We start from the raw sequence: 54,058 nt of genomic DNA, 5'->3' as shown, positions 1-54,058 counted from the left end.
AATAGTCAGAAATGAGGGTCTATAGACATTACACATTTGACTGATTAGAATAAGGATTTATTTCATTTCATTTCGAAAAATGAAGCCTTGGTATAATGAAGAACTGAAAGAAACAAAAAAAAAAACTCTGGCGAAAAAACCCTTCAGATGAATCTCTAAGAAAATACAAATCATACCTCTCACACTACAGAACTCTAACGAATAAAACTAAAAAAGCCTATTATGCAAAACAAATACACGGAGTTGTTTTCAACTCATAACTACTGTTCGAAATAGTTAAGAGTTTAATAAAAGACCCTTCTGCACTCCAGACTTCGAACAAGAACTTCACAAGACCTTCATGTAATGACTACGCAACAGCATTAAGTGAAAAAATCCAAAGGCTGAAACAGCAAATCACATGCACCTGCCTAAATAACGCATCGGATCAAGTTAATGCACATGATAACTGGTCAACATTTGACACAGTATCAAAGATGGAGATTAGGAAAATCATAACTAAACTAAAACCAGCTTCTCATCCACTTGACTTGATTCCTGATTCTTCACTGAAACATAACCCCTAGTCAACCTCGCACTTGCAGAAGGACATATGCCCCATGGTCTAAAACAGGCAGTAATAAAACCAATCTTAAAGAATAAAGCAGGAAGATCTGATGATTGGGACAACTACCGACCAATCTCCAACTTCACCTTCATCACAAAAATTCTTGAAAAAGCAGTTCTTAGCCAATTAGAATCTCATCTAGAAGACAATAAAATCTTATATCCTAACCAATTTGGATTTAGAAAAAAATCGCTCTACGGAAACTCTTCTAAAATCCCTAACTAACCCTATATTACGGGGCTTTGACTCTAATGAATCATACTGCCTGGTGCTGATTGATCTCATAGCAGCCTTCGATACTGTTGACCATAACCTACTTTGCTGACAACTGAGAAACATAGGGATTGAAGGAAATGTACTTAAATGGTTCACCACATTCCTTACAAACAGATCCTTCCAACTTAAATTCAACAATCACTCATCTTATACATTCCAATGTTCTACAGGCGTTCTGCAAGGATCTGCACTATCTACAACTCTACTTGATATATACATGCTGCCCTTATGCAAATTACTAACAGAACTAGGAATAAACTTCTTTCTGTATGCTGACGATCTGTAATTTTACATCCCACTAACAGAATCATTTGATAAAGCAACATTGCTTATCTCTGAATGTATGGTCACAATAAAAGAAAAGCTTGCACAAATGAAACTATCAATGAACCCCAATAAAACTGAATTAATCTGGCTGAGCCGAAACCCACCTAAATCTATTCCACTAGGGACTGATCTCAGAAATTGCCAATTAACCCCATCAATTCAAGTGAGAGATCTAGAAGTTCAAACTGATGACAACTTAACGAGGAAAACCCATATTAGCAAACTGATCAAATCAGATTTCTATAAGTTACGAATCCTGAGCATATTGAAACCTCTTCTAAACACAGCAGATTTCAGAAAGGTTTTACAATCTCTCTAACCTTGATTACTTCTGGGACTCCCTGCTAGTCTCGTAAAACCCCTGCAACTACTGCAAAATGCTGCAGCTGGACTACTGTCTGGAAAACGGAAATACGACCACATCTCCCCAACGCTGATCGCTCTGCATTGGCTCCCTGTTCAATCAAGAATAATCTGCAAAGTACTTACAATAATATTCAATAACATTTATCCGAACAACGATCTGATGGGAATAATATTTAAACCACATATTCCACCACGCATGCTCAGATCACAAAACAAAGGCCTCGTAGAAATCCCGACCATAAGAAACTCTCATCTAACGCAAACGAGAGAGAGAGAGCGATTTCAGTCGCTGGAACTCCATGCCAGGGGACCTGCGAACTGTAACAGACCATAAAAAATGTAAGACCTTGTTGGCTATTCAAAAATGCCTACATTCTGGCAGAAGCCCCCAGTTCTCCCTGAGTCAGAAAACCTAAAATGTACTGATCTTTACCCCCATCTCTAATCCCTCTTTACCCAGTTATGTTTTTCCTAAATGTATCTGTCTTTGAATGCACACATTGTATCTAAATATTTCCCTAGGTTACAATCTATACGTAGTCTACTTCTGTTTTCATTGTGTATTTATGAGTGTCTAACCTGGGCACCGTGTTGAACTAGTGATTTTCACATGGAATGGCACTATATACACACACAACACACAAATAAATAAATAAATGCATTATTTTATTAGGTACAAGATACGTTTCAACAGCACACCAAGAATTGTTGGCACATTTGTAACCAAGATATTACCTGGAGGCTTCGATTAGACAACAACCAAACAAAAAAACAAACAAACAACAAACAAACCAACCCCAGACTTAATTTCTACCAAGTGGAGAGAGGTGCAAGCACTTCATTTGTCTCTCTGGGTCACAGCTACGAGGAATCTTCTGGCAATGGATCAGAGGATAGCGAGGTGCAAATAAGCTAAATTTGCTGAACAATGGAGGCAAAGCCAAATATTCACAAAAAAGAACTGGAGAGGTGAGCAGCTCACCTAGTGAGAATGGGATGGAGCCTCGCTATGTTCCCAGGTATTTTTTTGATGTACTTATATTTGATGTATTTGTATTTATTTTCTGTATTATTTGTTGGTTGCAAACAGCGTTAGATTGTTCCTTGATTCAAGAAAGGCCGTCTAGTAGCAATGTAAACGAACACTGACATCAATCACCACAGAATCATATAAATGGCAGTGAACTGGGTGATTAACGTATTTGGATTCTGGGTCACAACAGCTGGTGCTGGTGTTAAACCATTGCCTTGAGCAAACTGCCCTTCAGCTAACCAAGGCGAAACCTAAAGTTAATCCAACAAAATCCGAAGTTCTCTGGATAAGTCGCAAAGACCTAGTCAGCTGACCCCGTTATAGCCGGCATTATGATTCCTCGTAAGGTATTAGAACTGATGCCACTTTAACTATGACAGACCACGTCCCCGCACGTCTCCATTCCTCTTTTTATTTTCTGCCATACATTGGACAAATTACATTTTTTGTGGACCAGAGGGATTTGAAAGTTCTCCTTCCTTCACTTGTTTTACCTAGACTTGATTATGGGAGGCTGTCACAAATACGGCAGCAAAGTTAATTTTTGGTTTACATAAATTTCTCCGTGTCCTCTTCTCTTGTGAAACTCCATCGGGTACCTATTTTGTCACAAATTAAGTTCAAAAATCTCTGTCCTGCATGTAAAGCTCTTCATTGGGCTGAGCCTTCTAAATTTGCCCAATCTCGTGGTACCCAACTCCCCATCTAGACCTTTGCGTTCCAGTGTGCAAAATAACTGTCTGAGATTCGGCTGCAACTGATCAGATGGACGGCCTTTTCTTACCAAGCACCGTATTTATGGAATGCATTGCCAATGGAGATTTGTTTGGAGACAAACTTTTTGAAGTTTAGAAAGCAGGTTAAAACGTGGCTATTCATGAAGTCCTAAGGAGATTATTAGTTAGGGTATGCTTTTGGAAGCTGCTGTTTTACTGTATGATTTTAATATTTATGTTTTTTATTACTGCGCTTGTGCTGTATTTTGTTGTTTATCTTATATTGCATTCTTTTATTGTTATGCTATATGTATTTTATAGTTAACCACTTTGCTTATTTTTAGAATTGCAATATATTAAATTCAATAAATAATAATAAAAATGAAGCGAATGGGAGACCAGTAGGAATGGGTCCGTTTGAGAACAACAGGAGAGATTGTTGGCAGTGTCAAATAAAGAAAAATATTCTGAAGTGAAGGCCAGCTGTACAGCAGACCCTTAGGGGGCTCCTCCAGTAAAAGCAAAAGTGTGGTACATTACATGTTGCTGACATGTGAAATAGAACTGTTTATTGACATTCCAATAAAAATATATATAAAAAAGAACTCAGCCCCAGGGAGATAAAGCAACTTGTCCAAGGTCACGTGGAATCAAAGGATTTGTGCCATTTCAAGGACAAAAGGTCATATCGAATGTGCCTGCCACAGAAAATCCAGGATACTAAGGAAGAAGGACCTGATGGAGTCAACTCTTCAGATGGTCCAAAACGCGGCAGCCAGAATACTGACAAACACGAGGAGAAGAGACTACATCACTCCCATCCTCAAAAACTTACACTGGCTGCCAATACATTTCAGAATTATTCATAAGTCCATCACCATTATCTATAGAGCCATCCATCACCAGGCTCCACTTAACCTACAAATCCCGCTCAGACAACTTACCTCTTCCAGACCCATTAGAGAAGCTTACAGAGGATCACTACACGTACCCCAAACCAAAACCACACAGCACCTAACATTTAGAGACCGGGCCTTCTCTACAGCAGGACCATCGATATGGAATTCCATTCCACCGGATCTCAGACAGGAACCCTGCCTTCCAACATTCAGAAAATGGCTTAAGACTTGGTTGTTTAAACAAAGCCTTTACAGACACCAACTGAATCTCAATTCCACAACAACTATAGACAGTCGCTTCAGAATATTGTAAATAATTACTCCTCTTTCTGTTAAATTTCTCTAGCTTTTTCTTCTTCCTCCAGTTTTGAGCAGCCTTGTTTTTTTGTAACTTCATTGTTTCTCTTCACTTGTTCCATGTTTCAAGTTCATTTTACACCCCTTGTTAATTGTAACCCAGCATGACGTGATTGTATCATGAATGCCGGTATAGAAAAAAACTTTAAATAAATAAATAAATAAATAAAAAATAATAATAATAATAATAATAATAATAAATAACTCCTGCCTCCATGTCCGAAGTCTACCACACGCGGTATGTAAAGCACGAGAAAGGATCAAAGCATCCTCGACGGCGAACCCCAGTGGATCAGCGGGCAAGACTGGCGTAGACCCCAGAACCACTTTCAGCTTTCTTTTGCTATAGATGGACTGAGCACGCCAGTCTCCACGACTCCCAACACTGCCGGATCTTTCGTTGTGCGTGTCCACTCCATGGCACATAGGTTCACGGCTGAGGCTCTCTGCCTGTGTAAGCCGTACGTGCTGGCCTAAATAAAACTTCTTCACGTCTCTCACGCTGGCCAATGACACATCACAGAGCCTGTCACAATAAAGATGTTTTTTGTCTGTTCTGACTCCTTGCTGGAGACAAGGGCTGAGATGGAGGAAAGTCTACAGCTTGGGGAGATACAAATCTCATTGCTGAGCTACAAGTTGGAGAACTTCAAGATCTATTTCTGGCAAGGTCTCATTTCCTCACACTCTCATAGTACAAAACACAAAGTTTCACACTGTTAAATGATGTCTTTGCTATTTGCAAATATCATTGTTAAATCCAGTTTTGGATGCTAAATGAGCAATTTGAGCAATTTGCTTGTTCTGTTGCCTCAGGTACCCATTAGCTTATGAGCTGTCTGGGGTAGGGGCTTGTTGAATTTCTAATAATACTATAAGTCATCTTGAGCAGGATTTGGAAAGGCAGGCAAAAAAATTAACTTCTGCAATGCATCCTGGCCTGAATGACCCTGACAGTGGGGTGGGGGGCAATCTGAATCTGCCACGGCGCAATGCTACTCATTTTATGCAATGCTCTTTAAAACGATTTCCTAGGCTGTAAAGGCAAATTACTGTAAAAGGATACGGTAAAAAGGATTTGCTTGTTTTTTGTATATTTCCCCTTCTGAAAATTTCTCCAACTCCAGCACATTTTTTTTTTGACAGTTCCTCCTCTGCCTTTGGGTTTTCAGCTCAGGGCCAAGAGCTGGTGCCACGAGCTTTTCAAGTGCAACTCTCTGGGGATTTTTCCTCTCTGTGTCCCCTCCAGTCATTGCGGCGGCTGGCAGGACCCTGATGTGCTGACCATGCCCCCCACTCCGGGCGAAGGGGACCGTAACATGCCCGGCCCGGCCCCTGACCCTGTAATTCCCGACAGCCACGTGCGTCCTGCACAGGCGCGTTCTTATGCTGTCACCGAACCGGCAGGGGGCGCTCGACACCTTTCTAAGGTTACTCTGAGCGGCCGGGTCCTGCCTGCTTCTTACCTGGGGGTGGGAGGCAATGCTGCACTGCGCTTTCTGTAACTGCAATTATTCCTTCCTTCCTTCCTTTTACCCTTTCTTATTTTACTCATTTTATATCTGACTTTGGCAGCACGTGTAAGGTTGTCATGCCAATAAAGTTACCTGAATCAGAAGCCAGAGCCACGTGACCCAGCTCGCCCAACAGGGGACGTAAAAGTCACTTGCGGAAGTCCCGCTAAGCCAGCACCAGCTCCTGGCAAACCCGTTCCCAAATGGGTCATAATCGGGTTGGAAATATGAGCCCCAGGGAGCTGGGATGGAGTGGAAGTGGGTCACGGAGTGCCCCTCGCCTTTCCGCAGCCGGAAAACGGAGGGGCCCTGACTGGGCGGCACAATAAACTCCCGCCCCTAGGGCACGGCATGGGTCTGTACTTCTGAGTTCCTTTCTCCTTAGAGCTACAAATCCATGGCATGCAGTGGGGTAAAGCAGAAGTGGTTCAGTGGACCTGCGGGGAGGTGGCAGCTCTAGTCCCAACAGGCAGCCGGGGGGCTTAAGGGAAACGTATCTTGCCGAGAGGACGGTGGCATATGCCCGGAATTTCCTACCCGCAGAGGAGGGTGGAAGAAAACAATCATAGAATTCAACCTGATGTGTGTGGTGGGGGTGGTGAGAGGGTTCTGATTAGGGCTATGGAGTAGGCCAGGGGTAACTGAGCAGACCGGGTGTCCAGGGGCTCTTATCCACTTAGAACTGCTACAATATTATGAGAGAGCTGCCACAGATAGGACCACTGGTATCACCTCACTCAGGTACCTAAACAGTCTGAGCCAGTCCGGGTTTACTATGCCGATACAGTAAAGTTCACGGGAGAGCGCACAGGCCACTCTCCTGTGCGCACGATTCACTAAAACAAATTATTCAAATTAGGGCCTGCGGTAAAAAGAGGCGCTAGGGACACTAGTGCGTCCCTAGCGCCTTTTTGTTTGACAGGAGCGGCGGCTGTTAGCGAGTTTGACAGCGGACACTCAATTTTGCCAGGGTGGGTTCTCAAACCCGCTGACAGCCATGGGTTCGGAAACCAGACGCCGGCAAAATTGAGCGTCCAGTTTTCAAGCTGCGGGCCGATTTAAATTTTTTTTTTAATTATTTTTTACTTTGGGACCTCCGACAATATCGCTATGATATTAAGACGGAGGGTGTACAGAAAAGCAGCTTTTACTGCTTTTCTGTGCACATTCCCGGTATTGGCAGAAATTAGCGTCTACCTTTGGGTAGGCGCTAATTTCTGAAAGTAAAATGTGCGGCTTGGCTGCACATTTTACTAAGTGAATCGCGCAGGAGTAACTAATAGGGCCATCAACTTGCATGCATTTAATGTTATTTTTCAATCTAGTGTTAAATTTTTTGATTGTATTTCAATTTTATTTTCAGTTTAATGTAATCTCAATTTAATGTTTGTTGCGACTCTTGAATGTTTCAGATTGTATGCACCCTGAGTTAGTACCCTGGGATCCCAGTTGCAAAACCCTTGTTCCATGTAATGCTATTATTCAACAACTGTTTCAATGTAAACCGACATGATATGTCTTTGCCACATGAACGCCGGTATAGAAAAATAAAAAATAACTAAATAAATACATGTGCATGTTGCAGGCGTTATTAGGTTTTTTTTTTGGGGGGGGGGGGGGTTGGACGCGCGTTTTCGACCACTTACTGACAGGTCTAAAGTTAGCCCAGGTTTGGACGTGCGTTTTCGACGCGCTATTACCCCTTACTGTATAAGGGGTAAAGCTAGCACGTCGCCGCACATTTTACTTTCAGAAATTAACTCCTGCCCAAAGGCTGGCGTTAATTTCTGCCGGCGCAGGGGAAGTGCACAGAAAAGCAGAAAAAACTGCTTTTCTGTACACCCTCCGCCTTAATATCACAGCGATTTTAAGTCAGAGGCCCCAAAAATTAAAAAAAAAGTAAAAATTAAAAAAAAAAAAAATCGGCCCCTGGGTCGGAAGACGGACGCTCAATTTTGCTGGCGTCCGTTTTCCGAACCTGTGGCTGTCAGCGGGTTTGAGAACCGACGCCGAAAAAATTGAGCATTGGCTGTCAAACCTGCTGACAGCTGCCGCTCCTGTAAAAAAGGCAGCGCTAGGGACGCGCTAGTGTCCCTAGTGCCTCCTTTTACTGCAGGCCCTAATTTGCATAGGCCACCCTCCTGAATCGCGCGCCCAGGAGAGTGTCCTGTGCGCACACCAGGAGAGCATTTTTCTGTATCGGCCTGTGAATAAGGGGTAAAGCTAGCGTGTCGAAAACGCGCGTCCAACCGCTGGTTAATTGTATCGCCCTGTAAGCCCGGAAAGGCAAACGGTCCTGAGAGGATAAAAATGAAATGCTGAAATCCAGGAAGCACTAATAAAACTATTTAACCTGTTTCACATTCCGTTCATTTCCCTAAAACATAATCAGAGGGATTAACTACCCTGATCTATAAACACATTTATAAATTGAAATAACTACAGAGGGATCTGTGTCAATAGTAATATTAGCAAACTCTTCTGTAATGTCACCAAACGAGTACTAAAGTTAGACTGAGCAGGTCTAAAGTTAGCTGGGTAAACGTAATAAATAGCTTGGCTGAACATCCTAGACATGTTAGCCAGATCAGCTTATGCCAGCTCACTTGCTCAGCCGCAGAAAAGCTGCATCTGCCCAGGTGGTCTCTTCCCGGGAAGCTCCTGCCTCAATAAATCCGCCGGGTGTCACCCGCCTCCCGTCATTTCAGCCGGGGAGTGGCGGAATGTGGACCTCAAAGAGATGCACATTTCCCAGAGCTGACAGAGAAAATCCACGCTTCTCACAAAGGAATGCGCAGGAAACACTATGCCTGCCGGGGGAGAGGACGAGGAGAAACAGCAGCTTGGGGCATCCTGCCACCAGGCCAGAAATGAAAGCACAACCTGGCCATGAAATTGTACTCTCTGTAACCAGTACCTGACTTATTCCCGTTTTGTAACTTGTTTCCCTGCTTTTCCTACCCTCTTAGTTTAATCATTCTGCATATTACTTCGGCAACATATATAAAACTGTCACGCCAATAAAGTTACCTGAATCTAAACCAAATTTGCTCCCCAACAACGGCAGGACTACATCTCCCTGCATGCATCCGGGCAAAACCAGACCTGGATGAGCCTATCCGGGCTGACCTGAGCGGGGAGCTGCAGCAGGCCGAGCGTCACCGCCTCGCTTTAATTCTAAGGACGCCGCCTGATGGGCGGGACGCGTGGGCGGAGCCGAACGCCAGTGTCACGTGCTTGGGGTGGGCGGAGCCGGTGTCCCGCATCACGTGCTGTCTCTCGTCGGCTTCATCCGGAAGCAGCGGTGACGGGGTCGCTCTCCCCCCCTTCTCCCCGCTGTGCTGGTGATGGCGGCTGAGCGTCCTGCGGCGGCGGCGGGGAAGGAGGCGGAGGAGGCCGGAGGGCCGCTGGCCGGGAAAGCTGGCGAAGCCCTCTTTTTGCTTCTGGGAACGGGCGTGACGGTGCTCAGCCACCCGCTGATTTATGCCAAGCTCCTGATCCAGGTTAGGGGAGGGGCTTGCTTAGGTGTAACTGAGGATGGAGCCATAGAAATGCCAGGGAAGGAGAGGTTGGGGTGCAGGGGGAGGAGTGTGAAGCAGTGCAAGAGAAGGCGATATTGGGGTTGAGGAGGAGGAGGAGGGGGTAACCGTATAAGAGGAGGAATGCAATAAAACTCATGGGAGCAAGAAAGTGTGATGGGATAGATTGAGAGGACCGAGTGTTGGGAAGGAGGGTAAGGGGCCCAGGGAATGGTGAATGATGATGTTGGTGAGTGGGAAGGAAGGGGACAGGACATGTTGGTACAGGAGAGAGACTGAAGAAAAGAATGGAGGTGCTGAGAGAAAATTGGTGGCAATGTGTTGGAGGGGAGGTAAAGATGAAATGGGAAAGAAAGAGATGCATTAGAGGAAAGCCTAGCATGGTGTACAGCAGCAGTAAAGGCAGAGCACTGGGGAGAGTGATGAGGTGGGAGGGCCAAGTGTTTGACAAGTGGAAGGCTGGAGGAAGAGAATCCAATTAAGACAGATGGGAGAGATGGAGGAAGGGTTGTGTTGTGATATCGGCCATGGTGCTGGTAGAGTGATTCTGGTTGGTGGTGGCATGTTGTCCTGGGATGCTGAATGCTGTTCATTTCATTGTGTGCTGGGGTATTCAGCTGAGTGGTGCCCTAAGGCAAGTGCTGCAGTAGGGGCTGGGAGTAGTAGTTTGTTAGGTTGCATTCTGCAATATGGAGCTGCGGGCCACAGTTTAGGTTGGTCATGGATTATCAGTTTAGTTTATTAGTTTTTATATACTGACATATTGGGGTACCATCATATCGGTTTATGATAAATAAACTAAAAATACAGTAATATCATCTTAAAATACAGCTAAAACATGTTAAAATCAAAAACCAATAAAACTAACAATGAGTAAGTACTAAAATTCAATGCTAAAATTACATTAAATACATACTAAAAATAATTGCTTACATTAATCTATACTAAAATCAGCATTAAATAACATCACATCATAAAATAAATCAAAGCATTGAAATTGTGGGGTTCTGCATAATGGCCATGGGGATATTTCACTGGGTACTTAGTAGCCGGGTTTCCTTGTGAATTACTGGATTGGAAATTGGAATTTATGGCTGCTGTTGGCACACTGAGCTGGCTGCTCATTTATTTACCTGGACTTCAGAGTACTGAGATGGGGTCTGGATATTGATTTGCCCTTTTTTAAAAATTTTTTTTGAAGGTTGGACATGAACCGCTCCCTCCATTTGAAGGGACCAATCTACTAGGGAGAAGAGTGCTGTACCTGCCTGGCTTTTTCACCTATGGTGAGTGCTCCTCAGTGCGCCCTGGGACTGGCCAAACCCACCCTGTAAGATAAGTTCTGATCCTGTGCTTAGGGGTCCTTGGGACTCTGTAGTCATTCTAAGTTTCTGAAAACATTGTGAAAACTGGATTCTTAGAACCTGGGGAGGAGAGTGGCAAAAGGCAAGCTTCAGTCTTAGACTATTACATGTATGTTAAGCATGGAAAAGTTTTTAATAAAAAGAATTAAAGAAAAATGAGAACATTCATTTCTTGGCTTTTTAGTTAATTAGCTCACAGATGTTTGTGCTGTAGGATTCCCTCAAACATGGATGCTCCAAGGACCAAACAAAATCACTAACATGCCAGTGGTGCCAGCATTTTTACCACTGTCGAAAATCATATTTGGAAGCAACTTCTCAAACCTTGGAACACTTAACACTGTTTCAAGTAGGATTCACATGGTAATGTTCCTCTGCCCCAGCACGTCGCACTAGGACACAGGGCGATCTGCTGTTCCCTAGAGCAAAAAACAACCCGGTTGCTTGCTCTGCTGTTCTAGGATCGGGTTCTTACAGCTTTCTGCCCTCCGGCCCCTGAAGGATTCCATGAAGAAAGGAGTGAGGAGCCTTACTCCTCCCACCAGGCCCTTCTATCTGCACCTTCACTTGCTACGGCACAGCCAAGGCCTGCCCGAGGTCTTGCACCCAACTTAGGGGGCTATATCCCGCAGGACGTAACGCAAGGAACCCTGCTACTCTTCCTTCAGCCAAGCCTTCCCCCTGAACTTCCACGCATTCCTCTCTGAACTAGGACACTGGTGCGCCCCCGGGTTTTGCCACCTGTACAGCTTTGCGTTGCTCAGTTTTTGGTTTTATGTCGTCCCCCCCCCCCCCCCCCCTCCCTCCCCCGGTCTCCAGAGACGTTTTCTGCAATTCACATAGATTGATGTACGTTCCCCCTTGCAGGCACCTCCTAGTCCGTTTACATTCAGGTACTGAGGGTATTTTCCTGTCCCCAGAAGACCTTTGTAAATCATTATGTGCCCGTCCTAGGGAAAGGCAGAATTTCAGATGGGAATAAATCAATGAATACGAGGTATTGAATGAAGTGAAAAGCAGGTACTCGGTCAGCTTGAGGAGGAACTGAATCCGTCTCTTGGCCACGACTTGCAGCTCCTTTGCTAAGGAGCCCTTGAATTCTGGCCTCATATGTGTCTCAAGCTCTGAAATGCAGCCTAGAGGGTATTAAGACGTTTACAAGCCGATGTTGCATTCTCTTTGTTAGGCCCAACTAAAAAGAGAGACCCTCATTATTGATACAACTAAGTAGCAATTGCAGTAATGAGAGAGCAGAGCAGTCGGCCGTTGATGGAACGTGGAAGGGCTACATTTGTGAGTTTAATTTGGATAATTTCCTGCAAATGGCCTTCCCCCACGGAACTCGCTTGCCCTGGGAGGCTGTGAATGTGCGATCAGTATCTGTTGTGAAAACTAATCCCTTCCTTTTCTTTAGACTTTGTTAGCAAGACGCTTGCGGTCGATTCCCACGGCACCGTGCTGGTTGAAACCGGACTGCCGACGGCACTGCGGGAATTGCATGCCCGCGCCGGCATTAAAAGTCAAGTTCCTGGGGCGCCGAGGTCCAGGGTGCTGTGGCGGCAGCGTTCCCGGCCCCCTGGCAGGGAGGGGTGTTGTGCTCATTGCTGTATGGTGACACCTAGTGGCCAGATTCAGGACCCACGATCGCAGGGATCTGGTGTATGGCCCCCCCCAATTCCAGAACCGTCACTGCAAGGACTGGACCAAAAATGTAACTTGGGAGGGGATGCCCGGCTCGTGAGGCAGGGTTCCGATCGAGCTGGACGAGCAGGAGAGGTTACAACCCTCGCCCTTCCCTCCGTACTGCATCCTCGGCATAGCAGCGCTGTCTTAAACTTCCAGCCGCCCTCTGCCGAATGGTTCACGTCTGTTTTCAGTAATCTCGAGAGAGCCTCCTTGTAAGAAAAGTGGATGCTCTCTGGCCCAGCTTTGCCACTGTCAAGGGGAAACCCCCGCGGGAGGCAGGAGCCCCCCTCAGTGTGGCAGGACACGCCACGCCCTTTTTCGTGCATATATTGCGAGGGGCCACCCATCTAGCGACTGCTGCCTGCGTCGACTGAATGCAGAATTGGACTTTTCTGAGCAACACCCGCTTTTGTTTTTCTGCCAGCCGGGCACATCGTGGAAGTGGATGGACGAAGGGGCCTCTTCCGGGGTCTTGCCCCTCGGATTGTCTCTGCTGCTTTGTGTACAATGACCCGTGGAACGGTGAAGCAGGTAAATAGAAGCAGAATAAGGTTTTTGTGCTTGTGTGCTAGTGTCCCCTGCTTTCTCACGATTTTTGGTGCAGCTGCGGGCATGTGCTGGTGGGAGAGAGCAGAGCCGTGTGCGGTGTGTGTGGGCCCAGGAGCCGTGTGCCGCATGCATATGCTCCCTGTATGATCTATGCACACACACGAGAGCCATGTTTAGCGTGCATGCTGTCTCCCATGTGATGTGGAGCCCCATTCAGCAGACATGCAGGACGTGTCTCTGTAAGAGTGCTTATTGCATGGCTTGGAGTTCCCTGGCTTTCTCTCTCACTCACCCCCCCGGGTAAGTGTTTGTGCTGGTGCCGTGGGAGGTTGGAGTCGCCCGCACTCTTCCTCACACTGAGCCTGCCTCAGGAGGGGGAGAGCACGGTTCTGCCTTGCTTTTTTTTTCTTACTTCCAGTCTCTTGTTTGTTCCTCTGCTAAGGCCTGTCCTCTGGAGGATATGGAGCATGTGTCTAACAAGGATGATGTGAGAACTTCACTCAAAAAAGTGGTGCAGGAGGTGAGAGCATTAAACGTCGAGGAATGGTGGGGGAAGGGAAGAGGTCTGCGCTCATGTCTAGTGTGCTGAACAGTGAATGTCTGCAGAGTTATCTGTGCTGTGAGTGAGGAAGGCGAGGCACGGGAGCAGATGACATCTAATTACTGTTGCTTTCTTCTCCCCAGACCTCCCATGAGATGATGACACAGTGTATGTCCAGGGTTATCTCCCATCCCTTCCATGGTGAGCAGCCCTGAATATCTCGAGCGGGGTACTTGCCCCTGGCTGCTAGTTATGAAAGCGGGATTTGGTGTGAGTTCCTGCGCTCTCAGCTCGCCTCGTTATAAGGAAGGCACTTTCAGTGCATAAACTGCTGACGTCAGGGGGTCTGTGGTGCCACTGAGGGGCCCCTCCCTGCTGACCTCGGGGTGCCTGTGGTTGCACTGAGGGGGCTCTCCCTGCTGATGTCGGGGTGCCTGTGGTTGCACTGAGGGGGCTCTCCCTGCTGATGTCGGGGTGCCTGTGGTTGCACTGAGGGGCCCCTCCCTGCTGACCTCGGGTGACCCCTCTATGATGCTAGGTGTTGGAATAACCGTTTCTTTTCTCCCTTCTCAGTAATCTCCGTCCGCTGCATGGTGCAGTTTGTGGGCCGGGAAGTAAAATACAGGTAACCGTGTCCTGATTTTAAAAGTTAATGGCTATGCAATGTGAATCGGCAGCGTTACAGCTTTAGCAAAGAAATTCCAGCCCTTTCTTTCTCGTGGGGCAGTGTTTCCCCTCCTCGGGTCGCTTTGTGAGGTCCGTTACATTTGGAGGAGAGGGCTCCGGTAATATCTTAACATTCTGGGGAGCATTGTCCCTTGGAGAACCAGCACCTCTGGGCTACACGGGCAGCCAGGGCATGCATGCGGGCGGCACAAGGTTCCTCGTACTAACCCCCCCCGACAACTGAGGCAGACAGAGCTGCAGGGATCGGGGTGGCAGCTCGTGAATCTTGCACCGTCACCGCCTTGTTTGTTAGCAAGTTTTGCAAAGGGTTCCTGGTCTCCGAGAGCCCTCCCCCCCCCCCCCCCCCGTTCCGAGCCCTGGGCTCGGCAGCGCTGGCCTCTCCACTCCCAGGGCGATTCACTTGCTCTCCGCTGAGTCTGTGCCTTTCTTTCCTTTTCACAGCGGTCTCTTCAGCTCCATTGGAAGGATTTTTAAAGAAGAGGGGATCCTGGGATTCTTTGTGTACGTTTTTGCATTTTTTTTCCATGTTTAAATAAATAAATACATTAAATATAAATAAATAAATAAATCCCTCTTTGCTTCAGCCAGTGAGGAGGATGGGGAGAGGTGTGGTGGGGGGCAGGCTGGACAGGGACAGAGAGAGTGACGCAGTAAGAGCTCTATATCCAGTCACCAACGCGTATATTTCTCACTGAAACTCTATCACTGGCTGGTGCACGAGAAGTGCTCAGAACGGGTTACAGTGCAGGTAAATGTGCTGTGGATCTGGTTTTCGGGGTCTCCAGACTCCGTTTGCAACCGCTCGTCCTAAGGATCCAGTTAGTGAAGGTGGCAGAGTGGGGGGACCCTGAATCAGGCTCTTCCTCTCTCTTTCTCCGCAGGGGTTTGCTCCCCCATCTCCTGGGGGACGTGGTCTTCTTGTGGTGCTGTAATCTCGCGTCCCACTTCATCAACACGTACGCCGTGGATGACAACGTGAGTGGAAGCTGTCGTCTCTGGGGTGAGGGGATTCATGCACAGCCCAGTCAGCCTCCCGCTCTAATCTGTGACCCCTTTCCAGTCCAAAACTGCGGGAGGAAAAGACAACGGGACTCTGTGAGGGAGCAGGGATTGGGGAGCACAAGTCCGCTTATTTGGCATTCATTGGACTTCTGTGGTTTCAGTCTGCTATTGGGTTGGCCTCTTGGGGCAGGGGGGTGGCCAGGTTTATTTACAGTGGCACTTCGGACGCTCGCTTGATGTAGCTTAACCGTTCCTTGCTCTCTGGCCTCTTACTGTCTTGTCTCCTCCAGCAGCTCCGCCAAGCGTCTATGATCCGAAGCTACACGAAGTTTGTTGTGGGGGTAAGAGCCGGTCGCCCTGCCCGCACCGTGCCTCTGTATCCGTGCCAGCGCACCTGTACTTGCACGCCTGAGTGATCCTGAGTATGGTTGTGTACCGGCTCCTTCCCGAGTGATCCGGTTACTGTTCCTGCTTGTTGATTGGAGAACCTGTGCTTGTGTGTCCTCGTGCGTGCACATGGCTGTGTTTGGAGGGAGGATCCCTTCCTCGTGTAATTGCCCGGCCCATCGTGATTCTCGCGTGACTGGCTGTCTTTTCTCTCTCTGCCTCAGATTGCCGTTAGCATGTTGACGTATCCCTTCCTATTAGTGGGTGACCTAATGGCCGTGAACAATTGCGGGTAAGTGGTTTTATTCTGTTTTATTTTTCATTTATTCCCTTCGGCCTAGGTCATTTTCCTCTCATCTCTCGCCCAAGATCATACAACACCCAGGGACCAAGAAGATCTGTGTGCACAATGCACGCACTCTGCGTTATATTGGTAGCTGTGTATTTATTTATTTATTTATTTATTTAAGTTTTTTTATATACCAACATTCAAGACGATAGTCCCATCATGCAGGTTCACAAGAAACAGGGGTGCAATTAAAATAAACTTTACAATTTGAACAATAGTGCAGAAAAGCAGTTATATGTAACAGGGAAACAATAACTTGGAGTAAGAAGGAAAATGAAGATCAGATAATTATATATATATATATAATAACATTATAAGGGGTGGCTATTAATGCTATTACTAGCGAAGTATGTTGATTGAAGGGAGTTAAGTAATGTTGGAGTTAGGAAAGGCCTGCGTGAACAGCCAAGTCTTGAGTCTTTTCTTGAATGTTGAGATGCTGGGTTCCATTCTAAGATCCGGGGGAATGGAGTTCCATAAAGTTGGACCAGCTGTGGAGAAGGCCCGATCTCTAAGCGTGATGTGTCTGGTAGTTTTGGCTGGAGGTACTTGAAGTGATCCTTTGTAAGCATCTCTTGTCGGTCTTGTTGAGTAGTGTAATCGGAGGGGGATATGGAGATCGATTGGGGCTAATTGATGGATGTTTTTGAAAATGGTGAGAGTGGCCTTGTAGATTATTCTGAAGTGGATAGGCAGCCAGTGGAGGCCCATCAGGATAGGGGTTATGTGTTCTCTTCTCCTGGTGTTAGTGAGTATACGGGCGGAGGCATTTTGGACCATTTGCAATGGTTTGGTGTGTGATGAAGGGAGACCAAGCATGATGGTGTTACAATAGTCCAGCTTTGCGAAAATGATTGATTGTAGAATCGTTCTGAAGTCATGAGTATGGAAGAGAGGTCGTATTCTTTTCAGCACTTGGAGCTTATAAAAGCAGTCTCTGGTGGTTTTGTTGATGTTGGCTTTCAGGTTTAGGTGATTGTCAATTAGAACTCCTAGGTCTCTCACTTGTGTAGTGTTTGGTAAGGTTGGATGAGTGTGTGTGAGGGAGCTGTTTTCTGGTGTGATGATTAGAAGTTCCGTTTTTGATGAATTTAGTATCAGGTTGAGACTTGTGAGAAGCTGTTTGATATTTTGGAGGCAGGTTTCCCAGTGAGACAGTGTTTTTGCGAGTGACTCCTTGATGGGGATCTTGTAAGGGGATTCTTGTAAGATCTTGTAAGGGGATTCTTGGCAAAAGTGCTTGTTGGGTACCAAAGTGTTGGGATTTAAATATGGCTATAACCACTAGATATTGGGATGACCCCTGCTTCCCCTTCCAGCCCTGTCTGAGCTCTTCCTTTTTCTCTGCTTCGCAGGCTGATTGCTGGTCTTCCTCCATATTCTCCTGTGTTTACATCCTGGATTCAGTGCTGGAGATACCTCACCGCTCAGGTGAGGCAAATCCTGGTTTAAACCTTCTGCACAGAAGATGGGCAGTGTTTATCCAGCCAGGTTGCTGGGTTGGCCAAATGTTCATGCCCTCTGATTTCACGTAGCAGGGAGAGTGCCAGCGTTTTCACCAAACTGGCGAGGGCTGCACATCCAGGCCTATGGACATGCATAGAAAGACTTTTTGTATTCTTTTGCAGAATCTGTGCATGAAAATAGGCAGATATCCTTCCTGCTTTGAAAGTCAGTCGGCATAAGTGCCATATTCCCCAAGAGGCACAAGCTATGTGTGTTTAGATATTAGTAATGCATCACAAGGTTGCTGGCAACACTTCTGTTTACTCTAAAGACTGGTTCTGTGGCTTTAACTCCTGCCTTAGCAAACCCTCCAGACTTGTGGCACACGGGCCAGGCAGAGCAGAAGTATCGCTCTGTAAGCATAGACGTGCTGACGAGCTTCTGCCACAGCAGCAGTGGCGAGGAGGCCTAGCTGGTTAATGGAGCACTGGTCTGGACTATCCCAGCTCACATTTCATGAGCACTCCTTCCAGAAGAAGGTGCGCTGCTAACAGAGGCGTGGGCAGTCTGGTCCTCCAGGGCCACAAACCAGTCAGGTTTTCAGGCTTCCCTAATGCATGTGCAGGAGAGAGATTTGCATGCATTGTGCCTCAGTTATATGCAGATCTATTTCATGCGTATGCATGAGGGATATCCTGAAAATCCGACTGGTCTGAGGCCCTCGAGGACTGGAATTGCCCACCTCTGCCCTCCTTCCTCCTGCGTCACATCGGAAGAAGGGAACAGCTTTCCTATTGCCCCAGAAAATGCTGTTACAAGCTAGGTCGGTTTGCTGTTTTCTCCCAGGCTGACAACTGCTCGTCATGGGTTTTGGCTGGAGCGAGAGCTCGCTCACTCTTACTTCGTCCTGCTGGTCTGGTCTCCTCTCTCTCCCGTTGTCTTGATTCCGCTCACCATCTCCTCCTCGTTTTCTTCCAGGGCCTGCTGTTCCGAGGTTCCAGCCTCTTCTTTCGCAGGCTGCCTGCCTGCAGGCATTAGCGCTGGTTTCTGCAGACGGGGAAGGAAGATGAAAGCGAGCTGGCGGAGGATGGACGCTTTTTATGAAACTTTTTTTTTTTTTTTTTTTTAAAGGTTGTGTAGAGAGAGTTTCAGTCCTGGCTGTGAAAGCCAGGGTGGTCCAGACGTGCCAGTCGTCTGGGGTAAGTGCTCCACCTGCAGAGGGCTTAACGGACTTATTGAATAAGAGGGTTCTCGTCTAGGCAGCCAGGGCCTGGCACTTTGCCTCCGTGCAGTACAGGACAAAGGCTTCATGCCTGTCGGGCTTTCCCCCCCCCCCCCCCCCCCACTGCTTTGCCTCTCTGCTAGGTTTAGCTTTTGTATATTTTAAGCTTAAGTCCCCAGGGATAGTTTTGGGAATTGTAATTCGAAGAACAGCAGGACTTCATATCCCAGAATGCTTTGGTAGGGAGAGGGGAGGGGCAAAGCAGGGAAACGCTCATGGGTGAACAGGGGGTGTGTGTGTGTGTGTCTGTGTTATGTGAGTGTTTAGTTCAATCCCGTGTAGCGGGCCCAGCCGGAGGACACAGAAAAGGCTGGGATAAAATGATTACGCGATGTACTCGCTGGTGGGCCCACAGGGGCGGTCCGTGAGATAGATTCGGATAACAAGGAGAGTGTGCTTTGTTGCTTTGAAACGCTCCCCTTTGCCTAGATCCTATCGTCTGATTATAAAGCAGTTTCCTGATCATTCAATTTGGGCAGAGAGTTGTAAATAGCTGAAGGGATTGCTCAGCTACTGCAGCCTTTAACACTGATCTGATAAACGCTATCCCTGCCTGCTGAGAATCCAAACAAAATCTCTGATATTTTTGGGTTGAGAGGTTTGTTTTGGGGAGGAGGGGGGGGCGGGTCTCTTTGACCCAGGCGTTTCCGGATGAGACGGAACCAGGGCCTTCCTTTTATAGCCCCTCCCCCACTGGCTGTGGCCATCCTGAGCTGGGGGAGGGGGGGGGGGGAGGATGCAGGCTCCAGGGCTGCTGTTGGAACCCTGCAAGGGTGGGTCCTGAATCTGGCCCCAGTGATGAGGATGACGACTCCTCCCCCCCCCGGGCTGTGAACGCTACCTCTGCAGCATCCCCGGGCCTGCTGGACCGGGAGCTCGGTCCGGCTCTGTCCTCATGACTACGTGCAAGGCGCTCTTAATTTAAGAGAGCTTTAATTAGAAAATTGCAGCTGTGTTTGTTGACAGGGAGTTGCATTGCCAGAATTGCGTGGAAATGCCATTTGAAGCCTCGTTCCTGCTCCAGTCACAACACGGAGCTAAAGCGAGAAAAATGACAGTCCTTGGTTTAAAATGAAAAGAAATGGAAGAAGAGTGTAATGGGGACAGGCGGATTCCTGCACGGGACTTCCTTTTCCCTCCTCCTGCTGAGGAGCTGCCCTGCGCTTTGCTCGATGAGAACATGGCCCAGTGTTTCCCCGATGATGGGGAGGGGAGCAAAGCTGGAATGGAAGAGAGACACCGCCTCCAGGTTCTTCGACTAGGAATTGATGCCGAGGCAAAGGCCAGTCCCCGGAACGAGCGTCCACTGCCAGTGGCCTCGTCTGCTGACCTTTCGGCTCTCTGGGGGGGGGGGGGTTTGTCTTGCACGGAGCCAAGCGACCCAGAGAGCAGCAGAGGGTTGCAGAGTGGATTGGGAGAAAGGGAGGCACTGTGTGAAGGCAGCGCTGTGTGCCCCCGCCTCCCAGCCCCCCCGCCAGTGTAAATATGCTTCAGCTTCGCAGATTGGGGTTGTGGGGAGGGTGGGATTGGCTTGGTCGCACGCACATCCCATGAGCGGTCGTTGGAGCCATACGATGACCGCTTCCACCACGGGCTCTCTCTCTCGCGCATCACAAGTGCAAGGGGAGCACAGGGTGCTCTTGGCGTAACTGCAGCGGTCTCGGATTTTTATTTTTTTAAACTTTTGAGTTTCATTGCCCGAATACAGGGCAAAACGTATACATGACCACCCGACTTGGATGTGTATAGTTCTTAATTTCTTTATTGAATTTGTAAATATACAAGTCAAAAGAAATCCTGGCTCGTAAAAAGAAAATATAATAAGCAAATTACATCCATCCAGCAGACCACAAATTGAAGGAGAATAAAAGAAACATTTCTAGGCCAATATTTAGCCATAAACTGCCCGTACTCAAGCTACCCTCGCCCAGCTAACAGTGGGCAGAGCTCTGGTCTGTAAAACCCCTCGCGTTCAGCTGGTTCACAGAATACGTGTTTGTTAGACCCACAGCTTTATCTGAAGGTGGCAACAAGAGCTAACTCTCTGTCTCTCCCTTACAAGTAACTTCTGCCTTCGTTGAGCAGCTGCTCGTTACATCTGGAAATAGCTGCTGTTTTATGAGCCTGAAAAATATCACCCTGAACAGGGAAAAGCTCATCATCCGTTCTTTATCTGGCTCGAAAGCAAAAGTTACAGAAAGTTTTATAAGTGAGAGTCTTGGAAGAGGGCTGTTAGCTCTAAACCGTTAGATGGGATGTATCTGACGGCAGCAGTGTTCTCCAACAGCTCTAGACCGGAGGAATAGACTTGATATTTTCAGGTAGAACCCTTTTAACAGAGTCGGGAAGCCTTTTTATAGATACTAATCATAGAAATGACGGCAGAAAAAGACCAATTGGCCCATCCAGTCTGCCCAGCAAGCTCCCACACTTATTTTCCCACACTTATCTGTTTCACCGACCACCAAGTTCAGGGCCCTTGTTGGTAACTGTTTGATTCAGATTTCCTGCCATTGATGCAGAGAGTAATGTTGGAGTTGCATCAAAGGTGAGCATAAGGCTTAATGGCTAAGGGTAGTAACCGCCGCATCAAGCAAGTTACCCCGATGCTTGTTTACCCAGACTGCACAGATCAATGCCTTGTTGGATGTTGTCTGAATGTAAATCCTCTTTTCCACATTTCCCCCTGCCGTAGAAGCAGAGAGCAACGCTGGATATGCATTCAAAGTGAAGTATCAGGCTTAATTGGTCTGTGAACTTAGGATCCATCCAAGGCTGCCTGACTCTGATGGCTTTCTTTAAGAATTTAATATTTTTCCAATGTTTGAATATTGTTTGTCTTTATACTTTCTTGTTTGATTTCTGATTATGTCTGTTTTTATGTGAACCGCCTCGGGCATGCCACAGTAGAGTGCGGTATTCAAGCATTTTAAGTAAATAAATAACGTGTAAAGGAGAGAGCGCAGATTTAGGAAAAATCAATAAACTAAAGATTTAACCTTCTAGAATAATTTTCTAAATTCTCAGAATAATGATGCGTCATTCCTTATCTTTAAGCAAGAGCGCATCACAATTATGTAACTCTGTACATTGAGCTTCCAGATCAACTATCTTTCCCTCATATGTCTTAATCGTCTGCTCCTGTGAAACAACTCGCCTTTGCAACTCTCCCCAACCCTGACATTTCATTATCCATCCTATCAGCTAATGTTCTTTCCAGCCCCATGATAGCAGTCCGTAAGACTTTACAGTTATCAAAGCTGGTTTTTGAGGGGTAGCGTTATTGATGGATTCTTGAGCACCATGAGCGATGATCTCAGTCCCATTATTGACACTTCCCATTGTTACCATTTTTGCCACACTCTCTCATCACTGGACCAGAGGTCAAAAACCCCTTTGGATAGTGGCCTTAGATCCCCAGACCTGGCATTAGATTGAAAATTCTCTGAACCGCGTTTGACCTGCCAAGCTTATCTGTGGCTGACAGAAAGTCATTGGTTGGAAACATGAAGCCTTGAAGAGTTGGCTGGGTCATTGGAATGAGGGGGGGTACAGTGGGCCTGAATGACCTCCCCCCCCCCCCCCCCAGGTTAACCAAACAAAACATTGACCAGGTCTCAAAATGCAAAAAAAAAAGCTGAAGCTAGACGAGACCGTCCTTTACTGAAACTTCTCACGCATTGAAAACAAAATTCCACAGATCCCTAAGTAGCCAAATCTGGCGCTGCCCAATGACATCAGATGCTTCGGCTCAGTTGCACACTGAAGTGGAGCACTGTAACGGATGCCTCTTCTTCTGTTACAGCCTCCCCCCTTCAGCTATAGATATGTAGTATGGGATGTGCAAGTCCTCATTGACTTGCAGCACAGCCACTTACTTGTGAGTTATGACGTGGGCAAGATGTTTTCACCACTGTCTCGTTCGATTTATGGAGACTGTAACTAGGTTTATGTTCCGACATATAAAACAGAGGCAGAAGTCGCTGTTAGTAATTTTTGTTCATAAAGTTTTGAGGTAGATGTGGGCTGGAATGGCCAAACTGCCATGGAACGTTGCATTTTTGACTCCCTGATGAGGTCAAAGGGAAAGAAAGCCAAAACGACAGTAAGTTGGCAGGTATGGATGCCGCCTGCTGTAAAATATCGCGTAGAAGAGAATTTTCTGAAGCCGGTGTGTTTAGAAGCGGTGAGTGGGGGAGGAGGGAGTTGGTAAAATCCTAGCAATGAAACGCTAAACTTCTGGAACTTGTTTAGTTAAGAATTAATTTTAATAAAATGTAAGACTGAAAGGTCTTTAACCATCTGTGGTAGGTAAGAGCTCATTGAGTGATCAAAGGATCGCTGCATCTCTTAAGACTCGCTACAACCCATTCTTCCACCCTCCTTGAGGAATTACATTTTAGATTTACAAGAAAATAAACCTGAAGAAGGGGCCTAAGTGATTGCAAAAGGTTCTCAATGCCATTTACCATTGGATAATTATCTTGATCAAGTATTAAGATGTCATGGCCTGCAGAACATCCAGTGGGTCTAGTAGGAATGAGAGGGTTTGTCGTCCTGTCTTTTGAGCATGTCCCTGTTATGTATAGGAACATAAGAACATGCCATACTGGTTCAGACTGAGGTTCATCAAGCCCAGCACCCTGTTTCCAACAGTGGCCAATCCAGGTCACAAGTACCTGGCAAGTACCCAAACATTAACTAGATCCCAAGCTACTATTGCTTATTGATCAATAGTAGTTTATGGACTTCTCTAGGAACTTGCTAACTTCATGGAGTGCTCCCTAATCCTTGTATTAACCAAAAGAGTAAGTAACTGAGTCCTGTTTACCCATTCAGGTCCTTTTATGTGGGCAGGCCTGGTCCTTTTTCATTGGACGGATTCATCGATGTTCCTGGACAGGGTTTCCCACGCCCTTTTCTTACTGTCTGTACTCTGGTGGTACAGAAGAGTCATCTGCAATGATTAGACCTTACTGGATCCTGTGGTATCGTTTGTCCCACCCAGGGTCTTTGATATTTACAGTCCATGCAGCTGCAGGATCCTCACCTTACTTCCTAAATCCATGGGCCATTTGCACCTTGCAAGACTGCAGGAGTAGTCAAACCAATATTTATTTTTTTTTCCAGTTTCTGCCAAAATAGAAAGCTGTGATAAGAAAAGAAAAGTTCACACGTGTTGTGTAAAAAGCATATAGGGGGCAAAATCATGATAGAGTAATCCATTGCATACAACTTGAAAAACTTGTTGGGAGACTGAGAGCTAGGTTGAGCTAGTGAGATTTACCACAGCCGAGCTGCTGGGCTTAGCGCCTGGCTTCCATGTTCAGCTCGGGCAGATCCAGGCCTAGCTTTGCTCCACTGCATGCGTGGACTTGTATTGTGAGGGACACCAGAGCTGCCTCCGGCTGGATTGCAGGCCTTTGCATGCACCGGGGTGAAGCCAGGCCTGGCTCGGCCTGCCCCCACAGAAATGTTGGGTGGGCCTTCCCCCCCCCGTGAACTGCTGGTACGAAATGTCATTCCTGCTATTGCCTTGACTCCCTGTAATCTTTGATAAGCTGTATGTTAAAGATTAAAATGAACATCTGCGTCCAGTGTGCAGAGCCTGAAAATGATGCAATTCACAAAGGCAGTTTTTATACTGTGAAATAAAAGATGTTTGGAAAAGCCCTCTCTTGTCCAGGCTGAGTGATGTTCACGTGGTGCGTTCTGGCTTTAAATGGTAATGATCCCAGTGATGCATTCTGGAATGTCACAGGGTCTATGGCACAAAGTTACTTCTTGGGTCATCTCCTGTATGGCACGTTAGCCTCCCTGACCCTTCAGGCAAATCCCATGCCTCTGCGATCCTACCCTGCATCTTCTACACAGATCTGAAATGTCGTTTTGCTTGATCAGGTGAGGGCAGCCTGCATGCAAAGCAGTGACATGGCTGGGACCGCAGGCGTGTGCATACATGCCCGTTCTCGTCCAATGCTTGAGATTTGGAGCTGGACCAAGGAATCCTGCAAAGTGCACAGCTCAGCTGAGAAATACTTCTGTGCCTGTCACATAAAGCTCTCTGGGCCTCAGCGTTCTTGAACACGCTATCGGTTTTTGTTTTGTTTTTTTTTGCTTAGCAATTTCCTCCTTTGGGCTTCTAGCCCAATCAGAACCTTCCTCTTTTGGGCTACAGTGCCATAACCCTTCCATTGCAGCTACCTGGGTTTCCCCCACATTCCCATCTCTCCTTGAGCAGGGGCCATGGATCACTGCTTGCCTCTGGATCCTGGGATGCATGCACCTTAAATCTGGCCAGTAGGTGTCGTCCTCGAGTGATAGCTGAGAATCCCCACTCTCCAGTGATTTGTCTTTTCCACAGCTTCCCCAACTGCAGCTGGCCTAAGGAGGCCATTTATTTTTTTTTAAGTGGATAACAGTAGAATAGTTGTAGACTTCATCATTACCCTAAATTATGCCATTAAAACCTCTTTCCCTTCTCCATGCTCATTTACATTTTGCCGGGGGGGGGGCCCTACAGTGCCTTTGGTATGAACAACTATTGATTGTGCCCCTTGGAGGATAGACTCAGTTCTTGCATTTTGTGGCTTTCTCTAGCCCTGGTCTCAAGTCTGTCGGGCCCTAATTTTTAGCTGAAGGAGCTGATGCAGGAATGCGAGTTCATTAGAGGTAGGCAGAGCTCTACCTCTCAGTGCCTGGTCCTCCCCCGCAATCAGTTTATAGGAAGCAGCCGGAGGGGTGTGTGGATGTTTATAACAGCGTCTCTTACCTCTCACCTGGAAGTCTTTTGTTTGTGAACTAGGCCGGTATCTCACTCCCTTGCTGTCTGTTCATAAAAACTCTGAAGAATTTAGTCACGTGGCAAGAATAGAGTTTGGACTTTGCCCTAGTAGCCTTTTGTCCTAGGCTGAAGCAGATAGCATGATAGTACCTGAATGTGGCTACACAGACCGATTTTAAGTCATCTTTTCCATAATTCTAGTGTGCATGAAGGGTAGTGTATGATCGTGACTGAAAATAGGAGACTTATTTGCAGGAGAGGCCTGTAATGCCATATGATGATTGGTGCTGGAATAACAAATACAACTTTCGCTCACGTTTTCAAGTGGCCCCATGTATGTAACATTTTATTTAAAATCTGCTTGCCTTATTTATTCAGATGTGTTCTAGTAGTAAAATTATTAAATTCACCCTGATCTCAAGTCTTCAAATGGATCCATTGCAATACATTTTAGTTTATTATGAAGTATTGTTAAAAAGCCCTTTCCTGATATTTTAATATGTGCCATGGTCTTGTTGCGCCAGGTGGCAGGTAACCAAAGACACAGGTGCACAAGGTAAGATTAAGATTAGAGACCATCACTGCCGCCATAGACGTAGCACAGTCTGCAGCCAACCTTTGGCACCCTACTGCATGAGTTCTTATGGACAGGTCTTGGCCTTTCACTGTTTTGGTCAAAACTCAGGCGCATTAACATCAGTAAAGATGAGGGAATGTATTTCAACATGACAAGTTAAAAAAAAAGCTTGTGCATGCTGCAGGTTCTATTCAATTAATGTGGTGACAGTAGCCCTGCCGCAAAAAGAGACAGGCACAGGGGAGGATAAGTGACTTAGCCAAGGTCATGCAGTGAGCAGTAGAGAAGCGGTATGAACTGGCACTAACCTCTACATTAACATTGCCAGACTAATTAATGATGTCTAGAATGTAAAAATGAGAAGCCATGGTGATGAAGGGTGGGGTAGGCATCTGCTGTGTTAACATAGGGTCATGTCATTTATTGGCACAGTGGCCATGAAAGGAGGCAAGATCACAGATGGAAGAAGAATGAGACGGCAGATCATGAGCCTCTTGCCGAGAGACCCTATGAGTTAGGAGCTCTTGGTACCCTCGAAGGAGAGAGTTTAGGTTATGATTTCTGAATTAACTGAAAGAGGAATGGATGTATGGTCCTTTGATTCTTCAGTCCTAAATCTCAACTGCAACAACAAAGTGGCTGTTACTCTGTGCCGTGCAACCAATGGCAAATGCCTACCTTTTTGCTACAACTTTTGACTCCGCTCTTGTGAAACCTCAGTACCTAAGCAGGGTTGGGCATGGCCAGTACTTGTACATGAAATGTCCCAGGAATGCCAAGTGCTGCCGGATGTGATATCGATAGATTAGGCTCAGGGGTGGGGGAATTGCACATGGCTTCAATTAAATTGTTAATTGGACCCTGAGAAATTCCGTGTTTCCAGATATGGAAGTAAGAAAGCAGGCTGGCTTGGGAAGTGACCCGAAGCTTTGCCCTCAAGCCTTTTGGTACTGATCCAAGCCTTTGACAGGCTGGAAGAGTCCCTCTGAAAGCGGCGACAGATTTCTTGGTAGTATTCTAAGTCACTGACAGGCTTAATGAGAAGGGGGTTTAAAAAGGGTGCAGAGCTGGCGCAGGGAGGAGGCTCAAATTATAGTTCTCTGCTTTTCTTACTTTTTTTTTCTGCACCTGACTGATGCAGAAGCTTCATCTATGTACAAGAATAAATGGTGATGCTCTGAAGTCAACAGCACCAGCACCAATGGCGCAGTGGGGTTGGCTTCTTCTGTGCTTGGCTATGTTGCCCTGATAACATCAGATAGGAAGGAGGGGTAAGAAAGATTTCTCCAGCATGTGCCCTATTAAACTGAAGGGTGGCCAAATTAAATCTTTGGTTTTCCAAATCACTGGGCCCATGATAGCATAGGTTAGCTGTTCCGGGTTGTTTGAAGTCCTACGGGACCTGGCACTCTGGAGTCCCAGGATTTCTCTTCCCAGGCTGAGATATTAAAACTTCTGCGATACTTCTCTGGAAGAGTAGGGTTGCTGATTCTGATGGTGTAGCTTAGTTCCAGCATAGGTTGTAAAACATGGCACCTTCTCATGGAGATTAAAATTAAAAGAATTTAGAGAAGATTCTGCCACAGTTCCTAATGCAGGTTGCCCTCGTTTAATTTTTTTTCCTGTCACTTTGGGCTAAGCAGTTCAGTTGGAGCCAGGGCTGGGATCTGATGCCTTCGTGCATGACTACGCAAAGATTTATTCCCCAAATGTATACCATTATTTCCCCCTATCCACCACAAGGTACCTTAGGCTGCTCACTGGACTGAATGATTGAGTCATCATTTTCATTTTGTTCTGATCTGACAGATTTTCTCCTCTTTTAGGCTTCTGGCTGAACCAGAACCAGCTTTGATTGAGACTGTGGCACTGTGAGCCTGCATTCCTAGGGTTTTCATCCCCTCTCCATTTTCCATCAAGGGCAGCTAAGTCTCTTGTATCAGCAGGAGTGGTTGGTCCCTTCCTTACTTTTAAGAGGTGCATCTTCACATCCAAATCCTGGAGCCTTGCAAATTATTCCTCTGATTTACTTATGCGAGCAAAACTGGGAATATGCAGCTTAGCCATTTACGTATTGTCTCCCTCTCAATCATTAACTTAAATTTTACCAGATTATGATCATTACTGTCAAGTGGCCTCACCACCGTTGCCTCTCTCTCAACAAATCCTGCATTCCATTGAGAATTAGATCTAAAATCGCTCCCTCTTTCATCAGTTCCTAAACCAATTGCTCCTTAAAGCAGTCATTTATTACTTCCAATAACTTTATCTCTCTAGCATGTCCTGTTACATTTACCCAGTCAATATTGGGGTAATTGAAATCTCCCATTACCACACTGCCAAATTGGTTAGCTTCCCTGATTTCTCTTAGCATTTCATCATCCGTCTTATCATTTTGGCCAGGTGGACAGTAGTACACTCCTATCGCTATACTCTTCCTCAACACACAAAGGATTTCTACCCATAAAGATTTTATTATGCATTTAGTCTCTTGTATGATCTTTATCCAGTTGGTATCTATGCCATCCCAGACATAAAGCACCACCCTCCCACCAAGTTGATCCTCCCTATCATTGCAGTATAATTTGTACCCTGATATAGCACTGTCCCATTGGTTATCCTCCTTCCACCAGGTCTCTGAGATGCCAATTATTTTTTACCTCTTCATTCAGTGATGTATACCTGCAAGCAATATAGGCAGTAATTAAAATTGCTCCCAAATTATCATCACCTGTTAGAGGAGAAAGGTACAGTTCCCATGTACACTTCTTGTTCAGTTATACAACATTTACCAGCTCTTAGCTTCTTACTGTTTTGCTGTTTATTCCCCAGCTGGTTCAATAGGACTATGAAAGACCCAAATTACATTGTATTGTAAGTAAATCGGTGTTTCTTCCAGGAGAACAGTTTCTGAAAAGAGAAAATGTGCTCCTTATGAGGGACTCACTTGGCAGAAAAACTAAGCAAGCAGAGAAGTTTGTTGCTGAATCTGGGGACCATGCCTCCTTGCAATTTCTCATCAGCTTTTCTTTACCCTCCAACCCCTGCCATGGCGAGAGTCCTACAAGACATCAAGCAAGAGAAAGCAAAGATGCTGACACTTCTCCCGTTTGGATACACATCCCCTCCGACAGGCAGTCGTCCTTCCACCCCTGTGCCCTCTGGTTTATCACACCCTTAGGAGCTTGTCTCAAGGCGCGGGTTGTTTTTTTTTGAAAGATTAACATCAATGGCCAATGATTTTTCTTCTACAGTCAAAGAAACACTCTAACCCTAGAAGCAGGGGCAGCAGTGGGGGGCAAACAGACCTACTTCTGCCCCCGTCCCTCAAGCTCCATAGTTGCTGATCCTGTGTGGGGCAAAAGGTTGGTTGGGCTGTGGACTGGTGACCTAGAGGAAATGAGCATATGATAGATTGTTCCAGATTCAGTGAAAGAAAACGATAGTGACCTTAACATTTATTTATTACATGCTTAAAGGCATTCAGAGTATGATACAACGTCATATAACATATCAACTAAGGCAGCTACAGACCTCCCTTCCCAATTACAATAGTCAATAATGAGCAGCCTAATATAAAAACCTCTGACATACCTCTGAGCCCATCATCGTCTTACGACAAATCTCGCTTCCCTCTCACCTGCACCCTGCCCTCCCAAATCCCCTGTTCATGTTTGTTCAAGCACTCTACCTCCTCAACCATTGGGCCCTCATCTTCAACCCTCTGGAAAAGCTTGAACAAACAGCCAAATCTTTTTTTAAACAAGCTATATCTCAAACTAATCACAAGTTCTTAGGCAGACTCTTCCATAAGCCAAGTGCTGCAGGAAAAGATCGTCTGTTTCCAGTCTTGGATAACGTAACCGTTAGCTGCATCTCAGACGACGATCTTAACATCCTACCAGGCGCATACTATTTTAAATGATCCTTGGGAGCTTGCCCCAGCATTGCTGTCAACGTGAGTCTTAATACTTGGAACTGCATTTGGTATTGCAGTGGTAAGGAATGCAGGGCCTTCAGTACCGGCCTAATATGGGCCCCATATCTGCTGCTGGTCTTGGTGCGGGATTCTGGATCAGCTGAAGTCTTCTCAAGGACTTTAATGGTAAATCATAACAAACATTATTATAATAGTCTAACCGTGATGGTTATTCTCCCTGAGGAAGCTAACTTAATAAGTAGGGACACCGTGGTTTACAGATTCTCCATAACTGGGTCAGACTGCACTGAACCCTGTAGTCGGGGGCGGATTCCCGATGACGACCGGCCCGGGGATTCACCGCCCAGGCCGGCCCAGGAGATACCACGTGGTCTGCCGAGCGTGGCTCTGTCACAGCCGCGCTCGGCAGACCACGTGACTAGAGCGACCGGCCCACCGGGGGATGCCCGATCCCCCGATGGGCCAATCCGCCCCTGCCTGTAGTGCAGGAACAACAGACAAAGCAAAGTGAAGAGGAAATAAGATTTCCTCCATTGTCTGAGAAAGGAATCCTGTGCTTGGGAAGAGGCCATCATGGTTATCGCATTAAATCAGTTCAAACATAAACTGGACATGGTTTTATAGAAAAGAAGGCAGTGGTGGGTGTGAAGATATGGAAACACTCACAGGACTGTGTTACTGCAGCTATTCTGAGCCGATCACAGTATTTACTATCAGCTCTGATATTTTATTATTTTTAGTGTTCAGAATTAGCTATGTTTTTTTTGTTTCCTCCCCTTCCCCTGTATTGCCACCCAGCGGGAACTGTTAGGCATCCAGAAGGAGGCTGGACTTGCTGGACCTCTGGCCGTCTTTCAGCCTCAGCATCCATGTAAGTGGAGCTTTCAGATTTCTTGCATTAATGATTTTGTGAGAGATGCTTCAGGCATATAAGAAACATAGAAACATTGAAAAGGACGGCAGAAAAGGACCAAACGGTCCATCCAGTCTGCCCAGCAAGCTTATAATAGCATCTGCTACGCCATACAGGTCACCCCCATACTTAGTTTCCCAAACTGTGAAAGTCAGGGCGCTTGTTGGTTGCAGTCTGAGTCCAAGTCCCTATTACCCCCTGCTGTTGAAGCAGAGAGCAATGTTGGAGTTGCATCACAAGTATAAGGCTTATTGGTTAGGGGTAGTAACCGCCACACCAGCAAGTTACCCCCATGCACTCTTTTCCTCATTTCCATCCTCGAGCCTTTAGGGCTCCACAGTGTTTATCTCATGCCCCTTTGAAATCTTTCACTGTTTTTGTCTTCACCGCCTCCTCTGGAAGGGCGTTCCAGGCAGTGGTGGGATCTATGAATGCATGGTCAGCTGCCTCTTGTAATGATGTGGTTAGATTTTTTAAACTGGTATCAAAACTGAGTTCTGGCTGCACCTTCAGTCCCTCATGTTTGTCCTAGAAGCCCTTGGGATGGTGCCCTTTGAATGTTTGGGCTCATTGTAGTCCTGATCTGCACTGCTAGAAGAGTAGATAAGCCTCAGTATTGCCAAAAATTGGATGCAGGGAGGTTGTCCTTCTATCTTTCCATCCTATGTGCACTAACCCAGGAGGCACAGCGTCACATTTCTAGCCACGCACACACATCAGTTTCATGACGCAGTCCCTCCTTTTCGTTCATCCAGTCCCGGACCCGTAATGATCCCGTTCCCTGTTTCTAGCCACACAGGCTCCTATTTGCACAACAGGTAACCACATTAAGAACGGTGCCCGTGAAAGCCACATCTTGACCCAAGCCAAGTAAGGAATCCAGGAGACTGAGGAGCATGAAGAGGAAGGACCCTGAAACTGTAGAAATACGAAAGAGAAATACTGCAGTAGGGAAAGTCATTCTCATACTTAGATTTATGGGCAACAATAAGACTTTTCATATAGCTTTTAGGATAAATCTCTTTTTTTTTATGGTGGAAAGTATTAATGGGAATGACACGGCAGGAATAAGCGGCCTGGCCCTCAACTGAACACAACCTTCTCTGGAGCTGCCGAAGGGAACCCAGATATGCCATTTCCCCCTGGTCACCGTCCTCTCCCCCCATGTCAAAACATTATAAGTCTTTAATCCTTCCGAATGGAGTTTCGTCCTTAAAAACTGTGGTGCTTGCAGGCAAAAAAAAAAAAAGGCATTTCTTGACACAGTGCCAAGGAGGTTGGACTGAAAAACTTTTACAAGCACAGGGCAGGCTGTCCTATGACAAGGAAGCAAGAGAGGAGGAGAGCGACCGAGAAAGGGAGTGAGAGAGAGTTGGCGTGGACAAGAAGAGAAAACAAGAGGCTAATACAGAAAGAGAGGGGAAAGGAGAAAGCGGAAGAAAGATTGGGACAGAAGAGGCAAGAAAGGGGGAGAGTATTGCCGTGATAGAGGCCAAAAAGAGGGACAGAAAAGGAGAAGATCTGGAAGTAGACTCGGAGACAAAGAGACGGAACAGCTGGGGGAGAGAGTTAGAGAAGTACAGGGAAAAAAATGGAGACATGCACGGGAAGAGAGTGAGGGACAGGACAGAGAAGACGGGGAAAGGGAAGCAGGAAGTTACCCACAATTGGTTAAAGAAAGAGAGAGAGAAGCAGAAAAAAATGAAAGCAGGAGGGGGAGAGAGAGAGAGAAAAAAAAAGAGAGAGTCCCAGTAGGTAGCAGAGAACATGAACTGGAGACAGACAAGAATCACAAATATAACGCTAGCACAGAGAACTTTCCCTTCTGAGAACCAAGGAATTAAGAGAACAATGGGCAATTGCGTTTGGAAAAATAGAAAGAAAGAATGACATCACTCCAGCTGGGGACCTGACAGAATGACATCACTCCAGCTGGGGACCTGACAGAATGACATCACTCCAGTCAGGGTAGCTTTTGCAATGCCTGTCAGAGGCAAAACGAACAGACCAAAGCAATGTGGCAGCCGAGAATTCTGTTCCACTCATTAAACGCCTCGCTAATTGGATATTAATTCTCGAGCTGGTTAGGCTCCGTAAAACGTTTCTCTCCCGGACGATGGTCTGGAAAGATCCAGTGGGAAGGGAGAGGGAGGGAGGGTCGCGCTGGTCCTCCTTGTCCTGGGCAGAATTGCATTTCTGTTTTCCTCTTATTTGAACTGGGTCTCTTCTGACACCCTCTACAAGCCAAGCTCGCTCGTAGCCCACGGAGCTACAGGTCCTGGTCTCGGTAACAGCAGCTCCCCCCCCCCCCCCCCCCGGGGTCATCGCTGCGGTGGGTGTGCGGGTGGGTGTGCTTCTGATTCTTGTATTTTCTTACCTTCGCCTGGGAAAAACCCAACACTTTTAATAGACTCGTCTGCACCATTCTGCATTGGCGCGGCGGCCGGGCGAGCTTAAGGAGCCCCTTGTGAAAGACTGCCAGGGTCTTCTGGATGTGCGAGGCGAGTTCCCCACCTGGGATCGGTGCCAACTCCTCTGCAACGGGCTTCCAGCCCCCCGACTCGCAGCCCCTGCCAAGGCGCCTGCTCCCGTCGCTGACTGTGGTTGCAGCCCGCCGCGAGAGGCACCGAAGATCTATGACAGGCCTGCTAATTCACTCTTTCATTCAGCTGTTTTGTTTTGTTTTTTTTTGGTCTGGTGTGGATAGCTCTATATTTATTAAAAGGGTCCTTTCTAGCTGTAAATTATGCACAGGGCTGATTGGGGAATAAGAGGGATGTGTGTGTGTGTGTGTGTGTTGCGGTGGGGGGGGCTGTCTGCGAGTTTCTTTCCCTTTCCCTGGGAATTAACATGCAGAAGATGAGCCTGTCACTTTGTTTACTGTCAGTGTCTATTCAAGGGCCGGGTGAGGGCTTTTGTTTTCAGGCTGGATGGTGATCCGTGCCAGCTCCCTGACTTGGCAGCGGGGCCAGAGTGGGCAGGGAGTATGTAAAAGGGGAATTATTGCAGAGGCTGAAATTAAGGCTTCTCTGGGCCTGCCGCCACTTCCCCGTTTTAAGTGCAACGTTCGCTGCAAGGCTCTCCCGCTTGGCGCACTCTTTCTTTCGCTTTTTCTCTCTTTCCCTCCTCTCCTGGCTCTTTCTTCTCTCGTTGTCTCCCTCGCTGTGTCTCTCTCGCTCTCTCTCTCTCTCTCTGTCTTTTTCGGGCCAGAGCAGAGAAGCACAAATAATTTTTTTTTTTTTTTTTTTTTGGGTTCGTTCCATCCTGTTGCTTTGGATTCTGGATGCTTTTTTTTTTTTTTTTTTTTAAACCGACCTCGTCCCCCACCTCAGACAGCGACTTCCCCGGTAAAACCCGTTCCATGTCCTTGGCATCCAGGTATTTTAAGGCAGCGCAGCCCGCCCTGCACGCTGCGATCCTCCGAACCCAACGCTCTGATAACCCATGCCAGGAGAACAGAGACGCTGGGGCAGGAGGAGATATGGGCCTTTATTGTGTAAGCTGCTTTGATTACAAAAGATGTTTGTTCCTTCGGGAGGGGTGTGTGTGTGTATGTATGTGTGTGTGTGTGTATGTGTGTGTGTGTGTGTGTGTGTGTTTGGAAAAGGTTTTGCCGGGGGAAAAAAGATTTTTTTAATTTTTTTTTTTTAATTTTTTTCTTCTGAAAATGTATTTTCAAAGGTTGCCCTGCTCTCAGGGATTGACTGTGAACTGTTTACAAGAGTCCAGTGTATGGGAAATGTTCTTTATCTAATGGTTTGCTTGTGGGGATATTTGTGCCAGCTTTTGTCTGTGCCCCTCGGCCTTCCATGCGTCCCTTGTGTCACTCCTGGCATCTCGGAGGCGGCCTGTCTCTCAGCACCAAGCCGAAAAAGGGGAAACATTTTCTCACAAACTGGGCCTACGAAACCTTCCGAAGCCTTCGCCTTGCAAAAAAAAAAAAGAGTAAAATTCAGGAGCCGGGGGGGAGGTGGGAAGAGGAAAAAATATCAAATTGAATTATCTCGGAAGGGAGCAAAATGGTATCTTTAAAGTGCAGCTGTTACCAGCTGCTTATTTGCTGCCTTCCACTTCCCCGTCCTGTTCTCAGCCTCCTCTTTCCATTTTAGTCACTCACAGGCTAGCGTTGGTGGTGTTCAGGCCCTTATTTTATTTTATTTTCTTCACACAAAGGTTGAGTCATTTTTTTCGAACCTTGACACAAACACAAAGAAAAGAACTGGTGATTTTTTGCCAGGTCTGAGGGATGGATGGACTTGTGCGTCTCCACACGCGGGCTTTTTAGAATCCAACATGGCTGCTGCATGCTGCCATAGGGGAAGCAGGAGGCTCGGAAGCCATGGATGTGCCCCCCCCCCTTCCCCTCCTGCCTCTGCTCCTGCAGGAGCCTCCAACCATTGCCGACAGATTGCTCTCTATTTACTTTGGGTATGGTGGACACTGAGACTCTCTCGCCTTTTTTAAAAAAAAATTTCAGATGTTTAACTGTTAAGATGCTGGGTCAGATTTAATTTGTGGGTGGCTTTTGTTCATATCTTCGTCTTGCAGTGTGGTCAGCCATTATATCCTAGGAATAAGTGAGCGAGAGAATGAGTCCCGGCATGTATGAGGGAACGTAAGGAGCCTCATGGCAGCTGGCCATTTTACCTTGGGATTTCAGAAAGAGGCCTGGCACATGCGAAGGAAGACAGAAACCTCATGGCAATAAGCCATGTACTTTAGGACTGAGAGTGTGTCCTGATGTGTGAGTGGAGGCAGGTGGTTTGGTTATGGCAGTCAGCCATTTTACCTTGGAACTGACAGTCCTAATAGAGCAGAGAAGCTGGGAAGCCCTGCATGAGTCAGTCAGCCATTTTATCTCAAGACTGAGAGAGGATCCTAGTATTGGGGAGATGGGAAGCCTTGCTTGTGGCAGTCAGTCGTTTTACCTGAAGGGTGAGGGAGAGTCCTAGTGTATCAGAGAAGATACGAAGCCATTTTATGTCAGGACTGAGCGAGTGCTCATGTAGATCAGGCAAGAAGGGAAGCGATGCTACCTCGGGCCTGAAAGACCTCGTGTATCGACAAGATGGGAAGCTTTGTGGCAGTTAGCCATTTTACTTCAGATCGGAAAGAGAATCGCAATGTGTCGTGGGACATGGGAAGCGTTTTGTGGCAGTCAGCCATTTTACCTCAGGATCAAGAGAGCCCTAGTGTATCGGGGGGCATGGGAAGGCTTGCTTGTGGCAGTCAGCCATTTTACCTCAGGATCAAGAGAGCCCTAGTGTATCAGAGGGCATGGGAAGTCTTGCTTGTGGCAGTCAGCCATTTTTACCTCAGGTCCTAGGGAAGGGCCTGCTTTGGGGAGAAGAGTGAGGTGCAGTCAGCTTTTTTTTCCTCAGGATTCTGTGCGAGTCCATGTTTGAAAGACTTTTCCATGGGTGAGAAATGTTTAGGAGGGAAATGGGGCTGCGTCGGCTTCAGGCAGTGGCCTTTGCATGTTTGGTAGAGCATCGTTGTGTTGGCTTGTGCTGAGACCGGGCTGTTGGCTAGATTTGAGAAGACACTTCGCTATTGTCCCTCCTCAGCCAGCTGCCATGTTAGAGCCAGCATTAGCATAGCCTTTTCCCAGATTGTGAAAATTTTTAATGTCTGTGTATGAAAGGCATCTGTTATCCTCTTTATGTCAAAATTAATTTATCTCCAAAAAAAAAGCATTACACCTTAGAAAATACCACAGAAATATAGGAAAAGGGGTTCCAATGTTTTTTTGGAAATGGTATCAGATTTCAAATGTGCTTAAATTGTTAATCCACAGGCTCCTGCCCGCAATGGGCTTCACCTGTATCATAGCGAAAGCCCGCTGATTAACCTTTTCCCTTTTCCCACCTATCCTACATGCGGTATTTCTAAAACTATTTTCTGCTTTTATCTTTGACTTTTATTCCAACCAAGCAAACTTGGTTGGAATAAACATTTTCTTTTGAAAATGTTTCTCCTTTATCTTAACTGCCTCATTGAGCCTGGCACCTCTGATACAGGCGAAGCCCATTGCGGGCAGGAGCCTGTGGATTGACAATTTAAGCACATTTGAAATCTGATACCATTTCCAAAAAAAAAAAAAAAGTTTTGATTTAAACCTTGGAACCCCTTTTCCTATATTTCTATGCAATTAGGTTATTCCCATTCCATGGACCACAAAAGCTAATTGTTTGCTTTGGATGCAGGTCCCCTCTCTCGCCTCCTTTTAGGCGCTGAAATGCTCATTTCTCAGAAATATTCCTAATGAGGCAGCCATCTCTTTGTTTCCAGGAAGATTTCATTTCGCTAAGACTTACTGCCCCCGGTTGGCGTAGAGACGGTCGCCCTGTGGAACGCAGCAACATTGCCCTCAATTCTGCAAAAATTCCTGAAAGAATGCAAATGGCCGCCTATGGAGATATTTGCCCTCCTCTCCCCCACCCCCCCCCCTTGCGTGACCAACACTGCCAGCATCACTATGTCACATGAGCTCCGGTCATCTCCCTCCCTCGTCCTTACCGCTACCTTCTGTACCTGGGCCCACGCAGGTTTCAATTCTGCCACCGATTTGGCTGTTAGTGGCACGAGCTCGTGGCAATTGCAGGCATCCGCTTTGCCCGCCTCCCCCGAAAAATAAAAATGTCCTTCTTTCTTGTGAGGCTACCTACTTGCAAGATTCATATCATTAACTGCTCGTCTTTTGAAGACGGTTTTGTTTTCGGGATGTTGAAGCCAAGAAAAGTGCAATAAGGGATAATTAAGCTAGCTCAGGGGATCTTGGACTCTGCCACTTCTGTGCAGGATTGTTTTTTTTTTTTTTTTGTTTGCCCAAGGCTGAATTTCACAGGCTAGAGAGGCCTGGTTGGTTGAGTGGAAAAGTGACCAGGAGCCCTTAACTGCTAATACACTGCCAGGACTCTGAAGCCAGAAAAACACCCTGAAATATCACGCACCGAAAAAAAACCAAAACAGGAAGAACCCAGCCAGGCAGGAAATCAGAGAGACTGAACTGCACCTGTTTAAATAAAACTCTTCGTCCAAGACTATCACATGCAGTTTTAGAGGTGTTACTTTGTGAAAAGTCACTAGGTATAGTTACAATTCTAGTACCCTGGGGCCGGCCAGAAATCTCTGTGTTTCACCTCGGTAATGCTTCTATCCTTGATGCCCATTTGAAAAAAAACAAACAAATAAATTTACCAGAGCGCCGGGGATATTCTGTGCAAGCAGAGGGAATGGGAAGTCGGACCATTCCAAGCTTATCTGTAGATTCAGAAGGATCTTTGAAAGCGAAGTGCATCGTTTTGACATGAAACTAAAATAAACCGAAACTGCTGTCTTTGCAAGACGACAGACATGTTGGGGCTGCCGAGGGGAATCTGCTTTTCAAAAATAGCTCAAAGCAGCTGAGATGTCTATTTCATGAAATGAAGGTGTTAAGTCCCGCATTCATCTGTAATTTCTGGGCTTAGATTGCTCCATGAGAATTGCCACCTGGGTCATGACAAAGGTCCGTCTGGCCCAGTGCCCTCTGTGTGGTGGTCGGGGTGTGCAGAGAGCTGTCTCTTCTCTCCCGCACGCTCCCTGCTTCCAACCATTAGGGGCTGAGCATTAATGGTGGGGTTTGCATCAATCCTTGATGAGCTCTGGCTTTGACCGAAACAGAATATGGTGGTAGATAGCGAGCAAAAGGCCCATCCAATCTGCCCAGTTTACTTCCCAGTGCAGTGCTGTAGATCCCGGTTAATCTCTGGCTTTCCCTCGATGGTGCTTTTAGGAACAAGCTCAGGGCCTCAGATTATGAGAGGACGCTAAATGCAAACACATTACTAAATTTCAAGTTTTACTTTTTGGTTTTTGGTCTATAAGAACGTAAGAACTGCCACGCTGGGTCAGACCAAGGTCCATCGAGCCCAGCATCCTGTCTATGACAGTGGCCAATCCAGGACGCGGGCACCTGGCAGATCCCATAAAGTAGATTCATTCCTATCACTCACTCCCAAGGATAGCGATAGCTTTTAGACTACCTGCCTAATAATATTTTATGGACTTTTCGTCCAGGAACTTGTCCAGACCTCTTTGAAACCTCGCTATGCTCATCGTCCTCTGGCCACAGATTCCACAGCTTGATTGTGCGCTGAGTGACAAAGTACTTTGTACGATCTGTTTTGAATCTGCTGGTTGTTAGTTTTTATGGAGCGTCCCCTTGTCTTAGTAATATCTGAAAAGGTAAATAACCGTCCTTCATTTACTTGTTCCACCCAGCTCGAGATTTTATAAACTTCTATCCCGTCCCCTCCCAACGTCTCTTTCCCAAGCTGACGAGTCCTCACCTGTGCATCACTGGAGAGACGCTCACCCTCCTCTGCACCTCTTCTAATTCTGCTACGTCTTTCCTGAGATGGGGGCGACCAGCACTGCACAAGATTCGGTCGCAACATTGCTCGATACAGAGGCAGTGGGGTATTTTCTGTTTTATTCTCCATTCGTTTTGGGATCGTTCCCATCTTTCCTGTTTTTGCTTTTTTTTTTGACTGTCGCCAAACACTGAGCTGAGGATTTCAACGTATTGTCCCCAGGCACTCCAGAGTCCTTTGCCTGGGTGGTGACTTCCAATACGTAATCCAGCAATGCGTTCCTGTAATTGGGATTAGTTTTCCGTGCGTGCATCACGTTGCACTTTTCCACATTAAATTGCCTCTGCCGTTTAGAGGCCCAATCTCCCAAGGCCCTTCCGTACTTCCTCGCAATCTATTGCTCTTTTAACAACTCTGAATAATTTTGTGTTATCTGCAGATTTGATCACCTCACTCGTTCCCTTTTCCAGATCATTTATGAATCCTTGTAATACCATGCTGCCTCTTAAACTAACAGAGTCTAGGGCTTCAGCTTGTCTTAATCTGGGGCTACTTTCCCTTCAGTTTTTCATGGCTAAGTGTCCTCCGTGTCTAGCTCGGGCTTTTTCGAGTTCCGTAACTGTCTGCTTTGGCTCCCCACCACCTCCCCCGGGAGGCTGTTCCATGCGTCCGCCATCCTTTCTGTGGAATAACCTTAGGAACGTTATTATGGCGGCCATGGGACTGTTGATCATGGCAGCAATTGGCCCCCAGCTTCCTGTATTGTGAGTCTGCTTCCTGTTTCCTCCCAGCGCCGGCCTATCGGCGCCAGAGGAGGGTGGGTGGGAGGAGAAGTGGAACAGGAAGTAGCTGCTCCCCAACTTTCATTGACAGCGGCACAAGTTGTCTGGATCCTTTTCGCTCTTCACCCAAGAGTGTTATCTCCATGGTGAATACCAAGCTCAGGGATGGCAATTCTCAAAAGAGGCCACATTATTAAGTGACTTCCTGAAGGTCACACACAGTGAGTGACAGAGAGCAGAAGTGAGCCGGGATCTTCTCTGTAGAGTACAGCGTCAGGCCGGCCTTCTGATGAGCTGTGCAGTTTGACACCCTTACAACACACAGGGTACAAGAAAGCAGTGCTCTCTTTCTCAGCGCTCGCCAGGCTGCACATTTCGAGTGCTTGCGGGAATTCATAATTCATGCCTTATCATACACCAACGGTTAACGGTGCATACTTGGCCGGGTTTCATATCACATTCCGGCACTGATGATTAAAATTAAAAAAAAAAATCATAGAATAATGAGTCGACTGGAACGGTCATTTAGCACATGCCTCCATTTCTGGCCAGTATCCACTGTACCCTTATCATTCCTTGATTAATATGAATAACGAACATTTTCTGTGTAACCGCCCTCACAGGAAACTGGCAGAATTGTTTCTGGGTAATTCCTCTTGCTCAGTGCTGAGAACAGTGGATTTCCTCTAAGTGTTTCCTTCCGCTTTGAGTTTCTGTTACCATGTGCCCGGCGTATTGGCGCACATACTTTTCCATGTATTTCTCCAGTTGATCCTGGAATTAGTAAGTGTAGCTCCTGTATTAGGGATGCCAGATGACTTCGGACTATCAGGGGCAGATGCCCCAACCCATCCAGTCCACGCATTGCAGTGACGGCCCTCTTCCAGGGGCCATGCACCAGGGATCCTTCCGGAGCCCTGCAATCACAGGCCCCGAATCCGGCCAACAGATGTCACCATCGCAGAACGGCTGTGGCTCCCTCACTCACCGAGGGGGCCGTGAATACTGCCTCTCCGGCTGACCTGAGGAACTCACCAGAATGTTGGGAATTATTAGGAAGGGAATGGAGAATAAAACGGAAAATGTCATAATGCCTCTGTAACGCTCCATAGTGAGACCGCACCTTGAATACTGTGTACAATTCTGGTCGCCGCATCTCAAAAAAGATATAGTTGCGATGGAGAAGGTACAGAGAAGGGCAACCAAAATGATAAAGGGAATGGAACAGCTCCCCTATGAGGAAAGACTAAAGAGGTTAGGACTTTTCAGCTTGGAGAAGAGACGACTGAGGGGGGATATGATAGAGGTGTTTAAAATCATGAGAGGTCTAGAACGGGTAGATGTGAATCGGTTATTTACTCTTTCGGATAATAGAAAGACTAGGGGGCACTCCATGAAGTTAGCATGGGGCACATTTAAAACTAATTGGAGAAAGTTCTTTTTTACTCAACGCACAATTAAACTCTGGAATTTGTTGCCAGAGGATGTGGTTAGTGCAGTTAGTGTAGCTGGGTTTAAAAAAGGATTGGATAAGTTCTTGGAGGAGAAGTCCATTACCTGCTATTAAGTTCACTTAGAGAATAGCCACTGCCATTAGCAATGGTAACATGGAATAGACTTAGTTTTTGGGTACTTGCCAGGTTCTTATGGCCTGGATTGGCCACTGTTGGAAACAGGATGCTGGGCTTGATGGACCCTTGGTCTGACCCAGTATGGCATTTTCTTATGTTCTTATGTTCTTATTGGTGGGGGTGGGGACCAGGACTGGCTCGCTCAGGCCCTGAGTGCCAGGATCTATCTGCTCGCACCTTCTCGCATGTAGCTCCATTCTCAGGGCAGCGAGTGCGATCTCTTGGGATGCTCTCCCTGCTAATGGTGGTGGGAGAATCGCAGTGGAACTAGGGTTGCCACCTAAGCTCCAAGTCTTAATGACCAGGCTAATCTAGTCCTGGCTTGAACCTGCATTTGTAGTCCTGCTTTGTCTAAGATAATGTTAATAATAGTTTAGAAGAGAGATAACACCACTTTGTCAGAATTATTGATTCAAGTAATAGCGGTGTTTTGTTACACCAGCATTGTTTTTTCACTGAAAGGGAAAACTCAGGACTGGATTAGCAAGCTCCTTATGACATGGAGCCGGGGGGGTTGCAGATCAGTCACTGGCAGGGAGACAGTTCAGTACTGCAGCTACGTTTCATAGTGAAATGTTTTTGCTTGTTAAAAAGCTTTTAAAATATTTTTCCAAAATGAGACTTTGACACTGCCACGGCTGATTTTAGCAAGTTTTTTCCCCTTTAAAAGATGATCTTGGAATTAATTTGACTTCCAAAAAACAAAAAAACAAAAAAAAAAAAACCCCAAACCTTGGCAGTATTTCAGATTTGCAGTTCTTGGAGTTTATTTCTCTCTTTTCTTTTTTTTCTTTTGACTTCCAAACTGAAATGTTGAACCGAATCCCCCGGAAACAGACGGAAAACGCCACCTCACGCCGGCGGGGGCGCACTTTCTCTTTAAGACCAGCAGGTCCGAGTCGCGCTGGCCACGAGAAAGGGTCCGGGAGGGAAGCCCGGCAGGGACAGATGGGCCTCCGCTGGCCTTGGGGCCCGATGGCCCGATTCTCAGCTCCCCCCCCCCCACCTCCTTTACCCCCCTCCCCTGCCACCGTGCCAGACATGGGAGCGGGCAGACGGGCGTCCTCAGGCGCTGCGCAGTCGTGGACTCGAAGGAAGATGGCCGCCACCAAGCCCGTGGCGTTCTCTCTCTCTCTCTCTCTCTCTCTCTTGAGAAGGGAAGGGCTGCGTGTGCTGCGACTGCTTAACCAGGGCGGCCATCTTGGAGGCAAACTGCTTTTTTTTTTTTCCCCTTTGTAGTCATGAGCTGCCAGCCAGCGATGGGCCCTGCTTGGAATCGGACCAAAAACTGAGACAGAGTGGGCAGTTCTTCTCGCTTTCTTTTTTATTTTTTTGGCCTACGCTGAAAGGACGGAGATCCAAAAAAAAAAAACAAAAAACAACCCACCCCATCCGTTGCCAGACTCGAGCTGTGGTGTTCTCGGGAAGCGCCTGGCTGCGTGCAGATCTATGCAACTGGAAAGAAGCTTTGAAAGGAAAGGTTTGTCGTGCAGCAGCAGCAAAGCCTTTGCAGCTGTGAAAGCGCTTGAAAATGCTTGTTTCACTCTCGGGGACCGGTGGATTGATTGTAGTTAATGGAAGCCAGTGGTTGCTGGCACTACCCTGAGGAGCTTTAAGGTGGCCAGGCGGCTCCGTGTCATAAGGGGCAGGGGGAGCCAACCCTGGTTTTATCCCCACCCCATCGCACCTGTGGACTAGCTGTTCCTTCCTTCCTTCCTTTCCCGGAGCAACTGGAACTACAAGTCCCAAGATGCAATGAGTGAAACCAGGACTGACTCAGCCTGCCCTTTGCTTTTGGGACGCCGGTCACCTCATTCTGCTGTCTCTTTCAGAAAGTGGGGGGGGGCTAGCAGTTTTGTGGAGGGCCCTTTAATTACAAGTAGAACTTGTCACTTGGTGACGTGCTGGGGACCAGACCCATTCTGTGCCATTTCTGTGATCTTATAGGGCTCAGCTATTGCTATGTGGTTTGGGATTTGTATCAACCCAATTTTCTGGACATTTATAACAGTTGGTGGGGGTGGGGAGGGGAGAAGGTGGATAGAGGAGAGAAAAATAACGAGGAAACTGAAATGATGTTCCTTTGGTAGTGCCACACGCTCACGGACCCTGCTTTTGTATGAATGGTTCCCAGACTCACAGGTGCCTCTCCTCCTGGAGTCTGTGTGAGCCGGAGGCTTCAAAACCTCCTAGGTAGACTAGGGTGACCCCCTCACCCCAGCTAAACTGAACAGGGCTGATCCAGCCCTAGGTTTCCCCCTCCCCATCTCCACTGCATGCAGTGATTTTGTATTTTTGATTCTCACATTGACATCATCCCCCCTCCCCCCCCCCCCAAAAAAATATCTGATCTACAAATCCTTGCATGCAATGGGGACCACCAGGACTGGATCAGCCTGCTAGGTAGTGAGGTGGGAGCCCTGCCCTGAGCAGAGTAGAACAGGGACCACCCAGCATCGCTGCCTGTAGATTAGAATCAGGCTGAGTATCCAGTTTTTCTGCCATTTCCTGTCTTTGTCAGACGTGCGTGCCATGTGTTGGGGGTATGCTTTCGTTTCAAATGACGTAGGCAATAGTCTTTATTGTTTCTGGTCGCTTTTTAAATGAAATGACGGTATAAAAAAAAAATCACAAAATTGTATTTTATTTTTTTTGTTTCTAGTGTGCAGCATTGGCTGAAACTAAAAAAGGCCCCAGTGAAGCAGAACTCGGACGAGAACCTCCCCCAGTGAAACGAAATGATATTTTATTGGCCTTCATACCCCTACCACCTATTGCTGCAGGCTCTGCCTAACTGTGCGCAAGTCATCGGTAAAAGCAGCAGGTCTCCAGCAACCTGTCCTGAAAACTTTCCAGTACTGCTCTGACAGACCCTTGGAGACTGAGCTCCCCTGAGAATGACTTTATTTATGCACTCTTATAATGCACAGATACGAAACCATCGGTGCGGCATATGATGAAACGCCCACAAAATAAAACTTGCAAATACATAAAACAGAAGGTATTGTGATGAGAGAGGGATCAGAAGCTTCAAAAACACCAGGACATCCTCTTCCAGTCTCCAGTCGTGGTTTTTTTTAATCATTACACAGCCCAAAAGGACTCTGGGTTTCGTGGTCTGTTCTCGATAGAAACAGCAGGACTGAAACCCCTAATGATGGTTGCTAGCCCCATGACTGCCTAAGCTTTGTGGGACAAGATTTACATTCTGGGCACAAACATTTCTAAAGCCTTTTTCTTGCAAAGTGGCGATTGTGCTGCGTGGAATGAATTTTGCATCTGCGCCAAATGTAAGGTTGGCGCATAAAGCCGCAGTTCCCACTAGTGTTGAAGGAAAGAAATTGAGCTAAATGAATCTGCATGTGTTCTTCCGATCTCTTACCTGTTTAATCATCCCAGGAGATTTTCCTAAAGCATACATTTGATGCCGGGCAGCAATTTGCCCTGAAGATTATGTTTGCTAAAACTGATGCTTTGATAGCACCGCAGACGTTTCTCCGCTCCTTAAATCTGGCTTCAGGCATTCATGAAGACTTCAGGTCATTTAGCCTGGACATGGCTTTCATACTTGTCCTCAGGGTCCTTAGTAGTAGATGTGGATTTCGTCCTTGGCCATACTCTCAAAGCTGGATTCTCTTTGCTAATCCAGATGTAGCTTGGCCACAGGGAACATAAGAGGTGCCCTGCTGGTCAGTCCAAAGGTTCATCGAGCCCAGCATCCTGTTTCTGATAGTGGCCAGATCTCCAGGATGTGCTCGGCAAATCCCAGAGAGTAGATTCATTTCTAGTTACCCATTCCCTAAGATAAGCAGTGGCTTTTCCCAAGTCTACCTGGCTAATAATTGCTTATGGACTTTTCTTCCAGCAACTTTATCCAAACCCTTTTTAGACTTGACCACACCCTCTGGCAACAGACTGCACAGCTTAATTGTGCGTTGAGTGAAAAACATATTTTCTGCAATTTGTTGTATGTCTGCTACTCGTTAGTTTCATGGAGTCTCTCCTAGTCCTTGTACTATCTGAAAGAGTAAATAATCATTCCCTATTTATCATTCCCACGTATGATCTTATCATTCCACGTATGATCTTATCAACCTCTATCATACCTCTTCTCAGGCATCTCTTCTCCAAGCCGAAGAGCCCTAACCTGTTTAACTTTTCTTCATTCAGAAGCTGTTCCATCCCATTTATTATTTATGTTGTCCTTCTCTGACCCTTTCTTATTTCCACTATGTCTTTCTGGAGATGGGGCGCACACAGTACTCAAGGTGCGGTCACACTATGGCTTGATCCAGAGGCAATATGATGTTCTCGGTTTAAGTCTCCACTCCTCTTTGGATCAGGCCTGACATTCTATTTGCTTTTTTTGACCATTGCTGTAACCAGAGGTAAGGATTCCAATGTATTGTCCACAGTGACACCAAGATCCTTTTCCTGGGTTTGTGACTCCTAATATGTAATCCAGCATTGTATACCTCTAGTTGGGATTATTTTCCCTTATGTGCATAGCTTTGCATTTGTCCACATTTCATTTCATCTGCCCTTTAGATGCCTACTTCTCTAATCTCGGCAAGGCCCTTCTGTTGTTCCTCACAGTCTGCCTGTATTTTAACTATTTTGAATATTTTTGTGTCATCTGCAGATTTATTTGCCTTGCTCACATCTTCCTTTCTTGATTATTAATGCATAAGTTAAACAGCACTGGTTTCAGTTCAGATACCTGGTTTAACTCTTTCCATTGGCAACAGGAGAATGAAATGGAAACACAAATTGGAACAAGTTCTGTCTTGCAACAGTGGTGACTGTCATTATGGATCTGTCCCGGAGATCACAACATCTGTAATTTGTAAAGAGTCTGTAAGCAAGAGTTGGTTATTGAATTTCAGTTCTATCCTATTGTGCATTGAGCTGAGCTGAATATAAGTTACATGTGTCGGCCATTTTGGAACAGTGTCGGCCATCTTGCAACAGTGGTGACTGTCATTATGGATCTGTCCCGGGGATTACAGCATCTGTAACTTGTAAAGAGTCTGTAAAGGAGAGTTGGTTATTGAATTTCAGTTCTATCCTATTGTGCATTGAGCTGAGCTGAATATAAGTTACATGTGTCGGCCATTTTGGAACAGTGTCGGCCATCTTGCAACAGTGGTGACAGTCATTATGGATCTGTCCCGGGGATTACAGCATCTGTAACTTGTAAAGAGTCTGTAAAGGAGAGTTGGTTATTGAATTTCAGTTCTATCCTATTGTGCATTGAGCTGAGCTGAATATAGGTTACATGTGTCGGCCATTTTGGAACTCACCACATTATGACTCCAGATGGAGGATTTTTGGGCTGTCATAACTTTTATTGGATGAAGCCAGCATAAGAATTATCCAAAGATAAAGTTTCTAGTGTCAGAAGCTCACATGAAGCACTATCCTTGGATAATCCTTAAGTAGGTCCAGTAAAACGGCTATCAGCTTGACAAGAGCCCACTTTTCTCTTGAGCCAGTACTTCTGCTAGAACTCTTTACTCCACAGTAGAAGATATTATCATTTGTAACTTTTCCCAGTACCTGTAGACAGCATGAGCCTCGTGGGCTCCATATGAAATGCACAGAAGGTGGTATAGGTTATTTCAGTCAACAGAGAAAAAATGTTATAGAACTTGGATATAGTGGGGCCAGCCTAGAGGCTCAGTGCTCATGCTATGCAATGTCATACAAAGAGGACTTGGCTTTGATTCCCAGGGTAGGATTCTGCTCTTCTCGCTAGTCAAGACTGGGGATGCTACACAGGAAGCATTCACAGCTCCCGGGGGAGAGGGAGTTCTAATCCTTTTGCAACAGCGACACCTAGTGGCTGGATTTAGGGCCCATGATTGCAAGGTTTTGAAGGGACCCTGGTACGTGGCCCCCCCCCCCCCCCCAGCTGAGGGCTGTCGCTGCACTAAAGTAAGATGGGATGCTGTAAACAAAGTCTCGCGGTTCTGATTCAGTTGGAAGCCCAAAGAAGCAGGAGGAAACAGCTGAGCCAATAAAAAACACAAAGAACATAGCAAACTCTCATGGCCAGCAAACGCACTACCATGTTCTATTATACAGAGCAATTGGAATGCTCCAGTTCCGATGACAGCAATAATTTTCCAGTGATATTTTTGAGACAAGAAAGTGTTTAGGTTTTCCATTTAAAGTCTTGGCGTTGACTAACTCTTTCTCTTGGAATCTCTTTTCAGATGGATGCTCTTCAAAATCTGCCTCCATTGAGAAGGTGAAATGGGAAGCCCCCTGCTGCAAAGAGAGCTGATGATTTCCTCCTTTCTGCTTGCTGCAGCCGGAGATGCGCTCATCCCGCCCCTCGCAGTAGTCCTGCAGTCCCAGCCATGCATTTCACCAGCGCTGCTCCAGGTTCAGTCGCCGTATTCCTGCTGCCCTTGAGGCTGAGGTAGTAGATTGAATAGTTGTGGAGTTCTTTCCTCCCTTTGAGCTAACTATGCAATCTACTGTCTTTCCTCCGGAGGCGGTCGTTCATCGCATGGAAAGAAAGGAGTTTAAAGCAAGAGGGAGGGTGGAATCTGATCAGATCATATTCCAGTCCAGACCATCATCTGCCATCATATTTTTGTGGCTGACTCAGTGATGTGCAGGTGCTGCATTAAGGCAGAAGAGAGGCAAATGTGAGCATCGGCCATAGCACAATAGACGTAAAACATTTGAGGGTATCGGCCGAGAAGTGTGGCAGATTTAGGTATTGACTGACTGTGGCACTTTGGAGACTTGGAAGGTGAGAATTTAATGTTGCACTGTGGCAGAAGAGAAGTGTGCATGGCTATTGGGTATTTCATACGCTACTAAGAAGTTGATGTTAACATGGATGTTGTGGAGACGTGAAAGATGTAGGCGTTAGCTGTGGCACTGTTGAAACATGGCAGATGTGAGTGGGGGAGACGGCACCATGGAAGTGCGGCAGACTTGGGTGGTGGCGGTGGCCCTACGGAGGTGCAGAGGACAGAACTGCCTGTGGCTCTTTCCAGTGGTAATAGGTGCTTGTGCTCTATGGAGGTGAGGTAGTAGGTTGTATAGTTTGGTGGGAAGGATTTCATCCCATTGATGGTGGTAACTATACACTCTATTGCCTTCCTTAAAGAGCAGCCAAACAGCCAGATGTTGAAAGGACTGAAGTTGCAGGCTTCTGTGCTTTATAATCTCGGAGCTGCCTGGAGCATGCATGCACCCCGCCAGGAACTTGGTCTGTGATTTTAGTAACCTAAGGCTGAGTGGACCTTGGTTTATAGCATCCCGTCCCCAGTTTATTTTGCTTTGCACCTTCAAGACCTTGCAAAGGACAATGCGCTTCAGCTGAACATGTACCTGCTGTATCCCAGAAAGGGCAGGGGGCCTCAGTGAATAGGATTCCTTGAAATATGGCCTCTAGGGCTTGGGGGAATTGGAAAGGAAAAGGGTTGTAACTCATTAGAGCTGGTAGAACAGTACGGTCTCCATGGCTGGTTGGTAAGTACCATTTAAGCATTAAAGATCATTATGCTTGTATGCAAATTGCCCACTTTATCGATGAGAAACAAATCCGGTTAAGAAGTGAGAGACGGATGGAAAAAGATTCTTTTGCAAAGCTTTTATTAAATGAAAAGTCCTCGGTCCGCAGAGGAGCCGGTTTCCTCGGTACTTCTGGCACGCGATGCTCCGTTAGTGCTACGAATGGAAATGGGGGATCCTGATCTGCTGGTGCCAGAGGTGAACCGGCTGCATATCCGAAAGCGAGCAGTGGTGGAGAACGCTGTAAGATTGTTCCAAGATACTGAAGAAGACTGACGTAGCTCTTACCGCATGGCCAGGTGGGTTCCCGTCTGCACGGGGGCGGGTTGTACGTTCTGGGGTAAACGAGACGAATCACACATTCATAAACATTCACCCTTGACCCCCAACGTTGTTCTTTTAGGCTTGCCTGTCGCGGGCATTTATCAGATGGGGGGGGGGGGTAGGGGATCACCTTTATGCTGGCGGCTGCGAGGATTGCGGTACCAGCCAAATGAGGGGGGAGGGGGTCGGATAAAGTCGTAGCTCAGGATTAGACAAATGGATGAATCTGGAAAAAAAAAATGGGCGTTAGAAACAAACCATTTCTTTCATAAATATTTGAAAGCATGGAAGCCCTCTCTAGACTACACAGTGCAGCTCAGGGAGACACATGCAGAGCTTGCTGTTAGAGGAACAGAGATTTATTTATTTTTTCTGCTGGTAGAAGGGACAGAGGGGGCAGAAGGTGGGTGATCTTTTTGTGTTTCCGTCAACGTGCAAACGAGACTGTTACACAGGGACGGTAACTTCAAAACGGGCAGGTGCGCGCGCACACGTTTCGAATCGTCCTCGCCGCTGCCCGTGCATACTCTGAAATATGCCTCTAGCGCCCGCATGCACGCGTGCTCCTAATATGAAAGCGGTTACTCCAGAAAACGTCCTTCGTGTATCTTTCCTTAGGACCCGTCGGCTGTCACATGCGCACGTGAGCGAATTTTAAGACCTGCGCATGTGAAGGGAACAACCAGTATGAGCACTAGGTCCACCGGTTTGCCCAGTCTGTCCCTAGGTCACCAGGACCCCTCTGGTTCTTCAGCCTGCACCCCCCTCCCCCCCTCATTTACCCAGATCCCTCACCCAGTCACTTTTTGGCCATAAAGAGTTGTATTCTGACTTATACCCGATAAAGCGCAGAGGTAAAGATGCGCAGGAAACCGCCCTCTGCGCGCTGTGTTCGCTGGTTATAAAATCAGGATTTATGAGCGTAAATGTTGGCCTCGCCCTGGGACGCCACGGCTCCTCCCCCCTTTTCTTGCACGATCTGCTGCGCGCTCGCATGTACACACATAATTTTACAGTCGTAGAATAAGAGATGCTCGCAGTCGGCCTTTTTCACTCCTAGCAGAGTAACCGATGCAGCCCTGGTTTTTTTCCTCCATGGCGTGCACGGAGGGCTGGCTCTGAGTTCCCTAAGAAAAGGCAGGATTGCATCTCCACGCACACAGTGGCACCCGATTCGAGCTGACCCAGGCTGATCTGCATGAGGTGGCCACCCTGGCGGCAGGCGTTTTCTGTACAGGACCCGCAACAGAGATGCAGCCCCCAGAATCCCAGCTGAAAGAGCCGGAAATTGAGGACCAATTGCAAACTCCATCAGAAAATGGGAAAACGTAGATGGATACCCAGCTCAGGGCACAGGTCTGCAGGGCAGGACCTTTCAAGATGCCCAAGTGTGACAGAGCTAATGACTTAATTTTTTTCTTAAAAAGTTCAAGTTGAAATGAAAAGGGAAATCAATTTGATTTTACCTGCCAATTAAGTAGTAGGTATCTCTCTTGTACTACTACACAGATAAGGAGAAGTAGGAAGGGAATGGAGAATAAATTGGAAAATATCAGACTGCCTCTGTATCGATTGATGGTGCGACCACACTTTGAGTACTGTGTGCAGTGCTGGTGGCTGCATCTCAAGAAAGACATAGAGGAACTAGAAAAGGTGCAGAGAAGGGCAACAAAAATGATAAAGGGAATGCAACATCTCTCCTGCGATGAGAGGCTGCGCAGGTGAGGGCTCGTCAGCTTGGAACAGAGGCGGCTGAGGGGGGACGTGATAAAAGTTTTTATAAACTCATAAAGGACGATTATTTACTGTCCTTTCAAATAATACTAAAACAAGGGGACAGTCCATGAAACTAACAACCAGCAGATTCAAAACAGATCGTAGAAAGTACTTTGTCACTCAGCGCACTATCAAGCTGTGGAATCTGTTGCCAGAGGACGTGGTGAAGGTGACGAGCAGAGCGGGGTTTAAAGAGGTTTTGGACAAGTTCCTGGAGGAAAAGTCCATAACACATTATTAGGCAGGGAAACTAAAGCTATTACTGTCCCTGAGAGTAACAGGAATTAGATCTAATTTATGGGATCTGCCAGGTACTTATGACCTGGATTGGCCACTGTCGGAGATAGGATGCTGGGCTCGATGGACCTTGCTCTGATCCAACATGACAATTCTTATGTTCTAGTTCCCAGCTCCTGCAGTGTCCTGCAACAGCATCTCTTAGTCTCATTTTAAAATATCCTAATCAAGTATTTAACTTATTTAGCTACAATGTATGCATAACTTCACCTAAATAGCACTGTATTCAAATAAATAATTCAACAAGTTGGCAGAGGCAGCCTAGGAAAGAATGGTAAAAGTCTACAACAAAATTCAAAGGCTGCTTTATTAAAAAATACTCACGTGCCCATTGTCCTTGGTCACATAGGTCTGCTGAGCAGATGCAAACTTGGGATGTGATTTTTAAGAGGATTTACATACGTAAAAGTTGCATATATTGTAGCAATTTTCAAAAGCTCATTTATGCGCATAAAAACCTTTTGAAAATGACCTCCTTCTGGTCACTTGGATAGATATTGGCTTCAGGTGGTTGTCTCTAAGACAGGGCTTCCCAAACCTGTCCTGGGGACTCCACAACCAATCTAATTTTCTGGATACCCTCAATGAATGTGCATACGATAAACGTGCATACACCGGAGATTCACTGTACTGCATATATATTTGGGACTGCCTAAATGCATTCAATGTGGCCTTCAGGATATTCAGACCAATGCAGCAAGGATGATGAGTGAGCTTCACACACATGGGACCATCTTGCTCTCTACTGGAAGACCTTCATTGGCTGCTTGCATGTTTGCAGATTCAGTTCAAAGTACTCCCATCGGTCTTTAGAGCTTGCCATGATTTCTTATTAGCTCTCGTCGGGAGATGCTGCTGCCCTATGTTCTAAGGGATCTGAGGTCCTCACATGAAGCTCTCTTTGTATTAACCTCTTTAAAAGAGATTAGATTAAGAGGTACAAGGAAGAGAGACCTTTCTCACAGGGACTCAGATGTTTGGAATCATTTTCTGGCTGTTTTGTCCAATATTGACAATTATCTTGTTGGAAAAATGATTAAGACATTATTTTAATGTAGCTTTTGAGACTTGCGTTGCTAACTAATTTTATTTATATACTCGAACTGCTAATACGATTTAACCACTTAATACATAATCATCGAAACACCATATACAGCTTGGAAAATTCTTTACAGTTCTCTCACATAATATATGAGGTCTGGTCTCACAAGTAGTCTTATTTAAGCTTTTATAATCATTGGTCTTGGCTTCACTAATTTTTTAACAATGATTTTTAAATTTGTATTTTTTTTAGTAACACATCATTTCACATTGAGCGATTAAACGCTCATAATATTATGATCGTTCCCTCAGCGTTTAATCGCTCAACGTGAACTGTTACTAAAAAAAAAATACAAATTTAAAAAACATTGTTAAAAAATTAGTGAAACCAAGACCAATTATTATAAAAGCTTAAAGAAGACTACATATGATGCTAATCATGTAGTAATAGATATTTTATACCTTTGGAGAAGTGAGAGTATATACACACAAAAAAAGTTCTCTCACATTATATGTGAGGTCTGGTCTCACAAGCAAAATAGTTTCCAAGCTGTATAAGGTGTTTTGTTGATTATGAACTAATTAAGAACATAAGAACATAAGAACATGCCATACTGGGTCAGACCAAGGGTCCATCAAGCCCAGCATCCTGTTTCCAACAGAGGCCAAACCAGGCCATAAGAACCTGGCAAGTACCCAAAAAAAGTCTATTCCATGTTACCATTGCTAATGGCAGTGGCTATTCTCTAAGTGAACTTAATAGCAGGTAATGGACTTCTCCTCCAAGAACTTATCCAATCCTTTTTTAAACACAGCTACACTAACTGCACTAACCACATCCTCTAGCAACAAATTCCAGAGTTTAATTGTGCGTTGAGTAAAAAAGAACTTTCTCCGATTTGTTTTAAATGTGTCCCATGCTAATTTCATGGAGTGTCCCCTAGTCCTTCTACTATCCGAAAGAGTAAATAACCGATTCACATCTACCCGTTCTAGACCTCTCATGATTTTAAACATTTTAAGTATGGCAGTGCTAGATTGTAATGTGTATAGGTAACTTCAGCGTATTGGGGCAGATTTTAAAAGCTTGCGCGCTAAATCCGGCTGGTTTTACGTGCGCAGGGGAGTTACGCACGCCGAGCCTATTTTGCATAGGCCCGGCAACGCGTGTAT

At 46.4% G+C, this 54,058-nt stretch overlaps 1 protein-coding gene and 1 long non-coding RNA gene across 4 annotated transcripts; both read left to right on the top strand.

Moving 5' to 3' along the window:
- The first annotated feature begins 9,345 nt into the window (after positions 1-9,345).
- Positions 9,346-24,600, top strand: MTCH1 (mitochondrial carrier 1). 3 transcript variants are annotated; one of them, XR_003852154.1, is made up of 13 exons: positions 9,346-9,598; positions 10,836-10,920; positions 13,109-13,215; positions 13,676-13,753; positions 13,918-13,975; positions 14,348-14,399; positions 14,903-14,962; positions 15,343-15,436; positions 15,754-15,804; positions 16,075-16,142; positions 17,555-17,630; positions 18,624-18,844; positions 21,623-24,600. XR_003852154.1 is itself a non-coding variant. In XM_029572910.1 (12 exons), the coding sequence occupies exons 1-12, from the start codon at positions 9,443-9,445 to the stop codon at positions 18,681-18,683; spliced, it is 945 nt and encodes a 314-aa protein (XP_029428770.1). In that variant the 5' UTR covers positions 9,346-9,442; the 3' UTR covers positions 18,684-19,485. The 3 variants fall into 3 exon arrangements, 2 of the variants coding, with proteins under 2 accessions (XP_029428770.1, XP_029428771.1); XM_029572910.1 differs by lacking the exon at positions 21,623-24,600 and having other exon boundaries at positions 18,624-19,485; XM_029572911.1 differs by lacking the exon at positions 21,623-24,600 and having other exon boundaries at positions 9,348-9,598; positions 15,757-15,804; positions 18,624-19,485.
- A 9,863-nt stretch (positions 24,601-34,463) lies between these two features.
- On the top strand, positions 34,464-47,026 carry LOC115074403. Its single transcript, XR_003852236.1, has 2 exons — positions 34,464-34,637; positions 43,151-47,026. It is a non-coding gene; the product is annotated as an uncharacterized LOC115074403 (long non-coding RNA).
- The last annotated feature ends 7,032 nt before the right edge of the window (positions 47,027-54,058 follow it).

This window comes from Rhinatrema bivittatum, chromosome 12, assembly GCF_901001135.1.
Source record: "Rhinatrema bivittatum chromosome 12, aRhiBiv1.1, whole genome shotgun sequence".
Taxonomy (NCBI): Eukaryota; Metazoa; Chordata; class Amphibia; order Gymnophiona; family Rhinatrematidae; genus Rhinatrema; species Rhinatrema bivittatum.
Note: the sequence above shows the minus strand (reverse complement) of the source record. Positions and strands in the feature narration are given on the sequence as shown.

Bases quoted from the DNA above. Each gene is read 5' to 3' on its own strand.
- MTCH1 (XM_029572910.1), top strand. From the start codon at position 9,443: ATGGCGGCTGAGCGTCCTGCGGCGGCGGCGGGGAAGGAGGCGGAGGAG. The intron at 9,599-10,835 runs GTTAGGGGAGGG...TTTTTTTTGAAG, and splicing joins ATGCCAAGCTCCTGATCCAG to GTTGGACATGAACCGCTCCC. The intron at 13,216-13,675 runs GTAAATAGAAGC...TCCTCTGCTAAG, and splicing joins CCCGTGGAACGGTGAAGCAG to GCCTGTCCTCTGGAGGATAT.